The sequence below is a fragment of the Gracilinanus agilis genome, chromosome 2 (genome assembly GCF_016433145.1).
Source record: "Gracilinanus agilis isolate LMUSP501 chromosome 2, AgileGrace, whole genome shotgun sequence".
Taxonomy (NCBI): Eukaryota; Metazoa; Chordata; class Mammalia; order Didelphimorphia; family Didelphidae; genus Gracilinanus; species Gracilinanus agilis.
In genome coordinates this window covers 710,690,632-710,762,720 of record NC_058131.1, presented here as the reverse complement: position 1 = coordinate 710,762,720, position 72,089 = coordinate 710,690,632, and the positions used below count along the sequence as shown (strand labels likewise).

Genomic DNA, 72,089 nt, shown 5'->3' with positions numbered 1-72,089 from the left:
ATAGCATTAAATAAGTAGTCTAATTTAGGTAGGGTTGCCATCTTAATTAGATTGGGTCTGTCCATCCATAAATAATTAGTATTTCTTCAATTTTTAAAATTTGACTTTATTGATTTAAAAAGTGTTTTATAATTATGTTCAGATAGTTCCTGGGTTTGTTTTTGCAGTATTTTATTCTGTCTATGTTTCTTTTAAATGGGTTATCTCTTCTTTGCTAAAATTATTTATAGTTTTAACTACTTTTAAGTTGAATCTCTAGCATTTTCCATATATACCATCATATCATCTGCAAAAAGAGATAGTTTTATTTATTTATTTTTAAACCTTTACTTTCCATCTTAGAATCAATTGGTTCTAGAGCAGAAGAGTGGTAAGGGCTAGGCAATGGAAGTTAAGTGACTTGCCCAGGGTCACACAGCTAGGAAGTATCTGAGGTCAGATTTGAACCCAGGACCTCCCATATCTAGTCCTGGCTCTCAATCCACTGAGCCACCCAGCTGCCCCAAGGGGTAGTTTTATTACCTCTTTGCCCATTCTGATTTCTTCTATTTCTTTTCCTTCTCTTATTGCTGTTGCTAGCGTTTCTGATGCCATATTCAATATTCTGGGTGATAATGGGCATCCTTGATTCTCTCTTTCTAGGGAAGACTTCTAACATACACACCTACATGTTCTAGCTTCTATCAGGAAAACTATTAACATAATCGATAACATCAACAGCAAAAGTAACAGACATCGGGGCAGTTGGGTAGCTCAGTGGAGTGAGAGTCAGGCCTAGAGACGGGAGGTCCTAGGTTCAAACCCGGCCTCAGCCACTTTCCAGCTGTGTGACCCTGGGCAAGTCACTTGACCCCCATGGCCCACCCTTACCACTCTTCCACCAAGGAGCCAATACACTGAAAGTACAAGGGTTTAAAAAAAAAAAAAAGTAACAGACATCATACGATTATATCAATAGATGTAGAAAACGTTTCTGACCTCATTCATTCCTATTAAAAACACTGGAAAGCACAAGTCTGAATAGATTTTTCCTTAGAATGATGGGAAGTATTTACCTGAAAGCAGCAGCAAACATTAGCTATAATAGGGCTAAGATGAATTGGTTTTGATAGGTCATTTCATGGGACTCAAGAAACACTTAAGAGGGCACAATGGTAGGTGGCACAATGGATAGAATGCCAGGCTAGGAGTCCAGAGGAACTAGATGTGTGACTTTGGGCAAGTCACTTAACCCATTCTGTCTCATAATTGCTATTACGACAGAAAGTAAGGGAAACTCCTTAGGCATTAAAGCCCTTCACAAATGCCCCTTCCTACCTTTCCAGCCTATGACAACTATAATCAGGTTACAAGCACATATTAAATGCTTGCTATATGCTAGTTCTGGGGCTGAAAAGACTTTTCCTTCTCTGTGGAGCTCATTCTCTAAAGGACCTGCAAACCATTATGTAAGAACTAGACATGCCCATAACCCTCCCAACTTGCGGTGGGTTATGGGATTAATCTCGCCCTTTTTGTTTACTGAAATCTGGCCAAAATGGCCAGACATGACCACCCATGTTTCCCTTCTGCCTTTCAGTGGTGCCTGGCCTGTTCTGCCTCCTCCCAAGACTCTGCCACCACCTCCCAATCCCTGGAATGCCCAGCTCCTCACTCATATCTCTGGGAGTCCCTCCTTTCCTGGCAAGTAATCTTTTGTGATTCTGCCTGGCCCCATATCCTTTTATCTGTAACTATTCTCACCCACCCACCCTGCCCCACCCCTACCTAGACTGTAAGCAACTAGAGGACAAACACTTTCATTTAGAAAAAAAAAAAAAAGAAAAGGGTGCAGCTGGGTAGCTCAGTGGATTGAGGGTCAAGCCTAGAGATGGGAGGTCCTGGGTTCAAATCTGGCCTCAGACACTTCCTAGCTGTGTGACCCTGGGCAAGTCACTTGACCCCCATTGCCCACCCTTACCACTCTTCTACCTACGAGCCAATACACAAGTTAAGGGTTTAAAAAAAAAGAAAAAGAAAACAAAAAACCCTTACTCTGAGTCTTAGAATTGATACTAAGCAGAAGAGAAGTAAGAGCAAGGCAAATGTGATTAAGGGTCTTGTCTGAGGTCACATTTGAACTCAGGACCTTTGCTCTCTAGGCCTAGTTACTTAGCTGCCCCAAGCACTTCCATTTCTGAATTTAAAAAGTATTGCTATGTTCCAAGTGTAATCACTGGGAATACAAATACAAAAATACGTATGTTCTAATGAGGTTGGAAGCCAAGGAAAGGCATTTTGGTCTGGAAAGGAGATTTTTCACTCCAGTCTGCCCCCATCCCTCATTTCAGAATGCTACTCCCCCTTCCCCTAGGAACTCATTAAATCTTCCTGCTATTGACAATCTACCTCTGAATATGTTTTTGTTAAGTTTTGTTTTTTTTTAACTATTTTGTTCTTCCATTCTGTGGCTTCCAAACACCCAGCCATGCCAGTTCTTTGGTTCCCATGCTCACCTGTCCATCCATCCTGCTCATCCTCTCCAAATCTTTACAAGGAAGACTTGGTGGGGTGGGAAGAGGTGGCAGACACCATTTCTAGTTTACTAAAAAGTGACATTGTTGGGGAGGTGGACCCCCCAGGAGCTGCCCATGCCCACTTCCATCAGAGCCCCTCCTTCAAGTTGGGAGGGTTATGGAGAGGAGTTCCAACTGAAGTGGGGGAAGGGGTAGGCCCAAGCTGTTATGAGCTTCCCCCCTTCCTATTCTAAGTTACTTGAATAAAAATTATTTCCATTTTTTCTGGAAAAAAAGATTTGATCTGGAAAGTTAACTGGATGGTGAGTAGGACCGTAGAGAAATAGATTGACATGCCCCGTCCAGGAACAATGACAGGTGATTTAATCATGCATAGTTCATTGTTCTACACTTGGAGGAGAGGAGAAGGCAGGAACTCCTCTGACAATGGACAATGGATAAAATGGTTGTCAGGCTATGGAAGAGGTGGCCAGAGGTGGATTGAAGTGAAGCTTGGGGACATTGTCCTCAAACTGTGGCCCAGTGAGCACTCACCCCAGGGAATGTTTGCCAGCTTGGGCAGCAAGGCAATTGGCCAGGCTACAGGGGAATTTGCAAGAGAAGAGGGAGAAATCATTTATGACAAGGGTCTTTCTGACACTGTAATACAGTGTTATATTCTTGCTAGGAATGCACCACATTAGAATACTGTTTCTATCAACATATGATCTATAACAATATAAAATTAAAGTATGAGTGAGTGGAGCTGATTGGAAAATAGATGAAATTTGCCAGAAAAGCAAGCATTTAGGCCCTTTGGAATAGTCATAATTTAATATCTAGTTCCTGGAAACCACTGATTTTGTTTTGATCTTCCTTGGACCTGGGGGGGGGGGGGGGGGGTTGAGGGGAATCCACTACCAGTTTGTTTTTAACTCTTCAGGAAGATTTTTTGTTTGTTTGCTTTGGCCCATTTAGGCAGATTCAGTGCTTTCTCATGATGGAACTGTGCAACATTTTCAAACATGAACCTTCAAGGTGAATACTAAGTTTCTTTCTTTCTTTTTTTTAAACCCTTAACTTCTGTGTCCTAGGTGGAAGAGTGGTCAGGGTGGGCAATGGGGGTCAAGTGACTTGCCCAGGGTCACATAGCTAGGAAGTGTCTGAGGCCAGATTTGAACCCAGGACCTCCCATCTCTAGGCCTGACCCTCAATCCACTGAGCTACCCAGCTGCCCACGAATACTAAGTTTCTTGCCTTGTGCTATAGATAATAATTCAGCCACCATTAAGTGCCAAGAATGTACATGGTGAGGTTCTGTGACACTCTAGGAACAATTTTTTTCCACTTTTGATCTGGACCTGTGGCTTCATCAGTGTGGGGAACTCGGGAGTGTGACCTCTGATGCATGGATATCAGGAGCTCATCTGTAGCTGAGCCTGAGCGTGTGCATCTGAGAGGTGAGGTAAAGCTAACCTGGGGTCTTCCAGAGATGTGGCAGAGGCTAGATTTGATCCCAGGACTTCCTGATTCTAAATCAGAATCATCTCCTCCAGCCATTATGCCCGATTATCTCTTCAAAAGCTTAACTGGTAATTAGGAGTTTCTTTACATAGCTCCTACGATCCTTATTTAATCTGGGGGGAACTGAGGCACAAAGCTATTACAATGACTTCTTGTGCACGGCTACATAACAAGTATGTTGGGAAATTAGTCTGGGTTTTCTGGTTCAAAATCTACTTCTGCTTGTTCTTACAACAGTTCAGTTCTGCAGCTGAAGTTTCACTGTCCAGAGGCAAAGGGGATCACCCCCCTTCTCCTCCTCCTCCTCCTTCTTCCTCTTCTTCCTTCCTTTTCCTCCTGTTCCCCTGCCGTCTTAACAATTCTAAGACAGAAGAAGAGTGGGACAAGGGCAGGTAATCGGGGTTAAGTGGCCTGGCCGAGCGTCAGTCCTCCTGAACCCAGGCCCAGCACACTATCCATTGTACTACCTAACTGCTCCCATATGGTTTTCTTCAATGGGGCATGATCTACTTCCAGTGATATGATCCCAGAGCCGCCGCCCCCATCACCACCAAATTGCTAGAGAGAAATATGAGTTTAGAGACTTCAAGGCATGGGAAGAGCAGTGGATGCCTGGGTAGATGGGCGGTGGGACAAGCCAGCCGCTGGCACGTCTCATGGACCCATGGATGGCCAAGTCTCTCATTTTGAGCCCTGGCTTCTTCGTGTGTAAGCCGACTATCCACAATATCTGTGGCACAGATTCCACAGAGCTGTTGGGAAGATCCAGGGGGAGGCTGTCCGAAACACTTTGCCAACCCCAAAGTGCCATCTTAAAGCAGTGGAAGGCTGGGAGAGAGCTTGAACTGAGCTTTTATCTCCAGCAGGAGTAAACATGCTCCCACCCATTGATCCAGTTTTGCAATACCTCCTCATGGGCGATTTTGAAAGCTGTACTTAATTCTCGCAGTCACTAAATTGCTGCCCTAAATCAAGGCGGGATGGATACAGTCATCTCCAAAAAGGGTCCCTTGTGGCTGGGAAGAATTAATAGCTTCTTCAAGCGATTCTGTGTCCTGGCAGACTTCAGTTAACATCAGTGAACCACTCTCATGTCAAGTGTGTATAAACAGAGTCCGGGCTGGCCCAAATGATGCCCAGGGCAAGTATAAATACTACATAGAGAAAAGACCAAAGCATTTGGTGACCAGCCTTTCCCTCTAAAAAAGGGGCGGCTGGTAGGTGTTTAACAACCTGTTTGCCAAAAAAAAAACCCCCAACAACAGTCAAAACTGTACGCTTTGAAGTTTCTCCTGCTCTGTTAACATTTTCTCCATCACCTTCTTAGTGAAGTCTAGACAATCAACAAAACAATAAATCAAGCCCTGCTTTATATATAGCATTTGCTGATTTCCAAGGTGAAAATGATCACCTTGAAAAGTGAATAATCAGCTTTCCCGGGCGCTTCCAGCTGCCTCCAGCTCACCCCTACTGGTATGTCGCTACTAATAGAAACTCAGATAATAGTGGCTCAAATTTTTATCCCAGATTTTGGAGCTACCAGTCGCATCCCTTTTAAGCTTTTCCAAGGCCCTCTTGGCTATTTAAGGAAATTCAGGCCTGAGTTTCTTTAACGTGAGACATTTTTCAATTCAGTTAGATGTTAAGTGCTCCCACTGTTGTAACATAATGCAAAGGGGTACAAAAAAAACTAAGAAAAGTTCTCTCAAAGAGTCTGCAAATTTTACTGGGAGACGAGATGTATATCCATAAAACATCGGGCCAATGGACAGACATTTTCTCATTAACAGAAAGAATGTTGGATTTGGAACCAGAGGATCTGGTGGCCTTGGGTAGATCATGCCTCCTTTATGCCTCAGTTTCCTCATGTGTCAAATGAGGATGATGAGGATGATGATAGCACCCACTTCACAGAGTTATTGTCAGGTCAAATGAGTTAACATGAAAAGCACTTTATAAGCCACGAAATGCTATATAAATGCTGGCTATTATTATGGTTATTATTCTTATTATATCTGTGGCCTTGAACAAGTGCCTTTACCTCCCTGGACCTCAGATCTTCATCTATAAAATGAGGATTTAGACTAGATGACCTCAAAAGTCCCTTCCAGCTGTAATTCTTGGATTCCCTGAGTGGGGTGAGTCAGAGAAGGCTTCTTGGAGTCAGGATGGCATTTGGATCGTTGGCTAAAAATAATAGCTCATATTTACCTACAGCTGAAAGGGTGGCAAAGAGCTTTCTGTATATTGTCCTATTTGCTTTTCACAACCATCTGCCAAGTATTTTTCTCTGGATGGTCCCCCAGGTTACCCCTGGGCTTCCTGCAAGTTCCAGCCCAAATCCCACCTTCTAAGGAGCCTCTGCCAAATGTTCTTAATTCTATGCCTTCCCTTTGCAAACTATTTCCTGCTTATTCTCTGTATCACTTGCTTATATGTGGTTGTTTACATATTATCACCCAATTAGATTAATAACAATAGTCACAATACGTAGCTAGCATTTATATCACATTTACTATGTGCCAGGTTCTATGCTAAAATATCCTTGCAAATATTCTCTCATTAGTTTCTCATAATAACCCTGGGAGGTAGGTGATATACTAGGTTCATTTTCCAGGGGAGGAAACTGAGGCAAGAAGAGATTAAACGATTTGCTCAGGGCCACAGAGTACATGCTAGAAGCTGGATTTGAACTCAAGTTTTGCTGCCCCTGGGTCCAGCTCTCTATCCCCTGGACTACCTAGCTGCTCCTAGATCAGTGATGGCAAACCTTTTAGAGACCAAGTGCCCTAACTGCACCCTCATACCACATGTGAGCCTCCCCCTTGCCCCAGACAGGGGAGGGAGGAAGCACTCCTATTGGGCTGCTTGGCAGAGGGGCGGGTGATGTGAAAAATATCTTCAGGTGTGGTGGAGAGGGGGCAGGGAGCAGCCTCCTCTGGCACACATGTCATACATTCGCCAATACAGCCCTAGATGATTGTGAGGTTCTCACATTCTGTTTTTGCCTTCGCAAAGTGCTTGGCACAGAGTGGGTATTTAATAAGTGTTTATTGTCTAAGTGCTATCATTATACTCAAAACAGGGTAAATGAATTGCCTCGGGTCACAAAAGTAGTAAGCATCTAGGGGGCAGCTGGGTAGCTCAGTAGATTGAGAGTTGGGCCTAGAGACAGGAGGTCCTAGGTTCAAATCCAGCCTCAGACACTTCCCAGCTGTGTGACCCTGGGCAGGTCACTTGACCCCCATTGCCCACCCTTACCACTCTTCCACCAAGGAGCCAATACACAGAAGTTAAGGGTTTAAAAAAAAAAAGTTGTAAGCGTCTGAGGATAATTAGAATTCAGAACTCCCCAATTCGATGTCTATTGCTCTATCCCAGTCACCATGCTGGCTCTACTAGCTAGGAAAGGGAAGCACCCTCCAGAAAAAAGGAAATAGCAAGAGGTGAGAATTGTAGTATATGACCACCATGATGGTGGAGGAGAGAAGAGACTGTGTGTTGGGAGTGGTGAGAGCAAAGCTTGATCTGGGAAATTGGAACCATTTGATGGAGGGCCTGGACTGTCCAGCTGAAGTCAATATAGAGCTTGTTGTCATTCAGTTGTGTCTAACTCTTCATGATCCTGGGGACCAAATACTGTCCATGGAGTTTTCCTTAACAAACACACTGGAGTGGCTTACTCTTTTCTTCTCCAGTAGATTAAGGCAAACCGAAGTTGTGACTTGCCGAGGGTCACCCATCTAAAGTGTCTAAGGCTAGATTTGAATTCAGGTCTTCCTGACTCCAGGCCCAGTGCTCTATCCACCAAGCTACCTAGCTGCCTCCAAAACAGAGTTCCTGAAAGTGATTTAGGAGCAGGATGGCATGTTGAAAGATGAATCAGTCTAGCCAGGGCATGCAAGGTAATTGGGTAAGAGAGAGTCCTGAGCAACCCAAAGATTTGCAATAATCCCATTGTGAATCAGAGGGCCAAGACCCATGTGGTTGCAGTGGAAACAGGAGAGGAGCTGAAGGCAGAATGGTGGAACTTGGTTGCTGATTCTCTATGACTACTGCATAGAGTTGGCGTGGTAAGCTGGTGGGCTCTCAATGGAAAGACAACTTGAGTTTCTCAGGACACGCTAAGGAGAAAGGAAGATGATGCTAAGTGGAGGAAGGATACAGACCTCTCAGTAGAGGAGGCATCCAGTGTGGGCTAGGAAAGAAAGTCACTGGCTCAAGGGCACACATTTTCTCAAGGAGGAATTCTCGTTTTCATCCTAAGAGAGGATTTGGTAATATTTGGATGCTCCTGCAAGCTTTGGGTAATACTTTGTCTAGCCAGCTGCTGTCACAAGACCCATCTGTCTGCTGGTCAGAATTCTCAGTGTGGGTTATTTCTTGCAAGGAACATTTTTTTTGGTCAGACTTTTATTATCTGTCAGGGTTGGGAACATAATTTAATAGGACTATGTTTTCAGTGATTTCCCCCTATTTTTCTATTCTAATCAGTTATTAGAGTGTGAGCTCCTTGAGGGCAGAGACTGTTTCTGCCTTCCCTTGTATCCCTAAAACTCTGCACAGTGCCTGGCACATAGTAGGTGCTTAATAAATATGTTTGGGCTTGATCTTTTTGGAAAGAATTCCCATCTAGCAGAATGTAAACTCTGTGAGGGCAGGTGGTTTTTCATCTTGGTCAGTTTCCCCATCACCTGACACAGTGAGCACATAAATGTTTGTTGCATTGATGTCTCAATTCGAGATATTGAATTAAAATGTCCATGTTCATTGATGCAATTCTAGTAGATGGTATGATGGTATGATAGAAATAGCACCTGGGGACCAGCTAGATAGCACAGTGGTTAGAGAGACAGGCCTGGAGTCGGGAGGACTTGGGTTCAAATTTTACCCCAGATACTTCCTAGCTGTGTGACCTTGGGCAAATCATTTAAACTAATTGCCTAGCCCTTGCCACATTCTTGTCTTAGAATTGACACTAAGATAGAAGGTAAGGGTTTAGAAAAAAGAAAGAAATAAAAAGCAGCAGTAGGGGCAGCTAAGTGGCTCAATGAATTGAGAAGCCAGGTCTAGAGATGGGAGGTCCTGGGTTCAAATATGGCCTCAGACACTTCCTAACCATGTGACCCTGGGCAAGTCGCTTAACCCCCCAATGCCTAGCCTTTACTGCTCTTCTGCTTTGGAACCAATACACAGTATTGATTCTAAGATGGAAGGTAATAGTTAAAAAAAAAAAAGAAAGAAGGGAAGAAAGGAAGGAAGGAAGGAAGGAAGGAAAGAAAACAAAAGAAAGAAATACCAATTTGCAGTCAGAGAGACCAGGATTTGAACCTGTGGATCTTCTCCTTCCTAGCCATGTGACCTTGGACCCTTTACTTATACTCTTTGACCAGCCATCTCAAGTGGCTTGGAGCATCTAATCTCTCAGGTCCCTTCCCAAAATAGAGAGATGCTTCTAACCCTGGTCTGGATCCCACTGAGGTCAGCATTCAGATCTATACTCTGGCTGGAAATCCAGTGAGTCCAGTAGGTCTTCATACCTTCCCATAAAATTTGAGCTAACCTTTTGCCTGTCCTAGCATTCTGCTGACTCACAGAATTGGCTTGAAATGTTTAAAAGGCTATATTTATTTTGTATAATGCTGCTACAGCTGTGTCTAAAAATACCCACGACGTGCTTCTCATTAGGATTGCATGGAAGCTTTGCTTAAGTTGAGAAATAATTCATAAGCTAATTTAGACTGCTGGGAACTATTAACTATCTAGAACCTATTTTTTTGGCCTACTCATTTTGAAAAACAATCCCCTGGGCATAAAGTTCATTCAACAGAAGCCAAGGCCATGAAATGGCTTAGGGGAAAAAATTACTCTTCTGGTGTGCCTTGATCTATGGAAACTCAATATGTGAAAATCCAGGCTTCCGCAAGGAAGAAACCAAAGTGACTTTTCACCTTGCAAATGAATTCTTTGTTACATGAAGGATTTCACTTAATGACAAAGGATTCCTGTCTATGTGTTGGTGAGGTGACTATTTGGGGTATAAAGTCAATCAGTCCATAAACATTTATTAAGTATCTACTACATGCCAGGCATTGTGCTAAGTGCTCAGGTTACAAATGAAGACAAAAGACAGTCCCTGTCCTAAAAGAGCTTACGATCTAATAGAGGAGACAACATACACATGCAAACCATATCTACAAAGCAAGCTAAATAAGAAAGAACATAAAGAAGGCACTGTTGAACTGTGTGACCCTGGGTAAGTCACCTAACCCTGATTGCCTAGCCAAGACAGAAGGTAAGGCTTAATAAATAAATAAATAAATAAAAGGAAGGCACTAGATTTGAGGAGGGTTAGAGACTTCCCATAGCAGGTGAGATTTTATTTGGGTCTTAAAGGAAGGCAGGGAGGTCAATAGTCAGAGCAGAGGAGGAAGAGCATTTCAGCCATGGGGAAAAATCAGAGAGACTGCTGGGAGCTAAGAGGTGGAGTATCTTGTCTGTGGTCAGTGTCACTGGAGCAAAGAGTAAATGTTGAGGAGCAGGGTGTAAGAAGCCTGGGAAGGCAGGAGGAGGCAAGGTTATGAAGAGCATTGAATGCCAAACAGAGCATTTTGTATTTGATCCAATAGGGAGCCACTGGAGTTTGAGGAGTGGGGTGACCCATTTGGACCTGCTCTTTAGGAAAATCATTTTCGTGGTTGAATGAAAGATGGATTCAGGAAGGTTATTACAATAATCCAAGCATCATGCTAATGAGGGTGTCTGGGCCAGGGCGATGGCAGAAAAGAGAAGGGCGTTGTGTATTTGAGAGCTGCTACCAAGAGGAAATTGACAGGTCTTGGCACTACACTGGATATGGGGGACTCCAGGGTGGTGATTGTGTGCCCTCTACAGTAACCGGGAAGCCAGAGTTGGGATGTGGTGGAGTTTAGGGAGAAAGGTAATGAGTTCTGTTTTGGATCTTTTGTGTTAAAGATAAACTTCTAAATATTAAGCCTAGAAGAATGTTACTGTTTTCTGACTCCAGCTCTGTACCTGGATTATTGGATAACATCCATCACATCCAGGCTCACCCCTACTTCTTACAGATGGGTTTCCTCTGGACAAGCTCTCCCAGGTTCAAGGTACTGATGTGGCTGTTCATCTGTGCCATAGCACCTACCTTATAGGTTGTTGGGAGAATCAAAGGAGATAATATTTGTAAAAGCTTGGCATGACGCTTGGCATGCAGTAAACGCTTAATAAATGCACATTCCTTTATTTCCACTACAAAAATCCTTAAGAGCCTATCTGTGAGGAGAACTCTGGGATCCAGTGACCCTAGCTTCCCTGATGTTCCTCATACAAGACTCCCCTCCCCGTCCCCTCCAGATTCTGAGTATTTTCAATGGCTGCCACTGGAATTCTCTCCCTCATCTCCTTCTGCCATTGGAAGAAATTGTTCTTATCCACCCATTCTACTGGGGGATGTCTTCACCTATCCATGATGAATGCATGTTTGTTGACTATAAGTTTCCTTGGATTAAGGAAGTAGAGAAGGTGGCTTGGCACATAGTAGGCACTTAAATGCACGTTTTGGGGCAGCTAGGTGGTGAAGTAGCTTAGGTGCCCTCTCTTGAATAAGGAAGACTCATCTTTCCAAGTTTGAATCTGGTCTTAAGAGACATACTAGCTATGTGACTTTGGACCACTTTACCCTGTTTGCCTCAGTTTCCTCATCTGTAAAATGAGCCGGAAAAGGGAAAATGGCAAACCACTTTGCTAAGAGAACCCTAAATGGAGTCATGAAGAATCAGACATGACCAAAATGAGTTAACAACAACAACAAATGCACATTAACTGACCGAGTTTACTTGCATTAATGAGGCAGAGGAGGTGGCCACTAGGCGACAAAGCATGGAGGGATGGATTGGGAAGACCTGAGTTGAAATGTGTATCAGATACTTACTAGTCATTTGACTTTAGGCATGCTGCTTGCCTTCATTTGTTTCCTCAGTTTCCTCATCTATGAAATGGGGATTAATGATAATAGCATTTACGCCTGGGGTTGTTATAAGGATGAGAAAATATATAAAAAGCCCATGGCAAACTTTAAAATGCAAGTTATTATATTATATTTAATTAGACATAACTCAAAGCTAAGATGTTGAATGAAATTCTACCATATGAAAAGTGACGAGAGTTCATGCCCTACCCCATCTCCGTGCCTTCGCCAAGCCCTGGATCTGGGCCACCCTGTCCTACAAGTACACCCAGCCACAGGATCAGCTCAGATGAGATTAGAGCACATGAAAGGGAAGCACACACAGAGGTCACAAATGGAAAGGATGGGCGGCCCGTATGTCCAATGCAATAGGGCTGCCGCCATCTTCAGTGGTGTCTGACTATCCTCATTGGTCTCACATGACATACAATCTCTGCCAAGTGTTGTTCTCTGTTGCTCCTAGGGCCATAAAGAGCCAGAAGGGACAAAGCAGGGCCTTTGTGCCAGGGCCTGCTTCCTCCTCTGGCAGCTGCACCCCAGGTGAATTTCCTCACTCTCCTCCTCTTCACTCCAGGTGCAAAACAGCCAGTTACTGCTTGACTCTCATCTTCTGTCCTTAATTATCCTGTATCCCCAATGAGAGATGCACATCACAAGCACCCCAAGAGTTCAGTGGAAGTGGGGAGTAACCCTGTCTGGGGTGGAGGGATCATGGAGGGCTTTCCAGGGGTGACCTGGCAGGGCTAGAAGCCCGAGCCACAGGCATCAGGCAGGGGCAGAGGGTGTGATGGAACCAGAGGTATGGAAATGAGCCTCGGTGTCAAATTGGTACACCTCCCTTAGGTGCCACTTCTTCTGTGCTTCCTGAGCCAGCTGATTGTTTCTTGCAGCATCTGATGATCACTTTATTTGTGCAGATGTTGACAGAATAATAGCTGGAAGGGGCCCCTGAAGCAATTGAGTTTAACCTACTCATTTTACAGATAAGGAAACTGGGGGACAAAGTAACTTGACAAAGTCGTACAGATAATATCTGAAGCAGGAGTGGGACCCAGTTCTTCCTAGCTATGGCAACAAACACCTGAAATCTCTGCTTCTGGGAAGACTGAGGCTGATGGGTGACTTGAACCTTGGAGTTCAGAGCTGCATTGAGTATCTACATTGTCTGACACCAATAGGGTGCCCCTCTCCACCCCAGGAACAAGGAGCCATCAGGCTGCCTAAGACGGGAGCAAACCAGTCCAGATTGGGATTATGATCCCTTTTCTCCTTACCTTCTGTCCTAGTATCAATTCTAAGACAGAAGAGCAAACAACTAGGGTTAAGTGACTTGCCCAGGATCACACAGCTAGGTAGTATCTGAGGTCCCATTTGAACCCAGGACCTCCCAACTCCAGGCCTAGCATCCTGTCCATAGTGCTAACTTGCTACCCTGAGGGATGCCCTTCTAACCTGGGCAAGATTGAGTCTCAAAAAGACATGAAACTGTGTCTTCCTGACTCAGCCCAGTGTCCTTATCTACCACAACACATGCACGGCCTCGTACCCAGAATGGTTTGCACATCTACAAAAAGAGGGGGTCAAACTTGTTCAAACATTCTTTACCTGAGGTCTATGAATTGGTTTGTAAAGAGATTTGAAAATTGTATTTCTCTATGATTGGATTTCCTTTGTAATACTATATCTTTTCTAAAACATGATTGTTATTGTGCGGTCTTGTGTGGCTCTTTGAGACTCCCTTTTTGAGGTTTTCTTGGCAAAAATATTAGTGATTTGCTATTTCCTTCTCCAGTTCTTTTTGCAAATGGAGAAACTGGGGGCAGCTAGGTGACTCAATGGATTGAGAGAGCCAGATCCAGAGATGGGAAGTCCTGGATTTCAATCTGGCCTCAGATACTTCCTAGCTGTGTGACCCTGGGCAAGTCACTTAACCCCCATTGCTTAAGCCTTTCCCGTTCTTGTGTCTTGGAACTGATACCTAGTATCAATTCTAAGACAGAAGGTAAAGGTTTAAAATATACCTACTGTTTTGATGAGAGGCCTGTAGGGTTCCCCAGACTGCCAAAGGGGTCCAATTTAAGAGCCCATGGACCACACTCCTTCTAGTCTTCCTCTGTGATCTATGAGAGGTTTAAGTCACACAGGGAATGAGAGTTAGTAAGTGAACATAATTTGGCCCTTTGGTTGCTCTTCTGTGCTCCTTCCTAATTTATACCCAGGAGTCCTTGGAATCCACAGAAACCAAATCTTAGACAGTATTCACCACACCATGCTTGATCTTCTAGAAGAAATGAGCATTAAAATATGAAACGAGGTCAGTTCCAAGTTTAATGAACTCTTCAGCCAATGACTATTCCCCCATTGATCTGGGGCTAGGCTAGCTCAAGACTGATAGCCATTGTCTAAGTTAATAATTACCAGACGGGGTATGTGTTGGCCCTCCTGCAACAAAAGAAGTTTCTTACAACCACTGCCAGAAGAGGAAAATGTGGGAAGCCTGTCTAGCAAAGTAAATTGTGACATCCATTTAACTTTGTCTGGAGTGGTTTGAAGGAATGCTGAGAGACTGCATTGATCTCCTCCTAATTATGAAATAGAGGAGTTATTTCATTAATTTTTAATGTATCAAGAGGGATACCCTGCTCTTCAAGGAGAGTGCAGGCTTCAATCCAATCTGATCTGGCCAGCATTGATCAAACCTACTACCATGCTAGCAGGGGACATAAAGTCAAAAAATAATTTTTAAAAACCTTTTGCCCTCTTCAAGGAGCTTCCCTTCTACTAAACGTATGGCACTTTAAATAAACTGAAGAGGATATAGATGTTTTCCCACTGCTTCTGAACTCAATTTAGGGGGGAAACAACAATGCCAAAAGAGGCTTGCAAATACTGTAACTTATCGCATGGATGAGCTATAAAGCTGACCATGACAAGCTAGAAGTTGCAACATAGTTGAAAATAGAGGTAAGATCCCATAATTCCAAGTTCTGGGGAAAGGGGAACCCCCAATTCGTTTTGTCCTCTTGGGACTTTGTGAAGAATACTGCCTTTTGCTAAGAGTTGCATTTTTAGTCAGTAAGGGCCTTTCAGGAAACTTGGCTGATTTTCCTTAATCTCTAGGATATTAACAACAAAAAAAAATGGCTCAGAAGTAGGTGTGCCTATGCCACTCCTGTGCCTGGCTCTGTGTTAGGTTTTTTAGCTTTCTTTTCTCTTCTTTTTCCTTTTGGTAGGTGGCATAGGAATTAGGGACATCTTCTCTAAGAAACATCTGGGGTACAGGTAGGTAGCTAGGTGGCTCAGTGGATTGAGAGCCAGGCCTTTATGGGAAGTTCTGGGTTCAAATTTGACTTCACAACTCCCATTTCTTAGCCCTTACTATTCTTCTGCCTTGGAGTAAATACACGTACTTATTCTAAGATGGAAGGTAAGGATTAAAAAAAAAAATTGGAATCACCATGGGAAACAACGTGCAATTACAATATGTGAGAAAAGCCACTAAAATATTCAAAAGCTTTGATCTAATGACATCCTTCCTAGGTACAGATATCCAAGAAGGTCAGAGAAAGAAATGAGGGTCCAATAATATATGCAACAATATTCAAAGCAGCATTTTTTGTGATTAGAAAAAACTAGGAAATAGCTCAATTCAATAACATCATTTATTTATTAAGCACTTAATATGTGCCACACATTGGGGATACAAAGATGAAAGAATTCATACCCCTAAAGAGTTTATATTTTATAGGAATCAAAGTGTCTATCGTGTAGAAAATGTTTAAGTGAATTCTGGTAAATCAAGTCAACAGAATGTTATTGTGCCATAGGAAATTAGATTTGTAAGCTTCTCCAGGCAGGAAGTTTTTTTTTTGCCTCTTTCTATTTGGAGCACTTAGCACAGCGTCTGGCACACAGTAGGTGTTCAATAAATGTTTATTGAGGCAGCTAGATGACTCCAGTGGATAGAGAACCAGAGCCTCACACCTTTCCTAGCTATGTGGTCTTGGGCAAGCCACTTAATCCCAATTGCTTAACCCTTACTGCCCTTCTGCCTTGGAACCAATACTTAGTATCAATTCTAAGATGGAAGGCAAGGGTTTGTTTAAAAAAAAAAAGTTGATTGTTTGAATAGGAAGAATCCAGAGAAACATAGGAAAGACATAAGAACAGATAGTAAAATAAACCGAATCAAGAGAAGAATCATGCAATCACCCCATGATCACAATACTATTGATGAAAATAACACTAAAAGAAATAAAAATTCACACATCGATACTTCAATGATCAATCATGGTTCAAGGAGATAAAGAAATACTGCTGGTTTTGTACCCCAAAGAGATAATAAGGAAAAAAGACTTGTACAAAAATATTTATAGCCATGCTCTCTGTGGTGGCAAAAAAATTGGAAAATGAGGGGATACCCTTCCATTGGGGAATGGATGACTACATCGTGGGGGATGGAATACATTGTTGGGGATGGAATACTATTGTGCTCAAAGGAATAATGAACCGGAGGAACTCCATGTGAACTGGAACAACCTCCAGGAAGTGATGCAGAGTGAAAGAAGCAGAACCGGGAGAACATTGTACAGAGACTGATACACTGTGGCACAATTGAATGTAATGGACTTCTAGCAGCAATGCAATGACCCAGGATAATCCAGAGGAATTTAGGAGAAAGAATATTTCCATATCCAGAGAAAGAACTGTGGGAACAGAAACGCATTAGAAAAATATATGCTCGATCACATAGTGCGATAGGGATGTGATTAGGTTTTTGATGTTAAAGGATCTCTCTACTACAAATATGAATAACACGGAAATAGGTTTTGAACAATGATACATGGATAACCCAGTGGAACTGCTTGTCGGCTTTGGGACTGGGGAGAAGATAGGGGGGAGTGGATTATGAATCATGTAACCATGGGAAAATATTTTAAATAAAAAAAATTTTTTTAAGGTGATAAGGAAATGAATTTCCCTCTTCTTAGCAGAGAGGTGGTGGAGCACTGGTATAGAATGTCACATACACTGGTAGATATGATTGCTGTGACTGCTTGTCTTAGTTACAAAAAACCATTTGGGTGGGTGGGTGGAGAACATAGTATTGGGAAGTGAAAGTGATGTAAAAATAAAAAAGCATCAGTAACTTTAAAAATGACTGGGCAGATTATCTGAGATGCAATGGTCAAGTTGTCTCCTCTATTAGCCTGGGGGTTCTTTGAAAACAAGGACTCTTATTTGCCTTTCTTGCATTCTCAACCCTTAGCACAAAGCAGGTGCTTAAAAAGTGCTTGTTGACTTGAAAGAAGTTCAAACTATCCATGAAGATCAGCCCTCTAGTTCTATTCTTTACCAAAATAGAGTAGAAGAGGCCATGCTTTTCCTTATAAAGAGCACAAGAATAGAAAGTGTTGTGCTTCATTCTTGCATAGCACCATTTAAACAGTTACTATGTTTTCTGCTTTTCTGTGAAGGGGTTTATCAAAAGGAAACATATAAAGATCTGATAATTTGGTCTGAGGATACTTGTATACACTTTCTAGAACCCAGCACAAGGTGATGGATGCTGAATTAAGATCACAAATGTATACAACACATGAAAATATTATACCGGTATCATCTTTAAAGTAGCTAGAATGGGTTTTGGGAAGATGGGATATTAACGAAACACTGTTTCAGGGCACAGTTAATGATGTCAGAAGTGAAACATTACAGATGTTACAAATCAGGGGCACACTGGATAGACAGATAGCCAAGCCTGGAGACAGGAGGTCCTGGATTCCAATCAGACGTCAGATATTTCCCAGCTATGTGACCCTAAGCTCGTCACTTTTTGCCTAGCCATTATCATTCTTCTGCCTTGGATCTGATGGGTAGTATCAATTCTCCCCAAAAATATTTATAGCTGTTCTTTTTGTGGTGGCAAAGAATTGGAAACTAAAGGGATGCCCTAAGTTGGGGAATGGCTGAACAAATTGCGGTATAAGGTAGTGATGGAATACTATTGTGCTATGAGGAATGATGAACTGGATGATTTCAGAAAGAGCTAGAAAGACCTATGTGAACTGATGCAGAGTGAAATGAGCAGAACCAGGAGAACATTATACACAGTAACTGCAATATTATGAAATGATCAAATGTGATAGACTAACAGCCATACAATGATCCAGGACAATTCTGAAGGACTTATGAAAAAGAATGCTATCCACCTCCAAAGAAAGAACTGTTGGAATATGAATGCAGATAAAATAATATAATTTATTATTTGTTTATTTGGGGATGTGTTTTGGGATTTTAGTTTTATAAGATTATTCACTTACAAAAATGAATAATATGGAAATGTTTTGTGTGATAATACACGTATGACCCAGATTGAATTGCTTGACAACTTCAAGAGGGGGGAGAGAAGAAGGAAGAGAGATAATGTGGTTCATATAACTTCAGAAAACTCATGTGGAAATTTGTTATTAAAATAAAAATAATAAAAATAGTCTCAATTCCAAGACAGAAAGTAAGGGCTTTTTTTTTTTTTAAAGAAAATGTTATAAATCACTTGGGTCATTGCCATCATACCTTACATTTATAAAGGGTTTTATAGTTACAAAATGTTTTCTATACATTATTTCATTTGATAATAGAATTTCTATTTCTATTTCTATTCTGAAAAGCTTTGCGAATCTTACTACATAAAGCATGACCTCCTTATTTCACATCTATGACCTCATCTCTACACAACAATCCTTTGAAGCAGGTGGAGTAGTTTTCATTTTTATTTGATAAACGAGGAAAAAATACAGAGTAATAACCTGGATTGGGAATAGAAAGGCCTGTGTCTTATTCTCATGTAACAGAATAATAATAATAGCCTGTATTTATGCAATACTTTAAGGTTAATAAAATGTTTTTAAAATATTGTCTCATTTTATCCTTACAACAACCATGGGAACAAAATTCTACAGTTATCATCATCATCCTTACTTTACATATGAAGAAACTGAATCACAAAGTGTTGGAATTTGTCCAAATCACTAATTCCCTGTGGAAATATGTTTCCATTTTGATAACACTTGGGAGCAAGGTGCTCTCATTATCCCGATTTTATAGATGAAACCGAGACAAAGTTGAGTAACTTACCCAGATTTATGCAGTTAATAAGTATCTGAGGGAGAATTTGAAATTAGGACTTACTGACTCCAAGTGCATTGCCCTAACCATTGTACCACCGTGGTGAGGAGACCTTGAGGAAATCACATACCCCTTTGTGGCTTTGTTTCTTCACCTGCAAAAACAAGGCAGTTAGATTTTATGACCTCTATTATCTATCCTTTCCCAGACAAAAATCCTTTGTGTGAGAGTGTTCTGCTCCCAAAGATCGTTGGAGTCTGAAGCCAACTGCCTGCCTCCCTGACTGAGCATTTTAGATAATTGTGTCTCCTTACTCTGCAAAAGGTAAAGCTGGATAGGTTTATTTTGTAAGAAAGTTTGAAAGATTTCTACCATTTCTTACAGAAAAATAGAGTTAAAATGGTGACTGCACAAATCCGGCATGTTCACTTCATTTCAGCCCTTTCTCTTTCAGGGGCCCTAACAGGTGGTTTTCTCTCCTATTTCACTGAAGTAAAGCCTTTAGGTATAAGTTTCCAAATATCCTTCCTCTTCTCCATTTCTAAACATATCCACCTTTCTATCTAGCCCAGGAGTTCTTAACCTGGCTTCTATGAACTTAAAAAAATATTTTGATAACTATATTTCAATATATGGTAATTGTTCACTTGGCAATCCTGTTCATTTTATTTTATGATTGTAAAAACATTATTCTTTTTTTTTAAAACTCTTACCTTCCATCTTGGAGTCAATACTGTGTATTGGCTCCAAGGCAGAAGAGTGGTAAGGGTAGGCAATGGGGGTCAAATGACTTGCCCAGGGTCACACAGCTGGGAAATGTCTGAGGTCAAATTTGAACCTAGGACATCCCATCTCTAGGCCTGGCTCTCAATCCACTGAACTATCCAGCTGCCCCCTAAAAACATTATTCTGAGAAGAGGTCCAGAGGCTCCTGTCTATATCTCATCTAGGCTTGTTTGTAGATCTCCATGGAGGGGGAAGACCCCCAGACAGTCCCAGGCAGCCCACTCCACTCTGGGATAGCTCTAATGATTAGGAAGTTTTTTCTGGCACCAAACCTAAATTGGCTTCTTTGTAACTCCTAATCACTGCCCCAGAATCTGTTCTCTTGCACCCTAGAGAACAAGCCCAATCTTTTTTCCATTTGATGGCCCTTTAGATCAATCAATCCATCAATCAAATGAATAAGCATTTACTAAGACTTGTGGGAGGTGGAGAGGATACAAATACAAAAGTGGGACAGACCCTGCCCTCAAGGTCCTTCTCTTGTACTCAGAGGAGCCAATATTTTCACAACTAAGTAAATATGGGTGATACACTATCTACCTATCTCCATATAGACTCATTACCAACTGGAGTAATCAGGGAGTGTCTCTCGAAGGGGGTAGCACTTTAGCTGAACTATGAAAGGAGCCAGTGGTTCCAAGGGGTAAGGAGGGAGTGCATTCCAGGAATGAGAGACACATTGTGTAAAGACCTCGAGGTGAGATCTTGTCTACCTGGGAGAGCAGGCAGGCCAGTTCGGATGGATCGTAAAGGACTGCAGGCTTTAACCAGCTTGAAAGCTAAGTTGTAGCCAGTTTGGGAAGGGTTTTAAATGTCAAACAGAAAAAGGCTTTATGAGATCCTTCTATCAAGTCTCAATTGGCCTACTATTCTCATCTTGTAATCCGTCTTTTATGTGATGGTCCTTGAGATACTTGGAGAGCTACCATGTCTCTTCCTCCTTCCTCCCCCGCCTTCTTCTCTTCTCTTTTTTTTTTTTAAACCCTTAACTTTTGTGTATTGGCTCATAGGTGGAAGAGTGGTAAGGGTGGGCAAAGGGGGTCAAGTGACTTGCCCAGGGTCACACTGCTGGGAAGTATCTGAGGCCGGCTTTGAACCTAGGACCTCCTAGGTCTCTAAGCCTGACTTTCAATCCACTGAGCTACCCAGCTGCCCACCCCCCTTCTTTTCTCTAAGCTAAACATGCTCACTTCCTTCAAAGGAATCACTTTACTTAGAAGTAAAGATAAGTGGGGTGTATATGCTTTTGGTGATTAAATCTAAAAATGGACAGGGGAGAATTAATCCCATTTTCACACCACCATGCCCATACAACCTCCTGAATAATCACCTTGCCATCCAGCTCTCCTTATATATACTTTTTCCATACCATTATCAGATTATTTTCTTGAAAACTGTACTTTGTAGGTTGGCACTCAAGGCCATCCCTCTACAAATGGATTCTGTTTATATCTCCAACCTTAACTTGTACTTTAGTGAGGTTGCTAAGTCATTTCAGTTTCATCCAGCTATTAGTGACTCCTTTTGGGGTTTTTTGGCAAAGAATAAATGGTTTGCCATTTTCTTCACCTCATTTTCCAGATGTAGAAATTGGGGCAAATAGGGTGAAGTGACTTGCCCAGGGCCACACAGCTAGTAATTATCGGAGACCAGATTTGAACTCAGAAAGGTGAGTCTTCCTGACTCCAAGCCTGGTGCTCTAATCCACTGTGCCACCAAGCTGCCATTTATAGGGGTAATTGGCTTCAATTCCTACTTTGGTTTGAAAACTTGAAAACTTGAGCAAGTGACTTAATGGCTTAAGTCTCAGTTTCCTTCTTTGTCAAATGAAGATGATATTCCTATCATCTGTCTTCAGAGCTTTAACTAGGAATCCTGGCACTTGGGGCAAATTTATCTGAGCTAGGGAGAAGAGTATCAGTTAGTGGAGAGTGCAATAAGTGTCCTGAGTATAGTTGGGGGGGGGCGTGGATTGGGATAGAAATCATGGGAGACCAAGTGATCAAGGAACTGGTGATAGAAGAGACTGACTCAGGTACTAAAATGATTGGGGAGAGTGACTTGGAAGGCTACAGATGATAGCTACAAGGACGTGGGCAGACTGGAGTAATCTGTAAAAGATGAGAAAGGATTCTACCCACCCCTTGATAGATGCAGAATGAGATACACATTTTTAGACATAACCAAAGTTGGGGTTTGTTTTCTTAAGTGTATATTTGTTACAAGGGTTTGGGTTTTCTTTCTTTTTAATTGGGGGTGGGGGAGCTGGGCAGCTAGATGGCTCAATGGATAGAACACTGAACCTAGGGTCAGGACGACACGAGTTCAAATATGACCTCATACATTTACTAGTTGTGTTCCCGTTGGACAAGCCACTTAACCTGCTTGCCTCTGGAGAAGGAAATGGCAAACCATATCAGTATGCTTGCCAAGAAAACATCATGGATGCTACTGGTGAGATATGGTCCACAGGTCATAAAGAATTGGAACTAGTGAACATCAACAATAACAAGGGAGGAAGGAGAGAAAATAAAAGTTTATTAATTTAAAAAAAGTTAAAAGAAGCGCAAGGGTGGGAAATACAAAGGTAAAAAAAAAGGAAACCCTCTCTGTATGCCAGGCAACACATATTTATTAAGTTCCTTCTATGTGCCAGGCATTGTGCTAAATGCTAGGAATATCAAGAAGGACTCAAAACTGTTCCTGCTCTGAAGGAGCAATGGGGAGATGGTGTGCAAACACCTGTGCAGAAATGTAAGGAAATGGAGCTTTTACAAAGGTATAATCCCAAATACACATACTCCACCTTAACACAGGGAGGGCTTAATTCCCCTATCCGCTGCACCTCCGGTCTCTGAAGACAGTAGCGGGATGAGCTTCAGAAAGGGCCCAGTCTTAGGTCCAAGCCCAAACCCTTGGCGCTTCTTAGGGTGTCCATACTGAGATATCGGGCTGCTCTACTAGCCCACTTCTAATCTGACCTCCGGGCTCTAAGTCCAATGGGGATCCTCACAGACACCACAAATCAAAGACAAACCACACAGAGCAATGACAGATACTCCAGGTCCATTTATTGGAGCCTGGGTCAAAGAGCGAGAGCAGGGCTGTGGGCTAGAAATGATGGTAGAAAGAGCAAACCACACGGTGAGGCGCCGCAGGAGACTACATCAGCCAAGTGAGCCTGAGCATGCCAGAAAAAGGGGCCCAGATCAATGAGGGATGGGGATACAAGACCAAGGAAGGAGGAGGGGACAAGATTGGTGAAAAATGAGGGCATAAAAGACCGTGGAGAAATGAGGGTATCAGGCCCACGGGGGAAGAGAAGCCAAGTCCAGGGAGGGATGAGGGATGAGGCTAAAAGACCAAGGAGGGAGGAGGGTTTCAATGAGGGATAAAAAGACAAGCCCGGTGAGGAGGGAGGGAAGAAGCCTACAGAGGAATAAGGGCACAAAACCACTGAGGAGAGATGGCAAAAGGAAGGCACCGGAATGGTGGGGACTAGGAAAGGCTCCTGCGGAAGGCAGAACTTCGGCTGAGACACGAAGGAAGCCCAGAGCAGAGGCGAGGAGGAGTGAGGGTATTCTAGGCCTGAGATACAGCTGGGAACAGGCTTGGGGTCCCGGGATGGAACAACCAGGGCCACACTCCGGGGGTTCACCTTGTATAAGGATGATCTGAGTCAAACCCTCCCGGTGTACAGAACTGTAAACTGGGGCCCGGAGAGGTTGGGCCACACAACCTTCAGAAGGGGAGTGGGCCGCGACTGCAGGCCGCGTCGCAGGCTACCGGAAGAACCGAAACAGACTCTTTTCTCGGGGGCCGCCCGACGTAGGGAGGCGGTGTCAGGGCTCAGGGGTCAGGGCCTTAGTTGCGCAGGCGCAGTTGGAAAGTGGGCGTCCCCACCCGGTCTTGCTCACCTTTTCTTTCGGGATCGGCGCATGCGTCTTCTCTGCGTTTGTGGCCGCACGGCTCCCCACCGGAAGTTGTTCTCCCTTCCCTCCCACAATGCCTCGCTAGCGGCGGGGACCCGAGGATCTTCACGCGGCGATTTGGACGCCCTTTGGGCTCCTCTTGGGCTCCGCTACCTGCGCGGGTTGAGGGAAGACGGCGCCGGGGCCATGGCGGCGGGGGCTGCGGCGCTGCTGCTGCGCGGGGGCTGGAGGGCGTTGAGGGCACTGGACCGGCCCGCTGCTCTCCGAGCAGCCGCCGGGGTTGACCGAGGGCTGTTGGGGCCGCCGCCGCCAAGGTGAGCTGGGCTGGGGGGCGATGTACAGGCCGGATCGCGCGGCCAGCGTAGGCGAAGGGTTGAGAGAAGCCCGGGGCTTCCGCCCCTATCGGTAACGTGGCCCACACGGTTGCCGCTAATAAGGATCCCTCCCCCATATCCGGCTCCCTCCGGGGTCTTCATGGGTGCAAGAGGGCCTGCGGGGAAAGACTGGCACCCCCGGACTCCACGGGTGCGAATTCTGAGCCCGCCCGGAAAACCTCGGACCAGCTCTAGTCTCCTAGTCCCCTGCAGCTAGACATTCGGTCCACGAGCATTCACTGAGCGCCTGCTCGGGGCCAGGCCCAGGAGGAGGCTACGCTGGCCGGACCCTGGGGCGCCCCCCAGGCCCCTTCCAGTTCTGGATTTGTGGGAGAAAAAGCCTCCTTCGGGCACCGAGCCTGACGGGGAGCTTTCCCGGAGGAGACCCCAAAACGCCCCCTTCTGCAGAGTGAAGTGCTTGTTCTGGGCGGCTTCCTAGGTTCCCTCCAGAACCCGCGTGGGTCCCGAAGGCGGGGAAAGGACCACTGCGAGACACATGGGAGAGCGAGGGAAACCGGCAGCGTGAGGGGGGAACCAAAGCTAGTTCACAGCCTGCCCGAGAAGCCCAGAGCCGAGCCAGAGGCAGTTTAGATGACATCCGGACCAACATCGTTTACTAGACAGGCAGTAAGGTCTGAAGAAGGGAGATAGCAGTTTTTCCAAAGGCCTTCGGTGCTTCCTTTTTTGTCTATGTATCCCCAGTGATTAGCATGTTGTAAATCTTTACAAGCATCTTTACTAAGTATCAATTCTAAGACCGAAGAGATATAAGGACTAAGCAATGGGATTTAAGTAACTTGTCCAAGTCATAGAGCTAGAAAGGTTCTTAGGTCATATTTTAGCCCAGGACCTTCTGTCTCCAGGCCTGGCTGTCCCTCATATTGTAAATCTTTTTTTTTTTTTTAACTGTTATACCTTCCATCTTACAATTAAGTGTATTGGTTCCAAGGCAGAAGAGTGGTAAGGGCTAGGCAATGGGGGTTGTGACTTGCCCAGGGTCACACAGCTTGGAATTGTCTGAGACCAGATTTGAACCTAGCACCTTCTGTCCCTAGGCCTGGCTCTCAGTCCAATGAGCCACCCAGCTGCCCCTGTAAATCTTAAATGCTTGTTGACTAATTACTTTATTGAAAAGAGTACAGGATTAAGAGTTGGAGGAGCTTTGTTTAAATTCTGACTTTTTGTGAACTAGGGGAAATTCTCTCATTGAACCTCAGTTTTCTTATTTGTAAAAGGAGGAGGTTGGACTACGAGATCTTCTAAGATCTTTTTAATCTCAGTATGGCAGATACCAATTCCCTATGTTTTTGGCGCCCCCCCCCCTTTCCTCATATTTAATTGTTTACATTTGTTGATGCATTTTATTTTTATGATCCATTGCCTTACTATTCAAACTTCTTCACAAAGTACACCCTCCTTCCTCTACCATTAATTTATTAACAGAAACAAGGGATTTTTGTCCTTTAACTTTGACAGCATATTAACAGTGGCTGCTATATTTGACCAGAGTTTTGTTACCTCTACATCTTGGCTTCATTTACATTACTGTAGTAATTATGTATCTTTTTCTTTTGACTGCTTTTTTTCATTCTATAATACTTTATAGTCTTTCCTGACCCAGTAATTAAACCATAACTCATTCATCCATTTCTCAGATCATTGAATACTCAACTCTAAATAGCCAGTCTTTTCTGATCTCTAAGACTATGATACCAATAATTGCCTTTTAGAGTTTGTAAAATTGAGCATATCATTGGTTTCTCAAAGTCAATAAGATCAAGGCATAAGTCTCATCTCTCCACTCACTTGGCCAGCATGCTGGTGTAGATCCAATTTCCTTCCTGCTTAGGACTATTGCAGAAGTCTTCTAGTTGGTTGTCTTCTTTCTTCGTCTCTTCCTACATTCTACGATATGCCTCCTTCCTGCCTTTCTATGCTTACCCTGGACTTCCATACATTGTATACATTGGCCTACTTGCTGTTCTTCTAGCATGATGCTCCATCACCTTGCCTTTGGCTGTTGCCTCTGCCTAGAATACTTTTCCTCCTCACCTCCACCTCTTCTGGCTTCTTTTAAGACTCAACTCAAATCTAGTCTTTTACAGTAGCTTTTTTCTTGATGATTCAGCCTTACTCACCCTCAGCTGCTAGAGACCTCATGTCTGAGGTTATTTGGCAAGATGTATTCTTCTAGAGGTGAAGTTTTTTTTAACTTTTTCTTTCTTAGTAACAACTCTTAAAACAGAATGACAAGGGCGCTAGGCCAGGGTTGGTGAAGGTTTTCAAGTTCTTGGGTCCAAATTGCAACTTCAAACTGCCTGTGAGGACTGCCTGAAGGTTCCTCCCTCCCACCAATTACCACAGAGAGAGGAGGGAGGAAGTACTCACTTTGGGCAGCTGGACAGAGGGTCAGGACATGCAAAAAATGTCCTGGGGACTGAGAAGAGTGGGAACTGCACAGGTACCAGTACTTTGCCAGTGCTGGGCTAGATAATAAGGGTTAAGTGATTTGCCTCAAGTCACACTGTTAGGGTGTCTGAGGCCAGATTTCAATCTGTTCTCCTGAGTCTAGGCCTATTTCTTTATCTACTTAGCTATCTAGCTATATGTCTCCCAGGTGGGGAGCCCCCACAGCTCCCTTACATTTTGTCTCCTGAGCTCCTTGAGGGCAAGGGCATTGTGTGTCCCCAGTGATAATGTGTGACCTGAGCACTTAGAAAATGCTTATTGATTGGTGGCATTTTTCCCAACTTTTTTTGTCATGATGTTGCTATGATATATTGTCCTTTTTGTTACACATGTGCTTTTTCTTTAAGATTGTTACGTTATACATTGTCACCACTTTACATCTTTACCTCAAAGCACTTCCCTTTCTCTCTTCTCCCTCTCCTCTCTCTCCCCCCCACCCCCCACCCCTCAATTACCTCTTCTGAAATCTGAGGCCTTGTAGCCTAGGACTTCTATTTCAGGCTTATTTGGTCTTACTTGGTACCCTAATACTTAGAGTCTGTGACCAGGGACAAGCCATATCACCTTGTTGACGAAGCTGTGGCACATGTGCACAGCTGGCATTGGGGAAGCTGCTCTGATTCCCTTCTTCCCAAGTGCCCAGGGACATTTTTTGCATGTCCTGCCCCTCTGGCCATTCGAACTTGGAAAAGGTTCACCAGCCCTGCCATATAATGTCTCGGAACCTTGGGATTTTTTTTTCCCCCATCAGTTGAACATCATTTGTAATCCTTGTACTAACTGCCTCAGAGACTTGTGTGATTAAGTTCCTTGGGGCTTAGTGCTTTACAAATGTGGGTGAATGTTTATTTCAAGAGATTAGTTCCTTGTAATGAACAAAACCTGAATCTAAATTGAACTTTTATTCAAAACAGTTCTATCTATGCATTGGAGAAGTTTATGAAAGACTGTACTCTATGTAATGTTCCAAAGAAGCCCTTGACGGCATACATTCGATTTGTAATGGATCGGCAAGCCCAACTTAAACAACAAAATCCAGGTAAGTTACTTTTTATGGGCGCCTACTTCTCCATGGCACCTTATGGAAATAACACAGAAAAGAAGGCATGGGATTTTTCTGCTAATTTTGTCAGGCAGGAGAATATCACTTAAGTTTTGTGTTTCTTTAATTTGTAACAAGGAGGCAAACTATAGAACCCATGCCCCTCCCTGCTATGATGATAACAAGAGTAAGTGAGAGGCTTTTGAGTTTTTCGGAAGCTATTTAACTTTGAAAATAAGTATTTTTCATGCGATTTAAGAAGAGTTTCTTTGATGAGTAACCAGAGATGAGTTGTCAGATGGTATCTGTGAGAAGATACCTTGTGACCTCCAGGGAAGAAGTCAGCCCATGCTTCTCTTTTATGTCTTGATTCTCAGCAATTTTATGGCACTGCAGGGATCTGAAATAGTGACCCCTAACTAAAGAAGAACAGCAAGATTGGCATGCATGAAGACAGAGAAACCACAGAGAGTGGCTGTTATTTCCATTCATAAAGTTTTATGTAAAACTTTTGTGGTTCTGGTGAAGTCTATTCCGATACTTCCTCATGGCATAGATGACCTCAGATGTTTGAAGACTATGCCAGTGGAGTATAAATGATCAAAGGTTCTATCAGCCTGGATTCAAGTGCAAGGACCTTGGTAGCCTAGTTCAGAGAGATTTCATCACCAGGCTTTCCACAGGGTATTTTTGGCTATCATATTTCTCAAGGAGAGTATCAATTATTCAGTAAGCTTTTAGTAAATGTGTGTCCTCTGCTCCAGATGTTATGCTTGGTGCCCTGGGATAGATTAGTAAGCGTTTAGAAGGCTTGAATTCTGTTTGTTCAGAGAGTACCTACATGGATGAAGTCACAGGTGTTTGAGGTAATAAAAATGGCATCACAACAGTGGGTGGTAGTGGGAGCAAGTGAGGAGGATCACATGGTATTTGCCTACTGGTCTGAACAGCGTTTTAAGGAAGCAGTAACTCATCTAAGACTGCTATAAATCACTGACTTTCTGAAAGGCTAAAGACACTCATACATTCCCGTTTATTAGCTTCCACCATAAAGAAGAGAAAACCACAGCAGCACATGTTAAAGAAACAGTAGCAAGTAATCCATCCCTTTAAACTAGGTCACACGCTCCAAATTTATTGTGGCCGGGCACAGGGGAAATGTCCTTTTAAAAAACTTGCATCTCATTCTTCCAATTAAGGGAAAAGATATGGGAGTAATGGATGAATTTGAGGATAATATGTTTGAAGTTATTTTTATGAAGAAATATAAGATATCTAAAATAAGATCAGTGGAGCATTTTTGTTAGATACTTGATATAAAACTTACAGTGATTTGGAGCCCAGCCTGATCTGCTCTTCTGAGGTTCATCATGGGCGTGATTTCGGTTTAACATGTCTGAGAAATTATATATGGTGACCATCAACTAAAAGTCAGAAAAGGCTTGAGGACTTTGAAGCTGCTCAGAAAACTTTTGTTTTGGATTATTTGACTCAAGATAATAGCATTTTAGGTTATTGGCATAGTGATTTCATAATATACATTTGTTTAGGAAAAGACACCACTGAATTGCACTGTTTTAGAAATTTTTAGTCATGCAAAAACTAATGTTTAATTTCCTTCTTCAGATTTGAAGAGAACAGAAGTAGTTAAGGCACTTGCTCAAACCTGGAGAGAGCTTCCAGAATCAGAGAAGAAAGTGAGTGTCATTCTTTGCCACCACTCTGGGCTGTTAATGGTACCTTGAATTTTAGAGGTCAGATGGCCAATGGATTGGCTGGTGCTCGAGGGCTATGAAAAACCTCAGTCTCGTAACCTGTATTTGTTAGGGACTTTGTAGCATGCTTGTAAAGAATACTTAATATAGTCCAAAAACCTTGTGTCCAAGCCTCAGGTTCAGTATTTCTTGGCTCTAAATCTGGGTTAGTCACTTCACTCTCCTTTGCCTTAAAAACTGGAATATGAGAACACTAACACTTTGAGTCCACCTCACAAGTGAATATAAGAAAAGTGTCTTGTGTATTTGAACTGTGCTATAGAAATAGGAGCCCTTAGGGCTATTAAATCCATACCTAGATAGAATATAGATGCTGAAGCACTGAGGCAGCTATGCTTGGGTTTTATGCAAAGCAGATTTAGAAAAGGATACACTCTTTAAAAAAAATTATTTCTTTTTCAGTGATCAAAAATCTATTTTTCCTCCTTCCTACCTTTCCCCTTTGGAGTAAAATCCCAAACTCTTGTAGCAATTATGCATTGTCCAAATACATCTTTTTCAATACGAAAAATGATTTTAAGAAAACCTTTTGGGCTTGTAAGAATTTTGTTTCTTTTTAGTGATGGGTATTTGTACTTTTGAGGTACAATTTAATTTTCAGTAAAAATCTCATTAAATCATCTACTATAGTCAAACAAATAAGGTATACATGATGCCAGCGTGTTTAACTCCCACCTAGTAACTGAAGTTGCCTCTGCCTAAAGTGATGCTGCTTTTTTCCTTACTAAGTTTGAGGTGATATACTCAATTGCAACAACTTAGTGATAATGGTTCTTTGACTGTTACGCTTTTGCATATTTAGGTATATGAAGAAGCTACCAAGGCAGATTTTAAAAAATACCGTGAAGAGCTCTCTAAATATAAAGCAGAGCTTGATAATGATCAAAAAAGAAATTTGAAAGAAGAGAAGCAGATAAAAAGGGCTAGAAAAGAAATAATAAAGAAAAAAAGAGTGAGTATAAACCTAATTTCCTCTGACAAAGGATCAGAGTTAACGTAAATGTGTAGCTGTTTGTACTTTTCCTGGTAGTGTTTTGTTTTTAAAGTTTTCTCCATTATAAATTTGAAAAATATGAACATTTCCCTAACAAAGAACAGGAAAAAAGAATGCATTGGAAGCTATGTTTTCCACTATGCACAGTTCATATTTTTGTTTTGTTTTTATATATTTCATATTAAACGTGGTAATTTTAGTACTATCTTCTTTGTGTGTGTGAGTATTTCTTAATCTACTGTTTAGAGTAGTTCCTCATCAGTTTGGATTATTTGGGACTGAGAGCAATCTTACTAAGTACAAACCTGGATATCTAATTTCACTGTATTCTCTACCTCCAACCTTTAGTGACCTTTGTTCACTGGTCTCATTGCATTTGGCCTTGAAAACACTGATGAATAAGACATCAGGGAGCAAGCAGAGTGACTCTTTTCCCCATCACTGATGTCTTCTCCCAACTTCAAGATCATTCTTCCAATTGTCTCTCTGACTCGTACCTGACTTACTGTTTTCATCTCTGTTTCTTGTTATCTCACTGAGGAACTTGAGTGTTTATGTTGACAATAATCTGACACCCAGTGCCTTAATTCCAGTGATATCTTATTTTTATGTGGATCTTTATTTTTAACTGGATGTTCAAAATTGGAAATAATTTTTATATATGTGACCAAATTATGAGTTAGTTCTTTTTTTTTTTTTTAAACCCTTAACTTCTGTGTATTGGTTCGTAGGTGGAAGAGTGGTAAGGGTGGGCAATGGGGGTCAAGTGACTTGCCCAGGGTCACACAGCTGGGAAGTGTCTGAGGCCAGATTTGAACCTAGGACCTCCCGTCTCTAGGCCTGGCTTCTTGATGATGCCCAGACTGACTTTTTTTTTTTTTTTTTTTAAATGTACTAAGCAAAGAAGAAACTGGGAATGAATTGGTGAACTCATTTTTTTAAGGCTTGCAAAGTATTTTATTTTAAATCTCCATTTAATTAATTAATTAATGTGTTTTGCCGTGGTTACATGATTCATGTTCTTTCCCTCCCCATCTCCCATAGCCAGCAAGCATTTCCACTGGGTTATATATGTATCATTGATCAAGACCTATTTTCATGTTATTAATATTTGCAATAGAGTGATCATTTAGAGTCTACATCCCCAGTCCTATCCCCACCGAACCACTTGATTGAGCATATATTTTTCTTCTGCATTTCTGCTCCCCCAGTTCTTTCTCAGAATATGGATAGTGTCTCCTGGATCATTGCATTGTTACTAGTAGCAGAGTCAGTTCCATTTGATTGTGCTACAGTTGTATAAGTCCCTGTGTACGATGTTCTTCTGGTTCAGCTCCTTTTGCTCTGCATCGCTTCCTGGAGGTCGTTCCAGTTCACATGGAATTCCTCCAGTTTGTTATTCCTTTAGCACAATAGTATTCTATCACCAGCAGATACCACGATTTGTTCAGCCATTCCCCAATCGGATGATACCCCCTCATTTTCCAATTTTTTGTCATCACAAAGAGCACAGCTATGAATATTTTTGAACAAGTCTTTTTCCTTATTATCGCTTTAGGGTACAAACCCAGCAGTGGTATGGCTGGATCAAAGGGCAGGCAGTCTTTTAAAGCCCTTTGTGCATTATTCCAAATTGCCATCCAGAATGGTTGGATCCATTCACAACTCCACCAGCAATGCATTACTTTCCTTTGGTAAACGCATTTAAAAACAACATGACTTTGTGTTCAGCCGCCACACTTGATCTGACTTTCTTTTTGTTTTTTTTTTTTTTGTAATTTTACATTTTTTATTCATGTCTTAACAATAGGATCACAGGTTTTAGGGTGGGAGGGGAACCTTAATCCCCTATCTAATCCAATGCTCCCATTTTAGAGAAGAAACAGATGAAAGTGGGTTATAGTAACACCTGTTATTACCTTTTTTAAAAAATTTAAACATTTATTAATAATCATTTTTAACATGGTTACATGATTCATGCTCTTGCTTTCCCCTTCACCTCCCACTCTCCCCCCACCCATGGCCGATGCACATTTCCACTGGTTTTAACATGTGTCCTTGATCAAGACCTATTTCCAAATTATTGATAGTTGCATTGGTGTGGTAGTTTCGAGTCTACATCCCCAGTCATGTCTGCCTAAGCCCATGCATTCAAGCAGTTGTTTTTCTTATATGTTTCCTCCCCTGCAGTTCTTCCTCTGAATGTGGGTAGCGTTCTTTACCATAAATCCCACAGAATTGTCCTGGGTCATTGCATTGTTGCTGGTACAGAAGTCCATTGCATTCGATTTTACCACAGTATTTCAGTCTCTGTGTACAATGTTCTTCTGGCTCTGCTCCTTTCGCTCTGCATCAATTCCTGGAGGTCTTTCCAGTTCGCCTGGAACTCCTCCAGTTTATTATTCCTTTTAGCACAATAGTATTCCATCACCAGCATATACCACAGTTTGTTCAGCCATTCCCCAATTGAAGGACATACCCTCCTTTTCCAGTTCTTTGCCACCACAAAAAGCGCAGCTATAAATATTTTCGTACAAGTCTGTTTGTTTATGATCTCTTTGGGGTACAAACCCAACAATGGTATGGCTGGATCAAAGGGCAGGCAGTCTTTGAGCATAGTTCCAAATTGCCAGCCAGAATGGTTGGATCATTTCACAACTCCACCAGCAATGCATTAATGTCCCAATTTTGCCACATCCCCTCCAGCATTCATTACTCTCCCCTTCTTTCATTTTGGCCAATCTGCTAGGTGTGAGGTGATACCTCAGAGTTGTTTTGATTTGCATTTCTCTAATTATTAGAGATTTAGAACACTTTCTCATGTGCTTATTGATATTTTTGATTTCTTTACCTGAAAATTGCCTATTCATGTCTCTTGCCCATTTTTCAATTGGGGAATGGCTTGATTTTTTTTATACAATTGCTTTAACTCCTTGTATATTTGAGTAATTAGACCCCTGTCAGAGTTTTTTGTTATAAAGATTTTTTCCCAATTTGTTGTTTCCCTTCTGATTTTGACTACATTATTTTTGTTTGTACAAAAGCTTTTTAGCTTAATATAATCAAAACCATTTAATTTACATTTTGTAATTTTCTCTAACTCTTGCTTGGTTTTAAAATCTTTCCTTTCCCAGAGATCTGACAGGTATACTATTTTGTGTTCCCTTAACTTATTTATAGTTTCCCTCTTTATATTCAAGTCATTCACCCATTCTGAATTTATCTTGGTGTAGGGTGTGAGATATTGATCTAAACCTAATCTCTCCCATCACTTGTTATGTCTTAAGTCATGTACTCATTTAGAGCTTTTCTTAGTATGCAGTGTAAGGTCTATGTCTATGTCTATGTCTAATTTTTGTCAGGCCGTTTTCCTAGAAATTTCTAACTCTTTTCTTTTATGTCTATGTCTATGTCTACGTCTTTTTCTATGTCTATGTCTTATGTCTAATTTTTGTCAGGCCGTTTTCCTAGAAATTTCTAACTCTTTTCTTTTTGTTATTCAGGAGTTAACAGTCTTTGGAAAACCCAAAAAACCTCGCACAGGTTATAATATTTTTATTGCTGAACACTTTAAGGACCCAAAGGGACTTTCATCACAGGTAAAACAAAATAATATTTGATAATTATGTAATGTCATGAACATTAACTTATTGATCCTTAAGTTTAATAAATAAGCACCAACATCATCATTTTGTAAATAATTTTTAAAGCCTCAATTTCTTAACTGATATAACTAAGGTCACAAATTCAGAACTTCTTATCCTGGGTCTAGTCTTCTGCTGTAGAGCCATATCTGAGTTACATTGGAATCTAAAATTTGAGTGTCATTGAGTATTATCATTTAAGGGTGTCATTCACTAGACATGTGATGGGCAAACTACGGCCCGCGTGCCAGATGTGGCCCCCTGGAATGTTCTATCTAGGTGACATTATTCCTAATCTGACCAATGCAATGAGTAGGATACAGTACAATGAAACTTGGAAAGAGTTGCCTTAGAAACAGACTGACAGATGAGCATTTCCTTTCCTTCAGCACCCTCTTTAAAAAGTTTGCCCTGTTGAGATCTCTTTATCATTTCTGATAATCTGATAAGGACAGTTTAGTTGATAAGGAAATAATGGGACATGAAGATCTTTTACTTCATTCTTCCAGCTCTGGCTCCAGGAGCATGGAGTTTATTATATATGTTTCAAGACTCATTTCACACAAAAGAACTCTCTCTCTCCCCCCCCCCCCCCACCCCTGAACTTCACAGATGCACAGAAGTTACAAATTATGCCATATCAAAACACAAAAAGTCTCATTGGCTTCAGAACAGACCAAGGCCAAGGCTGATTATCAAAAAGTCAAGTCAGGGAGTGTTTTTCTCAGGGTTGGATTGTCCCTGCTAAGATTTTGGCCTTGGCTATACCAGGCAGCCGCATTCCTGGTCAAAGGGGAACAGTGTTAACCCTTTAAATTCAGGTTTGCCAGGAACTTAAAGCTTTTCAATAAGGCCACAATACTTTTCAACAAGAAATCACAAGAATGACAAAAGGGGTCAAAAGAGGAGTCTCAGATTTTTATCTATTCTCTTAGTGGCTTCCCACATGCCCATCACTGCACTAGACAGAGCCATGCCACATATCAGGTGTTGGAGATGAGTGCCAAGTCTCAACATAAAAAAACAATAATGAAAATTTCCATGAAGTGTTTTTTTTTTGGACAATATTTTCCTGTTACTCCATTCTCTTTGCAAGTCTTAAATGGTCAGCATTTCAGAAATATATTTTTTAAACTTTTACTTACAGATTTAAATTAGAGATAATCTAGTTTATAAGATCATAAATTTAAAGCTGAAAGAGACTTTAGAGATTGTCTAGTAAAGTTCAACTGTTATTTTATAGACAAGGAAATGAAGACTTTTAGAGGGAAAGTAGTTCTCTAAAGATCTTAAAGGTCCAGCTGGGAATAGCCCCCCCCCCCCCCCAAGCCTTCTCACTCTTAGAGTCAGCAATATTTTATAGGTGAGGCAATTATGGTGCAGATCAAATGACTTGTCCAGGACCAAAGAAGGAGTTAGAATGAGCTTTAGAGATTTATATACATGTTATATACATGTAGACACTGACAAAAATGTTTCAAAATAAGCCATAGAACTGCAAAAATCCTGTAGCTTTTGCAATTGGTGTGAATGTATTCCTGGTTTTTGAGTGTTTTCCTTTCTGTGTTAGTTACAAAGGTCAGTAGCTACATTTAGTTCAAAGTATAGCTTCAGTTTATTGTAAAATGATATTAGAAATTGGTTGTGTTGACTCTTCTCTTAGATAATATTTTCATTTCTTGATTTCTTAAAGGAACCATGCCAATTATAGTTATTTTTATTTTGTTTCTTTTCCCTGGAACTAACCAAATGTATGTTATTTTTTAGGAAATGCTGAAGGCTTTAAATCAAGAGTGGAAAAATCTAGCATTTACTCGAAAGCAGGTAGGATCATGGGATTATAGATTTAGATCTTGAATGAAGTTTTTATTGCTTGAAGAGACCTTAGAAGTTATTCAATCAGCCCCCACATTTTACAGATGAGGAAATTGAGGTTTAGAGAAATCAAACAACTTGAACAAGGCCATTTAGTTTGTAAATGAAAGATTTGAACCAAGTTCTCTAGACTCCAAATCATTTATGACAACATTTTTCGTTTCAAAATTGAATATATTTTCAAAGTTTGATATAAAGACTTTGAAAGAACTTTGTTAATAGGCAACTGGACCTGGGCTTGTGATTTTATTGGTATAGGGAACTCCCAGGTGAGGAAAGTCCCTTTATGATTGAAAGTCAGTAGCCCCTCTGCTGTATCTACTTTCTAGATATTTACCTAGAGCATTAAGAGTGTAAGTGACTTGCTCAGGATCACACAGCCATTTTATGTCAGAGGTGGGAACTTGGGAGACCCCAGATCCATAGTGGCATCTTGCTTTTCTCTTAGAGATCACTATAAAATGATTTTTTTTTCTCAAATAGAAATTTTTTTCTACCCCTGACTTAAAATAATTTTTATGTGTATATATATATACATATATATATGCATAATATGTACAAATTTTATAAACTTTTCCCTCCTTTAACCTAAGAATGATAAATTTTCTTCTTTAAAAAAAATGTTTATTGATACATAAAGGTTATTTCACAAATATCTCCCTTATATCAAAAAGAATACAGTTAAGAAAAACAAATCGGCACATTGGCCATGCCTGACAATATAGTCTTGTAATTCACTCCCTTTCTCTAGACTTTACTAATAGTCATTTTGGAGCAGCTAGGTAGCACAATGGATAAAGCACCAGGCCTGGAGTTGGGAGGACCTGGGTTCAAATTTAGCCTCAGATACTTCCTGGCTATGTGGCCCAGGGCAAGGCACTTAATCCTGATTGCCTAACCTTTACTTACTGCTTGTCTGTCTTAGTATTGATAGTATGGCAGAAACTTTGGGATTTTATAAAAATAACAAAAAACCTAATGGTCCTTTTAAGTCCTAGTTGGTCACAGTATTAATGAGGTGTTTGATGTGCTTAAGGGTGTCCTTTATATTGCTGTCATTCAGAATTGAGCTTCTGGTTCTGCTTCCTCTCTTATTTACTGCTTCACACAAGTTTTCCCAAGTTCCTCAGAAGTTTTCATGCTTTTCACTTCTTATGGGGCCATAAGATTCCATTAATTCATATAGTACAGATTGGTCGTTTCTTAAGTTGATGGACATCAACTTTTTGATGTTGCCTTGTGGTTTTTTTTCTACCAAAAAAAGTGCTCCTGGGACTATTTTTGTACACATGGGACCTTTTTGTCTCTGATCACCTGCGAGTTATTATGGTATCAAAGGCTGTGACTTGGCTGATGAACTCTTTCATCTGTGGAGATACATCCTCATTGATCATTTTCTTTCCTCTCCCTTTTTCCATCTTTCTATTATCATTCTTTCTCTTCTGGAGGTGTTAAGTACCTCTGACCATTTATGTGAGATAATATACATGACATAGGTTAGGTAGAGAGAAAAGGAGCTTTGCCCTGAGAAATTACTGAACAATTATGTATTCCTTCCTCAGGTATACCTGCAACTTGCTGAAGATGATAAAATTCGTTATGCAAATGAAATTAAATCGTGGGAAGAAAAAATGCTTGAAATTGGACGGGAAGATCTTTTACGCTTTAGCAAACTGAAAGACAAATTGGGAAAAGACCTTGAAAAAATCTATTGATATTTGTATCTTCATAGTGAATATGAGAAATGCTCAAGCAACCAATCAGGGCTCACTACGCAAAACTGTGGCAAAATTTCTAAAAATGATGCTGATGAACATTTTATATTAATCCATTTTTGTTAACACATGGACTTCAGCCAGTATGCTGACATATTTTGTATTAGCACCTAGTTGTGGATTCTCAACTGGTATAAATTCAGTCCAGATTCAGAAAAGGTTTGTTTTCAGAACTACTGAATACCAAAAAAAATGCATCTAGGTATAGGAGGGATTCATTTATCTTTTCTTAGATAAAGGTAAATCAAACTGTGAAATATTTTTGATACTGGATGACAACTATGGAGAAAGTATTTTTGTTTCCTAATGAGGAAACAAGCGTTTGCTTTCCTCAAATTGTCTTAGATTATAAAAGCCACAGTGTTCTAAGCTATCACTGCTGTGTATTTTTAAAGAATAAGGAATTGCTCTAGGTAAATTTCAATACCTCGGCAAGTTCTAATTCCTAGATAATAATAGCTCATATAGTATTCCAAGATGATGAGTAGACATACATACAATTGCTGATTTCATTTATGACTTTTTAAGAAACTACTGAGGGATTTGTAAATGTTTTGCATCCATTTTTTTTGTAAAGTAAAAAATTATGTATCAGCTGTGCACATTGATGATTGATGTTTCTATGGTAGAAAATAAAATCATCTAATGTGCTCCATCTAATTTACATACTTAAATATGTTCTAAAAACAATGTTAGAGCCTTTTCTTTTAGTGGGTATCATGTGTTTTTTTAAAATCGATTAACAAGTATCATGTGCCTATTATTTGCCAGGTACTAGGCTTGGCCACTAGGTTGGTGATGTGGGGCTAGAACTCAGGAGTGTAAATAGAGGAGATAGAGAGAGAGATCTGGAAAGCATCTGCATAGAGAGAATAAGTCTCGAGGAAGCTACTGAAGCCACTAAATTAGAGATAGGTAGAGAGGGTGACAGAACCTTGGGGAGCACTTGTAGTTTGCCTATGTAATGTGGAGAAACCAGCAAGGAATGTCAAAGAATGAAACAAGAGCTTCCAGAGACTACAGGGGGAGTGAACCACTAGTCAGATGTTGTGGGGGTCATGGGTGAGAACTGAGGAAAGACCATCGGATTTTGCAACTGAGAGATTATCAATCATTTTGAAGAATTGTTTTGGTTTAGTGATGAAATTAAAGTCCAATTTGCAAAGGATTGAGAAGTAAGTGAGAGGAAAGCGTGAAGAAAGGAAGTGTAGGTAGCATCCCAAAAGAATCTGAAGGCTCGTCTTCCTCATTTGAAGAATCCGCTATGAAATGCTGCCTCTTTGCAGGATGCAATAAACTACGTCATCCACAATGAAGGACAAAGGTAAAAATCACTTAGTATTTCTCGTGCTTAAAGGATGAGAACTAAAATGCCTCGTAATTAATAGTGCCTCTGTCTGTACACCTCTGGTGCTTAGGGCCTTCACTTGTTTGATTGCACAGAACAACAGATACAAAGAACTAGAAAATGGTGAAACAGAAAGAAAGAGTGATTTCCTAAGCAGAAAGAGGCATATTTATAGGAAAAAATGAAAAATTGAGATTGTATCCATAGGACCAGATGCAATTAATTACTTTTGCATCTTGAGACTGAGTAAATATTTTGAAGGTCACTTAATAATAATTCAAGTATTTTGATATTGTAATTTTGTTTTCTCTGCTATGATATTACTGGGGGAAGCATATCCTCTGACCACCATTTTATCAGTAACATCCTGTGTATGTCTTAAGATCTTTTTTTCCCACCTCCAGGCTGTGCTGTAGGCTTTGGGCACAGACAGATACAGTAGCTCTTTTCATAAAAATCTCTTTGAACTTAAACTCTTTAAGATTTATCTAAAGATAAACAAAAATCACTTTCTCCCAAATTGACCGCCTTTCCTAAATGCTACGACTAAACTTTGGTTGTGAATAATTATTTCCATAGCTTTAAAATTACATGCAGTAATGGAAATGCAGTAGTTACATCTAGTGGACATGGAGGAGATTTGGGTTGTTTTTTGTTGCTGCTGCTGTCATTTTGCTTTGTGATTTTTTTTTTTTTAACTGAAAATTCTTTTAGATTATTAGATGTGTGACCTGGGGCAAGTCACTTAACCTCCATTGCCTAGCCCTTACCACGCTTTTGTCTTAGAACCAATATGTAGTATTGATTCTAAAGCAGAAGGTAAGGGTCTAAAAAAAAAGAGTTAGAATATTTTCACCATTGACATACAAAATTTGTCCAAATCTAAAGGTTTTCTAAGAAAAGGTAGAACTTTCAAGTAGCTAAATATCATTAAAAAAACTGAATAATCTCTTTGCAAAATCACTTGTGAAGACTATTTTTGAATTAGCCACTACTTGAAAGTTTCTGATAAAGAATAGAGGTATTGCCAGAAGGTAGATTTTTATAGAAATAAGAAGAATGTTATCTATTTAGCCAAAGCCTCAAATCATAGAGGAAAACCAAACTTGTAATGGAAATGGGTTTGAGTTGCTTGCTTAACTTTTTAAAAAACAGATTTTTATTAATATTTTTTGATTTTACATTGCTTAAATTTGCCTCTGTATCGCCTTCTGCCCAGAGCCATCCCAGTATAATATAGCCACCCACTATTACAAAGTTTTTTTTAAAAAATGTAAAAAGCTAGAGAAAAACATTAGCGAAAAAACCTATCAATATTTTGGAAAAAAAAAATCTGACAAACTCAAAACATTTGTGCAAAGGTGTGGGGGAAGATGTCCTCTCTTTGAGGCTTATTCTGGTTCCTATAATTTTGAAACATTTTGCTTATTTGTGGTGGTGATTCTTTACATTTGCATTTTTTGTAATTCTGGATATTATTTTCTTGGTTCTGCTTGCTTTAGTTTGTATCAGTTTATGTATTTCTCTATTCGTCATATTGATGATTTTTTTACCACCCAGTAATAATGTATTATATTCAGACACTGTAGTGCATTTAACTATTCCCCATTTGTTGAGTATCTGCTTTTTTCTAATTCTTGCAATAATCCATGCAAAAAAAGGGCTGCTATAAATCTTTTGGGGCATTTGAAGCTTTTTTTTTTTTTAATTGTTGCCCTTTATAAGAATAAAAAATGATAAAGGCTGATATAATAATATAAATTAGTATTTTAATTAAAGCCATGCTGATAGATAAAGTCATTAGACCACGCACTCGTAAGAATTCAAAACTGCCGCCCGCGCCATTATTGTTACCTCCCGTCTCTCCCTGAGTCTGCTAGCCAAGACAGCGACTCCCTCCTAACCCAGGAGATTTAAACTGACCTCTGTGTGGCAACATAGGCGTCCCCACGCCCAAAGAACAGGAAACGGAAACCCATTGGAGCACGGGAAATGTAGTTTGATAGTTCCCACGTGTCCATAGAAAATATATATATACTTTTAGATGGCATTTCCAAAAATTTCACTTTTATACCTTCTTTGGGTATTTACCTAACTATGGGATCTCTGGGTCAAAGAATATGGACATTTTAACCACTTGTTTGTAAAATTCCAAATTGCTACTTCATAGCTTTAACAACTATATTAATTCTTTAAAAAGTGATGTAAGAAGCAATATCGAATATCCATAGTTTCTTAGTTCTTCAGTGAAAAAAGTCGGGAGAGGAATGTGTTTTCCCACATTTTTTGGAGCCAAGCCTTTTCATTTTAATTTTCTACTTAATTATTGTTACTTTGCCATTTTTTGCATTTACATTGCTGAAGTTGAATCTTCTTATTTCTGCTTGCTTTATATGGATATCAATTTATTGAAGTCTTTCCATGCTTTTCTGTTTGTCACATTCTTTGATACTTTATGTTCATCTACTCACAATTTGTTTATCCTTTGCCCAGTTGATACCAAAAAATATTGCTATTAATATTTTGATGTGTAAGAGGCCTTTTTGTCATTATACCTGCCAGGAATGCCTCTGGGTCAAATAGTCACTTTCTTTGTATAATTTCAAATTACTTTTCAGAACAGTCGGACCACAACTATTTTCACAACTTCACCAACAGTGTTATTAATGTGCCTCTTCTTCTACAACCCTTTCTATTACTTGATTGACATCCTTGCCAATTTTCTGAATGTGAAATGAAACATCTGGGTTGTTTTGTTTTAACTGCTTTTTTTGTTAATGATTTGTTTTTCCATTGCCAGAATTTTTCCTAGTAGCCTTCCTCCTTTCTCTTCAGGAGAGCCATGCGATATGCAAAATATTTTTAAATTAAAAAGAGGAGACTGGCCTCAGCCACTTCCTAGCTGTGTGACCCTGGGCAAGTCACTTGACCCCCATTGCCTAGCCCTTACCACTCTTCTGCCTTGGAGCCAATACACAGTATTGACTCCAAGACAGAAGGTAAGGGTTTAAAAAGAGAGAGAGAGAGAGAGAGAGAGAGAGAGAGAGAGAGAGAGAGAGAAGAGAAAAAAATTCGGCAAAATCCAGGTTGGTTTATATGCCATATTCCACACCTGTAACCTTCCCAGCTTTGTAAAGGAAGAGGGTGGTAGTGTCTTTTCCTATTTCTTCTTTGGGGCCGTACTTTGTTCTTTGTAATTTTGCAGCATTTGCTTTCTTTAAAAATTTAAATTTAGGGGGCAGCTGGGTAGCTCAGTGGATTGAGAGCCAGACCTAGAGATGGAAGGTCCTAGGTTGAAATTTAGCCTCAGACACTTCCTAGCTGTGCGACCCTGGGCAAGTCACTTAACCCCCATTACCCACCCTTACCACTCTTCTGCCTTGGAGCCAATACACAGTATTGACTCCTGACTCCAAGACGGAAGGTAAGGGTTTAAAAAAAAAATTCAATTTTATTTTTAATTCTGACTTCTTTTCCCCCTTTCCCTTCCCCAACTCATTAAAAAGGCAAGAATTAAGCAAAACAAATGTATGCACTAGCCATCTTAACATTGGCTTTTGATTGTTTTGGGAATCTTTGCATTTGCATTGTTGATTGTGTTTTTTCCAGTTGCTTAACTCTGCATCAGATCATGTAAGTCGTCCTACGTTCTGCATTCTTTTTATTGTAATATTTCATTCCATTCATGTACGTTTGGTTTAGCCATCCTCAAGAAATCCTGCTATAAAGGTTTTGATTTATAAGCGATTTTGTCGGTGATTCCTTGTCATATGTGCCTAATGGTGGAATATCTAGGTCAACTGACATGAGCATTTTAATCCCTTTATTTGCATCATTCAAATTGCTTTCTGCAGGAGTTCTGCTGCTTCCACAGCTCCACCAGCAGCACGCTGGGGTGCCTATTTTCCCACAATCACCCCAACATTGGCTATATTAATGATAGCTTGTAATTATGTAATGTTTTAAGATTTGTAAAGGACTTAACAAAGATTTGCTACTAAAGACAACCTGAAGAATTGGGTGCTATTAGTATCATCCTATTTAATAGACTAAGAAACTTGAGGTAGACAGGTTAAGTGACTCGAATAGGTCACACTGCTCAGAGATGTAAGGCCAGTTTTGAACTCAGATCTTCATGTCTTAAGGCCCAACTCTAACACTGCACCTCTTGGCTCCCTCATTTTTGCTGATTTGTTGGTTGTGAAGTGAAACAGTAGGGAGGTTTTGGTTTGCAGTTCTTAATGTGGTTTTTGAGCATTCTTTAGTGAAGTTTGCAATTCCTTTGAGAATTTTTCATAAATTTGGTCCCTTCATTGGGGAATGACTTCTTCTTATCTTATTTTTCTGTTGCCTATATTATGTCTCAGATCCCTATCATATATTGGGAGCAAAGATTTTTCCTACTTGGTCCCTTATCCAAGTTTCACTAATTTTGTTTATGAAAACCTTTTTGGTTTCATGGAACAAAGATGATCTATTTTTGTTTCCTCCAAAGGTGGGTGCACAAGGTTTCACTTGCCTGGCACATGCTGCCTCCTTTCAGGGTTCTCCCTGAGTGCTTTACTTTGGGGGAGTGTAGGGAGGGAGGGGCTGGCCCTTCTCTCCACAAGGAGCTTCCTTGAATGATGGCCATGAGGGCTGCCCTTGGAAGCAGGCCTGGTAGGCTGCCTCCTGGTAGTCAGGTGCTCTTGCTTGTGATGATGAGGAAGGTGGCTGCCTCCCACCCCACCCCACCCCACCCCACGATGACTTCTCCCCTCCGTGGTGGTGATGGCAGGGCCAGGCCGAAAGGTCCGATGATGTGAGGAAACGGCTATTCCTGGTGCTTTGAGGTTCAGAGTCTTGGGCTGCTTCTATCTGTTTGAGGGGAGATGGTGGTCTGCATGGGAGTTTGTAGTCATTGGCTTTGCCCTCGAGGAGGCTTCCTTATGGCTTTGGGGTGCTGAAAAGAGTCACAGTGCACGGAAACAGGTCCGTCTTCAGCTGCCCGGCCCCACTCCCAACCATGCTGAGCTCCGAGTCCTTTTCTCATATTGACCATGTTTCCTCATCCTTTCTGTCGTTCATCCATCGCCTTTTCCCTTCATTCTCCTCTTCTCCCTTCTTTGCTCTTTTCCGGAGTCTTGTCTGTGTTTTAGGGGGCACAGTGAATTGGAGCCCTGGACCAGGAGCTGGGAAGGGACAAGTTCAAACCAGCTTCAGACCCCCGCTGGCTGCGTAGCCCCAAGCGTGCTGCTTCGCTACTGGCTGCCTCTGTTTCCTCCACTGTAAAATGAGGATCATTCGCTGGGCTGTGTTGAGGATCGAGTGAGTGGATGCTCGTAGGGTTCATCGTTGTGCCTGATGTGGCAAATGCTCCATCGATGCTTATTTCCCTCCTGCCTACACACTAGTGACTCGGAATGCTGCTGGACGTACAAAGACTGGCCTTGGGAGGTCCCGTAGACGTTTTCCGGTCAGTGTGTCTGTGGATGTGAGCTCGGGACGATCGGGGACCCGGCTGAGCCCAGTTGGCTCTCCTGTGACAAGGCTGTGAATAACTCCTTAAATGAGCCCGCGTGCCGGGGCCGGCGATCCTGAGGCGCCAGAGCCGGGCCTTGGCCCCTCCCTGAGGCCCGGCTCGGCCCAGCTGGGTTGGGGGATTCCAGGGGATGAAGCGGCGTATGTTGGCTTCTGTTTCCCATGTGAAGGCTGTTCCGAGGGGAGCCCCTCTGAAGTGAGGCTGAACTTCCACGTCCGTTTGACGCTTCTCTCGGTGGGCTTTGGAGGGAGATCAGAGAGAACTCTTGTGGGTCCCTCCTGCTCTGCCTCTGCTTGGTGAATCTCTAGTATTCAGTCATGTTGACTTAAGACAGGAGGGAATGAAGAGGCCCGGATGCTGACTTAAGTATTGTGTGAAAATCTCAGTCTACAGCCCTAGTTTTATTATTTATACTAAAAGCAAACAATTTATGTCAGTAAGCGTGTCAAATTCTATAAGAGGAAAGGATCGCCAGGTCAGCTCTAGCTGAAAGGGAACTCCGTGGCCATCTGATTTTTTCAGAAGAGGAAACTGAGGCCCAGGAAGGTTGTGGCTCGGCTCCAAGCCACCTGGGTAATAAGCACCGGAGACAGGAGCTCAATCTGAGGCCAGAGGTCTTGAACGGAAATCTTGGCTCCTTATTCCTAGCGGTCAGGTCCCTTCTGTGGGCTGGACCTCATCTGAAAGAGGAAGGAGTTGTATGAAAAGACCTTTGAGTTCCTTTCTTTAGGACTTTGAACCTCTGGTCTCTTTAGATTTGGAGCTAGTGGTTGAGGTCTGGAATAGAATAAAAGTGGGAATATTCTGAAGACAAGGGAGAGGGAGAACCAGTGGGGGTGCTTGTGTGAAAGACTAGATGGGTAGAGCCAGCCTGAAGATGCAGAAGCCTGGCCAGGTAGGGACAGTCAGCCAGGCTGAGCCGGATCCCCAATCACTTCCAGCGGGCAGATCCGGAAATTTAATGCCATTCAAGTGAGTCTATAGGACTGCTGGATGATGGAGAAACATGAAGTCTAGATGTGACTTGGTGGAGTTTTATATCTCAGTAGGGAGATTTAATAGCCTGACGTATGAAATAGTAGAAAGTGTATCCAATTGTTCAGTCGGCAAACCCTCCAGGCCTGCTATGTGCTGGGTGCTGTGCCAAGCGTGCTATAAAGATAAATAGCAAATAGCCAGCAAAGGAAGGCCCTGCCATGAAGAGGGACTGAGAAAGGCTGTTTGCAGAAGGAGGGACGTGGCTCAGGACAGAGGGAGTGCTTTGGCGGCCAGCGTCACTGGATCAAAAAGCCTCTGGAGCTTATTGGGTGGGAGGGCGGCCTGGTCAGGACTCGGTGTTTGAAAAGAGGCTGGCTGGGGCTGGGGCAGCGTCTGCCCTGCTGAGGAGCTGCGCCGCCTCTTCCTGTGAGATAGGAGGGAAGGAGGAGATGGCGTGAGGTGAGAGAAGAAGGTCCATCAGGAGACTGACCATAACACTAGCTCTCTCACAGCATCCCCGATTTGAACTCAAGTCTTTGGAACTCCAGGCCTGGTGCTCTCTTTACTTTACCATCCCAGCTGCCCATCTAGCTCTTAGCATTTGGCCTCCATTTTGGTTTTTCTTCCGTAGACTGAGGCAGGATCCTCGGAGAGAGAGTAGTGGGCGGGAGAGCTGTGGGAGGCTTGAGAAGGCATGGAAGGATTTGGGAGAGATGCTGAGGGGGGTGAGAGGCATTGAGGAGGGGCTCTGATGAGGCAGGATGGACTGGCAGGCAGCGAGAGCCCAGAGGAGCTTAGGCAACAGATTTGTAGAGGAAGTAGGGGAATTTCAGAAATGAAACATGGAGGTGGGCTTTGTGGGGATCTGTTCGGGTGCTGAGGTGGGGGAGAGGAGTAGTTCAGGAGAAATGTGGGAGCTGGGAGTTTGGGAGTTGGAAGATGGGTCAATATGGATGTTGAAGTCTTCTAGTTTGAGGACAAGTTGGGGAGAGACAAAGTTTAAGGCAGTCCCTGAACAAGTTGAGGAAGGGGAAGGACCTGGGGGTCTGAGAGGACAGCTGTCAGGATGGTGAGTGGATGGAAGGTGTGGGTGGTGTGGACCTCACAGGAGGAGAGTCTGCTGAGGGAAGGTGGTAGCGTGACACTTGGGAAGTGATGAGGATCCTGGAGTGTTTTAACTGCCAATAAACTGAGGGGACCCAGTGCTGGTTAGATTGGCCCAGGGGATGGGAGGAAGGGGGGACCAGGTCTCAGCAATATCCAGAAGCTGGAAGGAGTGGAAATTGGGGAAGCCTGGGCTCCTCTCCAATTTAAAATTTTCTCTGAGGAGCTGAGCCCTAATCTGCATGGAGCTAATGGGGCTTTACCCATTTGGTACTACTCCCTTTCCCACAGAGGATGAAACTACCACTGGACCTTGCTTTGAAGTCCTCTGACAAGAAATCCAGTCTTTTCCTCAGAAACCCACCAACATGGTGCCTCTCCCTCTTCCTGTCTCCTTCCCCACAGCCTTGGAGACAGGTGAAAGGCCAGAGGATCCCCTCTCCCACTGCCACATTGTCCATGGTGCTTTTAAACACATAGACGTACCTTCAGCTATTTTGCCTGACCTGAAAAAAGGTCTCCCTACAGCTCTTAATGTGCTCTACGGCCTTGACTAAATCGCTTCTCTCTGACTTGTAGCCAGTTTAAGGATCACTGTCATGCTCAATATCATAAGATCACACTTAGGGATCATCTTTTTTAGGGTTCTTAATCTGGAACTTGTATTAATAAAAAAGATTGATAACTACTTCTCTAATCTGATACTTATTAAGCACCTCTGATGTGCCAGGCACTGTGCTAAGGGCGAGGGACACACCCAATCAATAAAAAAGAAAGTCCTTACTCTCAAGGAGCTTGCAATCCAAAGGGGGAGGCAACCCTCTAAAGGAGGCAGGAAAGAGTGGGGGGATATAGGTAGGGGGAAATGAAGTGGGGACCAGGAGGGATCCTGGCGTCCGGGTTTTGCCCTCTGTAAAGGAAGGCAGATTGGAGGTGAGGTCCAGTGTAAATCTTCCCCTTTTGCTCTCTTTTGGTGTTCTTTTGAATAGACTTGTAAATTGATCAGTAAACACTAGGGGATCTGCTCTAGAATTTACAACTAGATAAGAAATAGGAATCATGAGTAAATAAAGCTGAACCTGAAATCCTTTGATCTCTACCCAGTTCATCTGGGTTAAATTTTTGGAGGGCTCAGCTAAATTCCACAAAAAGCTTCAGCTAGTTAACAAGGCTCTCTTTAAAAACAAAACAGCAGGGCAGCTGGGTAGCTCAGTGGATTGAGAGCCAGGCCTAGAGACGGGAGGTCCTAGGTTCAAATCTGGCCTCAGACGCTTCCCAGCTGTGTGACCCTGGGCAAGTCACTTGACCCCCATGGCCCACCCTTACCACTCTTCTAACTAGGAAAAAATACACAGAAGTTAAGGGTTTAAAATTAAAAAATAAAAAAATAAAAACAAAACAGCAATACTAGAACCAATAGAAAAATGCTTTCTTATGACACACTCAAAAGAATGGAGAGTCTTCTCAAACCTGATCCCAAGGAACAACTCAATTTTCATTGAATCCTTAAATAAATTTATGCCAAGGACAGTCCCAGTTTTTCTGTTCTTTTCCTCCACTTCCATCATATGCAGTCATACCCCCTAGATAGAGTGAGAAACCAGGTGATTTGAGGCTGTTTTATTGACATCTTAAGGACGGTACTTCATGTCCCTCATTTTTTTAAAGCGGCGATGTCACATTCCTGCTTATTGAATGAGAAACTACATCTATTCCCAACAAGAACCAGGTCTGGGCAGCTTGCACTCATGCTGGTGGTGATGTCCTCTAGTCAATGGTTTCAGTCCACAAGAGTTTACTGTTTACCGAGTGCCAGGCAATGTGCAAAGTAAGCACTGGGGATACCAAGAAAGTTAAGAACAGTCACTGGGGAGACACGTGTAAATCAGAGTGGATGGAAGGTAGTCTTAGAGGGGAAGGCACTAGTAGTTGGGTGACTGGGACCATCTTCTTGTAGAAAGTGAAATTTAAGCTGAAGGAAGAAGCCAAGGAAATTTAAGAAGTGAAGATGAGGGAGAACATTCCAGAGGATGTTGTGGATAAAGGGGCATTGGGACTGATGAGGTTTTCCGTTCTTGGGGTAAGCTAGTGTGACTAGATCATAGAATCCTTGAAGAAGGGGAAGATAATTGGGATAAGTGGAAAGGTAGGAAGGGGCTATGTTATGAAGAGCTTTACATGCCCCAAAGAGTATTTTTTTATTTGATCTTGGAGGCAGTAGGGAGCCACTGGAATTCGCTGAGTATGAAGGCTAATGTGATCAGATGTGTGTTTTAGAAAAATCACTTGAATAAACTGACTAAAGGATGGATTGAAATGAAAAAGACCAATTAGAAAGTCATTGCAATAGTCCAGGCTAGCAGTGATGAGGGCCTTGTGAGTGAAAACACATGAGGAAACAGAAAAGACAAAAAGACAAGATTTTTTGGCTGAGGGAGTAGATAGGATGCCATACTCACATTTTGACTAGAAAAATGGTGTTTCCTTTGCAATAATAGGGAAATTTGGAAGAGAGAACACTTTGGAGTGAAAGATAGTGAGTTTGGATGCCTGCAGGTCATCTAGCAAGATGTCCAGAAGGTGTTACTGATAGGCAACTGGCTCAGGAGACTCTTACGGTATTTAGATCTGGGAATCAAGCAATGATAGCAGATGAGGCTCCCTGGAAGTGGCAGGTGCCCTATGGTTCTTAAGAGAGAAGGCAGCCTTCTATCCCCTAACTCTGCCTCTCTAGGGTACCTCTTCCATCTTAGCCTGAAGTGTGATTAGTGTAGATTTACCCAATCACATGGGCTCTTTCTTATGAAAATATAAAACCTGCCTCCCCAGCTGTGCATGGTTGCTTCATTCTTATCTCTAGATGTATAATATATTTGATAGGTGGAAATAAAGGGCAATTTTTTTCTTAAAGAACACAAAACACAGAATTCAAACCCAGCACTTGAGGCGAGCCTTGAAGGAAAGTTGGGATTCCAAGAGGAAGAATGAGGTGAAATCGTAGACGTTGAGGATAGCTGGAGAGTGAAGAGATGAAATAAATACCACTTGTGAGAAACAGTAAGATTAATCACTGAACCATGATGCACATGTGAAAGGGAGTCAGCAGAGTCAAGTAGATCCAAGAAAACATTCTAGACATCAACAGGAATATTGTTTGAAGAATAACTTGTGCATGTCCACCTCCAGAGAAAGAATTGATAAAGAGAAATAAGCATGACATAGCTTTATATATATACATGTAGATCTTTTTATCAAATGATGCCTTCTCTCATGCTGGGAGATACCTGGGAATTTTAAAGTAGCAAACAATAATACATTTTAAAAATAAAAAATCATTAACCATGGAAATAGAAAAACATATAAACATAAAGCGTAATTAAAAAAAAAAGAGGGAGCCATATGGAGGAAGGAAAGGTAAGTTAGGGCCAGATTGTAGAGGGTTTTAAGCGCTAAACCAGAGGTCAGCAACGTATGGCTCTCCAGCCATATCTGGCTCCACCTCCTGACCCGCCAATCCAAGCAGAGTCCCAGGATGTGCCCCAGGGAGCCCTTCAGCCCCTGCCCCATATTCCAGCGCCTTCCCCCTCCATCCTCCTCCTTCCACAGGCGTTTATGGCTCTCACGGCCAAAAAGGTTGCCGACCGTTGCGCTAAACTGTAAGGAGTGAAATAAATATACTGGGGTAATAGAGGGAGAAGGGGATGATCACTCATGATTCTACTCAGAATGTCCATCTTTTCCAGCACAGCTCTTGTGTCTTGCTGTCTGTGCATGGCTATATTCCTTTCTGCCTTATCTTATATTTGCCTATAACAAAACAGAAGAAATTGTATTTGATCCTTGGAGAAATAAGAAGCCTCCGACAGTTACCGAGCAGAGGAATGAGATGGTCTCATCTACACGTTAAGCATATCATCTTGGCAACTTCATCGGTATGAATTGAAATGGGGGGAGATGAAATTGAAAGACTAATTAGGAGACCGTTCCAGGTGAGAAGGGGTGAGTTCCTGCAGTAAGATGGTGGCTCAGTGGGTGGAGAGGAAGTCTAGTGATTTGGAGCTAAAAATGACAAGAATTTGTAACTGATTGCCCATATGGGTTGAGTTACCCCAAAGACACAAACGTGGGTGACTAGAGCATTTTTAGAGCTCTCTTACCTTTTAGCAAGAAAAGTATACCTTCTGGAGTTGTGGATCCAACCAGTCTGGAGGGCAATTTGGAACTATGCCCAAAGGGCTATAAAACTCTGCATACCCTTTGATCCTGTAATACCACTACTGGGTCTGTGTCCCAAAGAGATCATAAAAAAGGAGAAAGGACCTATTTGTACAAAAATATGTGTAGCAGTAAGCAAAGAATTGGAAATTGAGGGGATGCCCATCCATTGGGGAATGGCCGAACAAATTGTGGTATATAATGGTGATGAGATACTATTGTGCTATAAGAAATGATGAGCTGAACGGTTTCAGAAAAAACTGAAGCAGATTGAAATAAGCAGAACTGGGAGAACACTGTACATAGTAACAGCAATATTGTACGATGATCAGCTGTGAAAACTTGGCTACTCTCAGCAATGCAATGATCCAGGCCAATTCTGAAAGATTTACAATGGGGAACACTATTCACCTTCAGGGAAAGAACACTTGGAGTCAGATGGATGAGGATCAAAGCCTGCTATCTTTCACATCAGTGTATTTATGGTTTTATTTTGGGATTTTGATTTTGTATGAGCGTTCTCTTACAAAAATGACCAGTAATGGAAGTGTGTTTCGCATGGTAATAAAATACAAATTAAAAAAAGTATACCTTCAATATGGAAACACTGTGTGAACCAGATGAATTTTTTTCATCATTAATATTATTTCTTTCACATTTATCGTTGATCTTAGAAAGTAGCCTCTTTGTATTTGATGTCATTTCCCTTGAATCAATGCCCTTTGAGGTTACCTATTGTTGTATTTTGCTAGGTGAACTCTATCCCACTCCCTCCTAAAAGTGCAATAGAGTATATATTTAGCTTTTTAAATTAAAGTAAAAGTTAATTTTATGTAGAAAAATCATGGCTACGGATTTCCTTTCTCCCTTGAGACCAATGGATTCTTCAGGAGAGGTTGCTAAACCACAAAAGTTTGGGAACCTCGGACAGAAGAGATGTAATTAGAATGAGAGAAAAGGAATCTGAATGAACGAGAACTCTATTGCATATATATTTTTCAATAGGATGCCAATTTTGTTGCTCTCAAGAGCATAGTAATAGGGATAAGGCTAGGTGTTCCCTAGGAGAATCGCACAAGGACCTGCTTTAGTTCTGAGATAAGGATGCTTGTACTCCATTATCTAGCATAGCATATAGTATGTAGATTCTACTTTAAAACTTTGAAAGGTCTATTTGTTTTCATCCACTTGGAAACTTCCACTGCCAAGGCAGATTGTCACCTTTCCATACCTTAAACATGTGATTTCATGAATGATTGTAGCCCCCAATTTCACTGTCTAGGAGCCAACAGTCTGGTGATGAGCCTCTCAGACTAACGTTTTCAGTGGGTGGACACAGCTGATGGGACTTTCCAGTTTGGTTGAGCGTGCATGACCTTCCAGACTAGAAGCTCACTTCTGGCACAATTATCTATCAGAAGAGGATTTTAGTGCGGGCAATGGCCATGGTGTGGCTTAATAAGCGTTTGAATGAATGAATAAATATTTGAAAGATCATTGGTTTTTAAGTATCTAAGAATCACAGAATCTTAAAGCTAGAAGGACTACAAAGCCCGTCCAGATGTGCCCATACCTGAATAAGGTCCTTCTCCCCATCGTCCCTGCCTGTGCTTGAAGACCTCCAAAGGAGAGCCATTTTTCACCTCTTGTTACAACCCATTTCCTTTGTGACAACTCTTTGGTAGGAAAGACCTTTGTTTCCTCTTACAGCAAATTTACAGCTGCCTCTCTTTGGTTTTTATTCAGTGCAAATGCTGCCGTGTGAAGCTGAGTAGAACAAATCTAAGTCATCATCTGGCTGACAGCCTTTCAGACACTGGAAGGCAGCCATCGTGTTTCCTCTAAGATTTCTAATTCCTTTGACCTGTTCTCACGTGGCATGCTCATGAGGCCCTTCGCCGTTCTGTCTGCCCTCCATAAGATGATGTCCAGCTAATTAATATCTAGTGCCAGGATTCGAGCTAGAAAAGACAATAAAGTTCATCTCGTTCAACCCTTCATTTTATAGATAAAACCAAAGGCTCTAGAACTCAAGGTCAGACAGGGAGTGAAGAGTAGATGGAGGCTTTGAAAGGTTTTCTAAATCCAGTGTGCTTTTCATTATGCCACTGGCCTGACCAGGACAGAATTCAGTGGGACTACCATTTCTCTGGCTCTAGAAAACTTTTCATTTGGCTGCTCCACCATCTCCTCGCTATTGCCAAACTGCCTTCACCTCCTTTGTCCTTCCCTGCCCTCCCCAGCCCCTTCTGGTTCTGGCACCATAACCAAATCAAGTCTGTCATTACTCCTGAAAAGAATGTGTCACTCTACTACTCATGACCCTACTTAGCATTCTTGTAACTTGTATTATTTAAAAAAATTTTTTAAATCCCTACTTTCTGTCTTAGAATCAATACTGTGTATTGGTTTCAAGGCAGAAAAGTGGTAAGGGGTTAAGTGACTGGCCCAGGGTCACAAAGCTTAGGAGTATGGGAGGCCAGATTTTAACTCCCATCTTTATCTCAATCCATTGAGCCACCTAGCTTGCCTCCCATCCCTGTAACTTTTAAATCGAGAATATCCTTCTTTGGCCATCGTTCCCTTCTATGTATTATTTTCCCATAATAGAATATAAGTTTCTTGAGGGCAGGGACTGTCTTCACTTTTGTGTTTGTATCCCCTGCTCTTATGTTTATTAAGTATACTACATGAGCTTCCTAAAGGCTTTTTTGTTCCTTCCTTAGCTTTTTCCACTGCCACACTAGTTGAAACATCTTTAATCTTTATTTTAATTTGCATTGCAAATCTTTTACTTCCTGTTGCTGGTATAAAGACTCAGCCTTGCATGAAGCCTCACAAATTCTCAGTGAGTAGATTCTAAATTCATGAGGCTTTTCCCATCTAAGCGACATCCTAAATCTATTGGAGAGCTCAATGAGTGATAAGAGTAAATCTTTCTGTGCCCCTTTCCTTGTCTGATATTGATTTCTGTCTTTTTGAGACTCCCCGCAATGATCAGTTGGGAGGAGATTCAAAAAGCTCCTGTTACTCCGCCGCCATCTTAGCTCCTCTCCCTCTGGAATGGCATAGACAATGATTCTGTTTTTGGCTAACACTGTGTTAAGTAGTTCAAATGTATTTCTATTTTGTCCTTTCCAGGATACAATATATATTAGAGGATTATTTATATCGCTAATGTTTTCGTGATGTTTATCACTTTCCTTATTATACAAATAAATGTTTGTCTTCCTTAAAAAGTTTACTCCAGGTCAGTAAGGTGGCTCAATGGGTTGAGAGCCAGGTCTAGAGAGAGAGGTCCTGGGTTCAAATGTGGCCTTATATTCTTGCTAGCTATATAACCTCGGGCAAGTTGCTTAACCTCCATTGCCTAGACTTTACCACTCTTCTGCCTTGGAACCAAGACAGAAGATAAGGTTTTGTTTTTTTTAAGTATATATATGTACCTATTATAATAATTAAAATGGGTTTGACAAATATAAGAACTATTTTAAATTGTTGTGGTTGCCGTTTATAAAAATTAACTCAAGTCACGAGGCTATTAGTAGCTTTAGTAGCTTTATTACAGCAAGATAGAGATAGTAAAGGGGGAAATGTAGGAAGGACGTAAAAAATATTGCCTAGCTAAATACTCCAAGTCCAGATCCAAGTGCCTCTAGACCGAAGAGAGCATCCCACCAAAGACAGGGAAGAGCTGAAGAGCCAGTGTCTCCAGCCAGGGTCTCCTTGATCCAAGCAAGTCACTGAAGCTGAACTCCTAGAGCCACCAATGCTGAATTCAAGGCAAAATTGAATGCCTAATCAAGCTGAGCCACACCAGACTGAGCCGCAAAAGACTCTGAGTGAACAAGAGGCTAAGCCTTAAAGATGGAGCCACCAAAAGACTCCCAGGGTCCCAGAGGCTTCCACTTATACACAGTTTTCTCCACCCATCAGCTCTCCCTGTCACATCTCAGGAATCAATCAAGGTTTCTTAATTTGCCTGGCACTTTGCAAGGGGCAGTGCCTATGGGATCCACCTCCCATCCTCTGAGAGTGTGAACTTTTGTCAAAAGGATCCTCAAGTTGTTGACTGATTAAGTTAAAAAGGGTGGAGCACTCCAAATACTTGATTGATTAAGTTAAAATAAAAAAATTCCCTTTCACAATATGTATGTATGAATATATGAACAAATGTATGTTTTTGGGGTGTTGCCAAAGAAATTCTGCTAACAACATTCTAACTGGTTTCTCTTTCATCCTTTTTTATTTCCATTTTTAAAAGTGTATCTTATTGATGCCTTTAAAAAATGTTTAAAAAAAAATCTCCCCAAACTCATTTCCATTCACTTAGAGAACAAAAAGAGGATTTAGCTATGAAACTTGGAATCTTCATTTCATACTATTTGCTTTTTTTTTTGGTCTGAGATCACCCTTTCTTACTCAGGCTAGAAGTACTTACGACCTAACCCTACTATGGATTGTCATGAAAGCTTTGACCTGTTTTGTTTCTGTTTGGACCAGTTCACCTTTTCTTGAAAAACCCAGTGACCCCCTAATCTCAGGGGCTCACCATATTGGCACTTAGTATGAACACTGGATGGGCTTTAGACCTACTGGAGCTCAGAACTCCTGAACTTACATGATATAACAGACTTTTTGTGCTCAGTAACAGGAACTACAACAATTTGATACCTGCTGTACCACTTGCACCTCTCTCTCTCTCTCTCTCTCTCTCTCTCTCTCTCTCTCTCTCTCTCTGTCTCTTTCACATGCATATAAAATAAATTCTACACATTATCTTCAAAATTATGCTGCTTGTATATCTTTCCATCTGAACTTCCTTTACTTCTGTCATTTAGATAAATTTTCCAGTAGCCTTCATTAGCCATCATTCTTGCTAACCATCCTCCCTTGATAATCCTTCCTCTCCAATTAACTGGGAGAAAGAAAGAGAAAAAACCCAACCCCTTACCAAAAATGAGCATATTTAAACCAGGCAGATCCACATGGTGACCTGTCCAAAAAGGTTCATCTCTGAACTTCGTGTTCATCACCTTCTGACAGCAGTTGGGTGTGTGTAAAGCGGCAGTTTGAGGGGACCTTGAAATATTAAGGTTTGCCTTCTTTAGCCACTATTCAAGGAACCGCAAAACCATTTCAAATACAATGCTTTATTGAGAGAGAGAGAAAAAAAAGTGGCCAAAATAAAAAGCTAAAAATCTGAAAAGTCAAAAAGGAAAAAGTCCCAGTTTACAGAAAAACTCCTTGTTTATAGGAAAATACAACCCTCAGGTTAAATGACATCATCCTTACACATTCACCCTGGAGTTCCAGCCTTCCTGAAGGAGGTATCCTCCAAATTAACTTTTTTAGCAAATGGTCAAGGGAAGAGATAGTTGATGATACATTTTGGGTACAGGGCTGATTGGGGGATTGCTACCTCTGAAAAGCCATCAATGTGGTTTCCAGAGTTTTTGACCCACCTGTTCTCTTAGCCAGGCACCCCTTTGAATGCAAATTGCACAGGCTAGGTTAATAAGAGGTGAAGGGACCAAGAATGCCAATTAAAGCAGTCAAGGGTTTCTAGTGAAGGAAACTGGGGGAGGGAGGCTATAGAACGCGGAAGAAGCTATTAGCTTAGCCTCTGGTTCATAAAACTTATTCCTAAATCACTATACTACAGTCTTAAACATTTTTAAAGTATAAACTGAAAAGACAAATCCCCAAACACCAAAAATACTTTGTATAATAAAGACACTGGTTCCTTCTAAGAGTAAAGAGGTTAGTTGTTTTCAGGCCAAACATAATTAAGAGACCTTTGTATTCTGAATGGGATGGGGCAAGTTTGTCTTGCAAGGGATACTGTCTTGGAGGGACCAGCTTTACTAACTCTTTCTGGGGTCCTAGGCATATTCTTTTTGGAGATATTAATATTGCTAATATAGTTGAGAATAACACACTAATTTCTTACTCCACACAGGTGACTTGCTTCATCAGAGATCCTTTGGAAAGCATGGTTGGTCATTGCTTTTATAAGAGTTCTCAAGTCTTTTAAAGCTGTTTTTCTTTGTAATGTTCTTGTTGTGTAAATAGAATTAGCCAGATCCCATTAATAGTCAAAAATCTACTCAACCCAGGCGTGCTAATGATGTCACTCCCACCTCCCTCAGTTACCCACACGTGACAATAAGTAACAAATCAAGAATAAGGGACGGCCCTTTGGGCAGTCCAAATCAATGTAGAAACTGCCATTTGTCCATTTGAATTAGAGGTGGACCACAGGAAGTGATGAAAGACACATTCTCTTTAAGTAAGTGAGTGAACTTCCTGTGGGGCAGTTGCCATCTGGAACTGGAGGAAGAAGCATCTCCTGAGACCACAGAACACTTACACTCTGTATTGTCACATGGGTAAGTTAGGCTGGCTTCCTTGGCCTAGCTGGGCCAATTCTAACCTCTGCCTATCTGGCTGTTGGGCCTTGTGGCTTACAGCTTTCATTTATTTAGACTTCTAACCTCCCTCTTCTCTTTATCCCTACTTTACCTTCCTGATTGTAAATAAACTCCTCAACCCGATGCTGACTTGGGTCTGATTTAATTACGGAATCAACCTGAATTGTTGATTCCTGGCGGCCACATATTTTTAATATATAGCTATAATAACTAAATTTTAATTCTTACATTGTATAGGTTGTTCTCCTTGTTCTGACTACCCAAGATTCTCTGAAATCATCTTATTTCTTAAAGAGCAATATTATTCTTGTATTCATGTCTGGCCATTTCCCGGTTCTTTTATCTTCATCCTCTCCCCCTCTTCCTCTATTGAGCTCAGGAATCTTGTGCCTCTTCCTTCTTTGGTGTTATCCTCTCTTTTAACCTCCCTCTCTCTTCCCTGCTTGTTTCACAATTGAATTTGATGTACTTCTATACCAACCTGTGTGTGTGTGTGTGCGTGCACGTGCGTGCGCGAGCGTGTGTTTGTGTCTTATGTTTTCATCTCTTCTTTGTTTCAAATAAGAGTAAGTTTCATCAGATACCCTTTACCTCAACTCCTTCCTCCATGTTTGTATATTCTTCTCAGGTACACTGTTGACCTGTTAAAATATGCAGAACCATAAAAATAATCATAATAATAGGTCTTTAATTGAGGCAGACAGATTAATCTGGGAAGATGTTCAGAACTAGTGAACTGCAATACAGGGACTTCCACTGAACTAAGGAAAGGGGGTGCTTAAACAGATTTTAGGAAAAAGTGGGAGGAAAACAACAGCCAGGTTATGTTGAATTCACTGAAGCTGGGGCAAAATTCAGTAGCCAAAATCTAAGGTAGCTAAGAGCAGCTTAGATGCAACAGCCAGAAGCTAGGCTGATTGGACAGATAGATAACCTAAAGCTTTGATTGTCTTTGGCATAGATCTGGCTAGGATGATTGGAAAGGTATTTAGGAGTTTGTTGTCTTCTTTAAACTCAGTCCTTGGGAAAGAGGCAAACCCAATTCCTAATTAATTCAATCTTTGTCTGCTTAGGTTCTTTTGTTTTAACATTCTGGGAAAGAGTGAGTCTGGAGAGTCTTTGAAGACAATGTTGTCAACACCAATTAAAAGAAATGTCAGGTTATACCCTATTCTTCCTCTTTTCTACACCAGTATATTCTTCATTTTAGTCTTCCTTCTCTTTCTTTTCTTAAAACCCTGAGAAGAGAAGTAAGCTTCCCCTAGGATCTCTGTTTTTCATATTGAACTACTTCAATGTGAAGTACCTTTGGAAATATCTTTTGAAAATTCTGAAGAGACAATTGTTTTTTCTCCTCCCAATCAGAATGTTAGCTCGCCAGCATCATCATAAAGCTCCTTCCAACTGTTCAAATAGATTTAGTCTTCTAGGTTCTCTGTACTCTTGCGTTTGTACTTTAAAGTTCCTATTCAGGTCTGATTTTTTTCATCAGGACTTCTTGAAACTCTTTTATTTCATTAAGGGCCCATTTTCTGCTCACAAATCTTTTTTCCCTTCTTCAGGAAAATAATTTCTTTTTAAATGAAAAACTTCTAGTTTTAAGTAATAATAATCAATTTTTCCTCTCCCACTCCTGTGCCCACTTTATCCTGGTTAGTTGAGGAAAGCCTGTTGATCTTGGAAGGCAGTAGGGGTGGGGTGGAGAGACAGACAGACATAGAGATTGAGAGATAGAGAGATAGAGAGAGAGATAGAGAGATAGAGAGGGAGAGAGAGAGAGAGAGAGAGAGAGAGAGATGGGGTTATCAACTTACTAGCTCTTTGTCACATTTTTTACCTCTCTGAGTCTGTTTCCTCCAAAGATGGTTATGATGAAAATACTTCATAAATCTTAAAATTTATTAGATTTTTTTTTAACCCTTACCTTCCGTCTTGGAGTCAATACTGTATATTGGCTCCAGGGCAGAAGAGTGGTAAGGGTAGGCAATGGGGGTCAAGTGACTTGCCCAGGGTCACACGGCTGGGAAATGGCTGAGGTCAGATTTGAACCCAGGACCTCCCGTCTCTAGGCCTGGTTCTCAATCCACTGAGCTACCCAGCTGCCCCCCAAATTTATTAGATTTTTTAAAAAAAATTTTCCTTCTGTGTGTTGGTTCCAAGGCAGAAGAGTGGTAAGGACTAACAATTAATATTAATTATTAACAATAATATAAACTTTGTCATTTCAAAAATGTTTTGATGGATGCCTTTTGTATTTACATTCTGCCATTTCTGACTACTCCAGCATCAGACTGCCATTACCATAGAAATAAATCCTTTTTTAAAAAACACAGAAAGGCAAAACAGCCAAAACAGCTCTTATGATCAGCTCGTGTCTGGCACTACATGTAGCCCTTTGCTCTTTGTAAAAAGGAAATTGGAAAAAACCATCTAAAAATGTATATATTTCTATGGACAAGGGAAATGTATCAAAACTACATTTCCCTTGATCCAACATGGTCCAACTGGTTTCCGTTTCCGACGTCTTGACGCAGGGGAGCGCTTAAATCTTGTGGGTTAGGAGGGAGTGGTCTCTCTTTGGCGAGTAGGCGCTTGGCTAGGAGACAGTATGGAGGCGGCAGTTTTGAATGCTTACAAGCGCGTGGTCTAATGATTTTATCTATCAACATGGCTTTAATTAAAATACTAATTTATATATTTATACCAGCCTTTATCATTTTTCATATTAACATCTTGTAGTGTCTCCAGTCTCTATTAGGAGAGCGAGGAGGGATGCTTAAAGATCTCTTTCCCAGGGTGATGGCCACTTTTTTTTTTTTTAAACCCTTGTACTTCGGTGTATTGTCTCATAGGTGGAAGAGTGGTAAGGGTGGGCCATGGGGGTCAAGTGACTTGCCCAGGGTCACACAGCTGGGAAGTGGCTGAGGCCGAGTTTGAACCCAGGACCTCCTGTCTCTAGGCCTGACTCTCACTCCACTGAGCTACCCAGCTGCCCCCTAATGGCCACTTTTTAAGGGAATCGATTTGGCCTTCCTAGTAGTGATCTCTTCATTTACATTGCTGTTGTCATCCTAGCATAGACTGTTCTTTGGGGATTATTTCCATCTGGACCAGTTTACCCCACCCCAAGTTTCTTCAGATTCCCTACAATGGCCACTAATTGCACAAGAATATTCCATTACCTCTGTATGCCAATTTTTGACCCAGTCTGCAATCAATGAGCACCCTCTTTGTTTCTAGTTCTTTGTTATTACAAAAAGTATTCTATGGGATGCTTCACTATCTATCAGAATATCATCCTTGTCATCATCATCATCTCACTTTACATTTGAGAAGCTGAAGGTTGGCTTGGTGGAGGGATCTGCTCAAGGTCATACAAAGTTTGTCACTCTCAGAGGTGGGACCCAAGCCCAAGTCCTCTCACCTTCCCTTTCACTGTTGAGGGCCCTTCCATCTTTCTGGTCTCCCAGGATCACAGGTTAGCCAGTCCTATCATTCTACCTTTAACATGTCTTGCCTGTGCCCCCTTCTCTCCATCCATCAATCATCACCCTGGATTAGGCCCTCATCCCCTCTTACCAGATGGTGACAATAGCCTTTTTTATTAAAATTTTAAAAATTATAATAACAAATTTCCACATAAGTTTTCCAAAGTCATATGATCCATATTATCTCCCTCCCTTCTTCTCCCCCCCTCCCAGAGCTGACAAGCAATTCAGTGTGCATTACACATGTATTATCATACCAAACATTTCCATATTATTCATTTTTGTAAGGGAATAATTTTTTTAATTTTAATTTTGAATATTTTCCCATTGTTACATGTTTCATGTTCTTTCCCTCTCCCCAACACCCCTCTAACCCCCCTTAGCCGATGAACAATTCCACTGGGTTTTACATGTATCATTGATCAAGACCCAATACATATTAATGATAGTTGGACTAGAGTTATTGTTTAGTGTCTACATCCCCAATAATATCCCCATCAGCCCATGTGTTCAAGCAGTTGTTTTTCTTCTGTGTTTCTCCTCCCACAGTTCTTCCTCTGAATGTGGCTAGTTTTCTTTCTCAAAGACCCTCAGCCTTGCTCTGGATCCTTGCATTGCTGCTAGTAGAGAAGTCCGTTATGTTGTAAGGGAATAATCATATAAAACGACCCCCCCCCCCCAAACATATACCCAAATAAACAAGTGATAAATCATGTTTTCATCTGCATTTATACTCCAACGGTTCTTTCTCTGGAGGTGGAGAGCATTCTTTTTCATAAATCCTCATAATAGTCCTGGATCATCGTATTGCTCTTAGTAGCAAAGTCTATCATATTTGAGCATCCCACGATATTGCGGTTATTGTGTACAATGTTCTCCTGGTTCTGCTTATTTCACTCTGCATCAGTTCACGCAGTTCTTTCTAGCTCTTTCTGAAATCATCCTGTTCATCATTCCTTATAGCACAAGAGTATTCCATTACCAATATATACTGCAATTTGTTCAGCCATTCCCCAATGGATGGGCATTCCTTCAGTGTCCAGTTCTTTACCACCACAAAAAGAGCAGCTGTAAATATTTTTCTACAAACAGGTCCTTTTCTGTCTTTTTTTTTTTTTAATCTCTTTGGGAAACAGACCAGCAATTGCTTTCTTTCTCATCTTCCTGCTTTTAAGTTTCTCCTCACTCCAATCCATCTTTGATGTAGCTACCAAAGTGATTTTCCTAACACATAGATCAAGTAGCATTTATTAGCTGCCTACTATGTGCCAGAAATTGCGCTAAGTGCTGGGATTACACAAGAAGGCCAAAGATGTTCCTGGCCCTCAAGTGTTTTCAGTCTAGTGGGGGAGACAACATGCAAGCATATACATGCAAAGCAAGTTTGAGGAGTGATGAAAAGGCCTGGAATTGCTGCTGTGGAAAATGGGACAGTGAGCTGATAGGGGAAGTCTAGTGGATTGCTTAGCAGCAGTGAGGGAAGTTAGGTGGCTATGGATAGAGCCCTGGGCCTAGAGTCAGGAAGACCTGCGTTCAAATCCAGCCATGGATACTCAATCTGCTGGAGGAGTCGCTTAACCCTGTCTGCCTCAGTTTCCTCATCTGTAAAATGAGCTGGAGAAGGAAATGGCAAACCACTCTAGTATTTCTGCCAAGAAAATTCCAAATGGAGTCACCAAGAGTCAGAAATGACTGAATAAAAAGGGAGAGCCCAGTTGAGATTATGTAGCAGATTTGTAGCAGGCCCAATCCGAGCAGTTGTGGGATTTTCTCCACCTTCCTTCATGACATCGCTGGAGGTTCAAAGATGATGAATGGTGGGAGTGAGCCAAGGCTGAGGCTTGGCTGGGCATAACTGGTGATATGATAAGGTACTAGGAGTACAAGGCAAGAAAGGAGGACAAGGCAAAGCTGAATCGGTTCACCAAGGAGTCAAGATGGCGAGATGAGGAGACAATGGCCAGTACAAGGGAGATGGCCCAAGAGAGAACTGATGGGTCAAGGTATTGTGGCCACAGTGTGGGCAAAAGTAGGGTTATATAAGGGAAGGCAGAGGGAGAGGTGAAAAGCTGGAAGACTATGGCAGGATACAGAGATTTAAGAATCGGTGAATGTGGAGGTGGCATGTCAAGATCAAGCCTATAACCATCTTTATGTGTCACAAAGGTGGGCTGGTGGAGGAGTTGCTTAGCTCAGTGCCTGGTCCATGGTAGGTGCTTGATAAGTGCTCATTGGTCAACTGACTGACCGACTGACCGACGCTGTGCTCAACACTTTGCAAATATGATCTCGTTTGACCTTCACCACCGTTCCTGGGAAGTCGTGATCATTATCTCCATTTTACAGCTGAGGAAACCAGGAAGGCAGAAGTTCACTGAATAGCCATAGGTCACACAACCACTAAGTATCTGAGGTCAGATTTGAACTCAGGACTTGCTGACTCCAGGCTGTGCTTGGGATTTTGGAAACCATGAAGAAACCAAAGCAAGTTTAGTGAAGATCTTGGAAATTCAGGAGGAACCCCAAATCATCCCGCGGAAATCCCACAGGCAAGCCTGGGCTCAGATGCCAGTGAGGATCTAATCAGATTTTTCTCCCCGTCCCCTTAGTGGTGGGGTGTTTTAGTGGTCATTCAGGGCCACCGTCTAGGAGGACTCCTTTCTCCAGCAGAATATCTCATACAGAGTTGACATTTCGGTCCCCTTGGTTGGCCAAGAGCTGTTTGCCACATGCATGGCATTCCTGGCCTGGGGAGAGCCCAAAGATGCCGTTTTCTATTCTCTGGCTCGCCGTGTCCTTCCTGAGGGTAAACATTTCCGTGGGCTGGAAAACTGCTGCTTCATCTTGGAAGGAGCTGATTTCACAATCCAGACTGTTGTCTCCACTGAAACAACTGATTGGATGTGACATCTGGGATTTCAAAAGTTTCCAAAAGAGCCAGTGCAGCAAGGCTCTGATTAAGACATTGTACTGCACTTTCTCTTTGCCGTCTCTCTTCATCTTGCTTGTTCTGTGAGTAGAGGAAGACTCTCGGCCATGTCCCCTATCTTCCATGGCCAGCAGCAACTCACGGATTCTCCTTTCTTGAAGACTCCATTCTATGCCTGGGCTAAGAGGCCATATGATGTAGTGGAGAGCGGCATCAGGAAGACCTGGGTTCATTTCTTGCCCGTGATACCAGCTGTGCCATCTCAGGCTATCCACTTAAGCGTTCCGTCTCCCAGGCAGTTCTCCAAGACCAGTGATGGAGGAATTGTTGACACATTGGGGGAGGGAATTTCCATACTGGAAGTTCCCCATGGCCACAAGAAGAGGCATTGCCATCTGCCTTGCTGCTGCATCCTAAGGACCATGGAGCCTTTCCATCTGCCCTGGAGCCGGTCCTTTCTTCTGTCTTGTCTCTCCTCTTAGTATCTGAGCTCCAAGAGAAGCAGGGAGCTTCCTTTTTTATTAGCATCTCCAGCCCTTTGCAGTGTTTTATATATGGTAAGCACCTCAGTGCTTTATTCATCATTGATTAAACAGCAGGTCCTCCTTCTAAATATTCAGGATCATTTTATTGGGACTATTTGAGGAAGGAAGGAAGGGCATGATGGGAAAAAAAGGACCACACTAAACACCACAGTAGTTATACGACCAGAATCGGCTCCTGGCCCAAAAGACAGACCCGGGTAGGCTTTGGGGGACACTTCCTTCCGGGGCTCCCTGCCATGACCTGGATGGGGATGTCTCCCTCTGGCACTTCCCCGTGTAACCACAAATTCCCCTTAAAAGTTCGGAATAGGAACGGTTTCATTTCAAGTCATGGAAACCTAGAGGAGTGCCATTCTAGCTTGGAGGAATTAAAGCATCGGAAGAGAAACCAAGCCCAGGGACCATCTTCACCCTCCGCCCGAGACCCAGAGAGCTCCCAAGATTCTCAGTGCTGCCCTGGGTGGAGCTCCAGTGGGAGGCTATCGGTTTGGGTGCCTCTCCTGGGAGCTCCCCTCCATTCCTCCTGGATCTGGGCCGGGTGGCTGGTTTCCAGCAAGAATCAGAGCTCCCTATTGGTGCTTCCATGAACGTCAGGGGTCAAAGACCCCGAGTTCCAGTACCAGCTTGGCCACGGAAGGGTGAGATGACTTTAGATAAGTCATTTCATGCCCTGAGCAATCTGCAGAGTGAGGGGATTGGCGGATTGGCCTCCAGAGGCCCTTCCAGCTCCAGACCCAGGCGCCCATCTTCTCTCCTTCATCCCTGCTTGCTCTGTCCCTCTCCAGTTCACCTTCCTTCCAGCAGATGGAGCCTGTTTCCCATCTCAGCTCAGCTGCGTGCCTCCTTCTGGATGCTTCTCTGCCTCCCAGCAGATGCTCCTGCTTCTCCCGGTGGCTTCAGCTCCCTAAACCTGGCCCCCTCTGGGCCCCGGCTCTGAGAAGACACAACCCCAATGGCCCTGGGCTCTCCAGTAGGAACACCAGGAGCGCCTTCAGGGTCCACCTCAAAGGGCTCCTTCTTGTGACGGGTCCTCTTCCTGCATTTAGGGGTCCTGGGGCAGGCCCTTGCTCCTTCCCAGGACCCCCATCTTCCTCTGGGGGCAGCTGGGCTCAGTGATTCAAAGGATGGAGGGGCTCCTTTGGGAAAAGATCTCCAAAAGGGAGGGAGAGGGCGGGCAGGCTCCCCCCAATAGTGCTTAATAAATAATTATCTATTGATTGATTACTATGCACTTGGATGGGCAGCTCGGTGGCAAAGTGGATACGGTGCCAGGTCTAGAGTCAGGAAGACTCATCTTCATGAGTTCAAATCCGGCCTCAGACACTAAGTAGTTATGTGATCCTGGGCAAGTCACTTCACCCTGTTTGCCTCAGTTTCCTCATCTGTAAAATGAGTTGGAGAAGGAAACGATAAACCGCTGCAGTGTCTTTGCCAAGGAAACCCCAGATGAGGTCACAGAGAGTCAGACATGACTGGAAAAACCACAATCGAACAATGACCGACCCCACATGCAGGCTTCCATTCGGTCCATGGATGGGTGCCAAACGTCTGCTTCATCCTCAGGACTGTGCTAGTCCTTGTAGGACTTCAAGGCCCCCATCCACGGACCCCCAGAGAGCCTACGATGCCATCTCTTCCCTGACAGCCAGCCGGGCACCTTTGAAAGGTTTGCCGGCTCTTCTAGACACAGAGTAGAGGGAAAATAATACTAGGTTTGGATTAAAAGTGACTTCGGGTTCAAGTCCCGGCTCTGCTCTTTGCTACTTATATGCCCTTCGGTATGTTCTGGCCCATTTCTGGGTCTTTGTTTCCTCAACTGTCAAATGAAAGCATTGGCTCCCGATATCCATTCCAGGATAACTCTATGGCCCCACCGTCCCGTGGCACCTAAGGCTCCTTCCACCTCTAAATCCCAGGATCACTGATAACGTTTGTAAACTGCTTTGTGAACTGTAACATGCTATACGAAGGGGCAGCTGGGTGTGCTTGGGAGGACCTGGGTTCAAATCTGACCCTCTCAGAAAAATAATGCCAAAAGTACTGAAAAAAAGTACTTAAAGAAATCTGAGGTTTGTAAGAAAAAGACAAAGAGAACAAAGATGTGTGTTGTTTTTATTTTTTATTTTTTAAAATAATTTTTACTTTTTAGAAAATGTGTGTTTTTTTTTTAACATGGTTACCTGATTCATGCTCCTCTTATCCCCTTCACACACACCCCCCTGCACTCCCCCCACCCATGGCCGATGCGCATTTCCACTAGTTTTGTCATGTGTCCTTGATCAAGACCAATTTCCAAATTGTTGGTAGTTGCATTGGTGTGGTAGTTTCGAGTCCACACCCTCAATCACGTCCACCCCGACCCTTGCGTTCAAGCAGTTGTTTTTCTTATATGTTTCCTCTCCTGCAGTCCTTCCTCTGAATGTGGGTAGCGTCTTTACCATAAATCCCTCAGAATTGTCCTGGGTCATTGCTTTGCTGCTGGTACAGAAGCCCATTACATTCAATTTTACCACAGTGTATCAGTCTCTGTGTATAGAGTTCTTCTGGCTCTGCTCCTTTCGCTCTGCATCACTTCCTGGAGGTCTCTCCAGTTCGCCTGGAACTCCTCCAGTTTATTATTCCTTTTAGCACAATAGTATTCCATCACCCGCATATACCACAGTTTGTTCAGCCATTCCCCAATTGAAGGACATCCCTGTGTGTTGTTTTTTAAAGCTATGTTGGGGGCAGCCAGATGACTCAGTGGATGGAGAGCCAGACCTGGAGATGGAGGTCCTGGGTTCAAATCTGGCCTCAGACACTTCCTAGCTGTGTGACCCTGGACAAGTCACTTAACCCCCATGGCCCACCCCTACTGCTCTCCTGCCTTGGAAACGACACTTAGTATTGATCCTAAGACAGCAGATGAGAGTTTAAAAAAATACTATAGAAAAGCTATTGTTGTGTTGTTGTTGTTGACTATGATCTTGGACGTCAAAGGGAAATGAAGGAGTCTCTTATTTGGCCCCTCCTTGGAGCAGGGAAAGTCAGAGATAAGCGAGTTGCCCGTGGTGGCCCCGTGGTTTCGGGCAGAGTCGGGTTCGAGAGCAGCCCTTCTGTTTCTCGTCCCAGGGTTCTTTGCACTCCATCCCGGAGCCAGCGGGAGCCGCCATTCATGTGGGATTTTACAGCTGCTGGCACCGGTCCGTCGAGGTGGCTTCTCTGAGGGTTTACAATCGAGGCTTCTAGAGATCAAGAGCCTTGTTCGAGTTTATGAGAGCTTAAGGGAAGGTTAGAGAGAACCGAGTTCTCTGTCTTCTCCTCGTGAAGCTTCTCAGTAAGTCCTTTCCTTTGGCCTTCTCAGCCACACGGACGGTCGGCGGCGATTCTGAGGCCACTTACTTACTCCTTGAGAGACGTGCCTGGATGGTAGAGCTGTTCTTTGGGGGAAATCAAGGGTCTGAGGAAGAAGGAGCTTCCACAGAGGCCCGATTGCTTTGAGGCTCTTTTTTTTTTAAAACCCTTAACTTCTGTGTATTGGCTCCTTGGTGGAAGAGTGGTAAGGGTGGTCAATGGGGGTCAAGTGACTTGCCCAGGGTCACACAGCTGGGAAGTATCTGAGACCGGATTTGAACCCAGGACTTCCCATCTCTAGGCCTGACTCTCCATCCACTGAGCTACCCAGCTGCCCCTGACCCTATTGCAAGCAAGATCAACAGATTTTTTTTAAACCATTGTTGGCCCTGGCTTCAGAAGGTGCCTCCCTCTGCCCTCACTTATCCCCCATGAAAGGTTGGGATCCACCCTGCTTTTCCAAGCCCTTCCTCACTTAGGCCCTTGGTGTCCTCCTCAGCCAGGACATAACTGCCAAGGCAGCTTTTACTTTTTCTTTTTTTTGAACCCTTACCTTCTGTCATAGAGCAGATACTAAGTATTGTTCCAAGGCAGAATAGCAGGAAAGATTAGACAACTGGGGTTACATGACTTGTCCAGGGTCACACAATTAGGAAATGTCAGAGGCCAAACTTGAACCCAGGACTTTCTCTCCAGGACTGGCCGTCTAGCTCCTGAGCCACCTAGCTATGCCCTACATGGCTTAAAAAAATAACCCATTTTTGTCCTCTTTTTCTTGCAAACTTCAGATTTTTAAAAGTAGTTTAAAAATTTTTATTTTTAGGGTCACGTGAAACCCACTTCTGTATTGTCATTATGGTAAGAGCACCCTCAGACATAACCCCAACCATAAATACACTGTTGATATGAGGTTTTCTGGGCCAAAATGCGGTTTTGTGTCCCCGTTTTCTGTCTGAGATCGACACTGAGGGTCTCGTCCGTTCTCCAATGGCAGAGAAGGCGTTGCAGAGAGTTTATATAACCAATGAGATCACACGTTCTTCCAAGGGAAGCCGATGAAGTTCAGAGAATATAACTGGCTCGTCTGAGCTCACGGAGTTAATGAGGCTTAGAGGTGGGTTTCTGGTCCGGGTCTTTTTGGTCTCCCAAGCCAGCCCCTCACCTGCAAAGTCAGGCTAGCCCGCAGGGAGAGCCCTTAGACTCAGAGCTAACAGAGACCTTAAAAATCTTTGGGGGTTGAAAGGAAGTCTGTGCAGGATCCCAAGTCCAGCCTACAGGACAAGAAGGATGGGAACCGGAGTGAAATTCTTAAGTCACAAAGAGGAGCAATTCTGACGAGAGAAGAGAATGGAAGTTTTCTGAAGAGACCAGTAAGGATGCATAGGGAGCTCCCAGACCAATGGAGGCCGAGCACACCGGAGCAGGGAGCCAAGGATGAGTGGAAGAATAAGGTATGGTCAGGGGAAAATTGTGTCAAAAATGCTAACACTAAGGGGGCAGCTGGATGGCTCAGTGGATTGAGAGCCAGGCCTAGAGACTGGAGGTCCTGGGTTCAAATCCAGCCTCAGGCATTTCCCAGCTGTGTGACCCTGGGCAAGTCACTTGAACCCCATTGCCTACCCTTACCGCTCTTCTGCCTTGGAGCCAATACACAGCATTGACTCCAAGATGGAAGGTGAGGGTTTAAAAAAAAAAATACTAACACTGAAAAATAGATGAAGTTTGCAAGAAAAGACAAGGAGACCAAAGAGGAGTGTGTGTGTGTGTGTGTGTGTGTGTGTGTGTGTGTTTTAATATGAAGGGGCAGCTAGGTAGTTCAGTGGATTGAGAGTTAGGTCTCTAGATGGGTCAAATCTGACCTCAGAAACTTCCTAGCTGGGTGACCCTGGACAAGTCACTTAACCCCCATTGCCTCACCCTTACTGTTCTTCTGCCTTACAACCAATATGCAATATTGACTCTAAGACAAAAGGTAAGAGTTTAAAAAAAAGATGTATCAGATGGATTCAGAAATAGCTAAATGGCTAGACTCAATGAATGGTGGTTTTTGTTTGTTTGTTTGTTTGTTTTGTTAAATATCAACTTGCCAGAGGTCTTGAGTGGAGTACCCTAGGGATCTATGGCTGGTTCTGGAGCATGCGGCATTCTTATCCATAACTCAGATAAAGGCAGAGATGGCAGTGCTCAGAGATAGTATTGCAGCTGACACAAAGCTGGGAGGGATAGCTAACACACTGACTGACAGAGAATCACAAATAGAGGAAATCCAATAGAGCCAAATGTAAGTCTTCCACCTGGGTCCAAGAAATCAATGTCACAAGATAAGGATTATGCAGTTGTTTGCTCAAAGGAGACTGGGGTTGAATGACTGCACACTCAGCAATGGGATGAAAGAGCCCAGAAAGCTCTTGGGGTCTTGGGCTACGCTGAGGGTCGATGCTCCCAGGATGTCACAGTCCGCTGGTCCTCTGCCCTGGTCAGAGCATGGCTAAAGCCTTGGCTGGGAGGTTGTAGCGAGATCGTGGAGGATATCTATGTAAAGGGCTTTATAAATGGCAGCTCGTGACAGATGGAGGGAGATCCAGTGGGAAGAGCCTGAGTTTGGAGTTCTAGGACCCTGGTGCGAGTGCTATTTCTGACACAACCTGAGTGGGGTTGGACAAGTCATTTCCCCACTTTCCTCCCCTGTAGAGTGGATGCCGTGTGTGTGTGTGTGTGTGTGTGTGTGTGTGTGTGTGTGTGTGTGTGTGTGTGTTTATGTTTGCGAACGTGGGTTCTCCGCATGGCCCTCACGACTCACAGGCTCTTAAACTCAGGTCTGGTCTTCCCACAGCCTCTGTGTGTGGTTATTTGTGAAAGAGGGCGCTCGAGTTTGTGGGAAATGTTCCATCCCAGTTCTTTTTACCCTCTCTGCTCAGTAAAAACCTTTTCTACAAATAAAATAGAACGAGGAGGTGGCACTTGGTGGTCTCAAAGGTCCCTTCCAAATCTCTGATTCTGTGATTCCCAAGGCCTCTTCCTGCTCTAGGATCCCATCACCATTTCCTATTGGGCCTCAGTTTCCTCATTTATAAAATGAGGCCCAGCCGGCCTCTGAGGTTCCTTCCAGTTGCAGAGCTGGGCTTCTCTGCATTTTCAACTTGCCACAAAAATCTCTTACGGCCCCCGGAAACCTCACTGAGACAACAAGGCTGGGGAGGGTCCCCGAGGGGGCTCCTGGTGCCCGAGGACAGAGCACCAGCCCCACACCAAGTGCCACGGCCTTCCTTTGGCCTTCGGGTCCCAACCTCTCAGCCATCTCTTTCTTCCCTGGGAAAGGCACGAGGTGGGCAGAACGCCTGCCTGTAGAGGCTGAGCAGAAGCCCGAGGGGCCCCCTGTCTCTGCTTACAGACATGAACATGGACAATGGCTAACATGCCAATGGGGGGCTGCAGAGAGGCCAGAAACCCGCCTCCTCTCTCAGCACCCTGACCCCGAAGGTTACATCAGCAGCCAGCTATGGAGGAAGTGGCTTTCACTGAGGATCTTGGTTTCCTTGTGTTTTTGTTATGTTCCTCTCAACCTCTCTGGGCTTCGCACTGTTTACTGGAGAGCTCGCCCGCCCAGCAGCTGGCGTGGAGGCCGGCCTGAAAGGGATCACCCTTCTGCTCAGCCCAGGGCACTGGCCCGGGAGCCTCCGAAAGCCATCCCCCGTCTCTGGCTGCCTCTGGACACCAGGAAGGACCTCTTCTCCCTGGCCCTGCCAGCTTCCTAGGGCTGAGTGGCCTGGATGGGGTTATCCAGGGTTTCTTCGAGGAACTTAGAGCTGGCTAGAGAAGAGACCCATCCCTGAGGAAGGCAGGGCCAGAGGACAAGAGGTTCCAATTAGAAATTAGATTCGGGGCCTCCTGCCGGAGGGTGAAGAGGAGTGGACGGGCCGGCTAGCTTGCTAAGAGCTCACACCTCCCCCAGATCCCATCGTCACCCTTGGGGACAAGTTCTCTTCCCTCTGTGCCCCTAGCAAGGACTTCTAACCTGTGTTCCACAGACCCCCCAAGGAGCCCCGAGATAGATTTGGGGTGGGGTTGGATGGTCCTTAGATTTGGATGGGAAAAAATGACATCTTTATTCTCACTAACTCGTCACTGAAATGAGCATTTCTTTAGATTCTTTAAAGACTTCTTTCTGAGAAGGGGGCCACAGGCTTCTGCAGACACTGCTGGAGGGGTCGAGACAAGAAAGGGTCAAGCTAGCTTCGGCTAGGGGGTCAAGCATTCAGCCAGCACGCATGGCCTCTTTTCTAGGCTCCGTGCCAAGTATTGGGGATACTCAGACAAAAATGAAAACAGTCTCCGACCTTCAGAGGTTTCTATTCTACTGGAGGAGAGAACATGGCCACAGAGAAGGGTGTTTACAA

At 42.6% G+C, this 72,089-nt stretch overlaps 1 protein-coding gene across 1 annotated transcript; it reads left to right on the top strand.

Annotated features, from left to right (window-relative positions):
• The first annotated feature begins 23,923 nt into the window (after positions 1 to 23,923).
• TFAM (transcription factor A, mitochondrial) lies at positions 23,924 to 38,457 on the top strand. Its single transcript, XM_044662948.1, has 7 exons — positions 23,924 to 24,163; positions 27,607 to 27,731; positions 29,361 to 29,431; positions 30,312 to 30,461; positions 34,007 to 34,102; positions 35,915 to 35,971; positions 37,585 to 38,457. The coding sequence occupies exons 1-7, from the start codon at positions 24,036 to 24,038 to the stop codon at positions 37,735 to 37,737; spliced, it is 780 nt and encodes a 259-aa protein (XP_044518883.1). The 5' UTR covers positions 23,924 to 24,035; the 3' UTR covers positions 37,738 to 38,457.
• The last annotated feature ends 33,632 nt before the right edge of the window (positions 38,458 to 72,089 follow it).

Bases quoted from the DNA above. Each gene is read 5' to 3' on its own strand.
- TFAM (XM_044662948.1), top strand. From the start codon at position 24,036: ATGGCGGCGGGGGCTGCGGCGCTGCTGCTGCGCGGGGGCTGGAGGGCG. The intron at 24,164-27,606 runs GTGAGCTGGGCT...TATTCAAAACAG, and splicing joins TTGGGGCCGCCGCCGCCAAG to TTCTATCTATGCATTGGAGA. The intron at 30,462-34,006 runs GTGAGTATAAAC...TTTGTTATTCAG, and splicing joins AAATAATAAAGAAAAAAAGA to GAGTTAACAGTCTTTGGAAA.